Here is a 72,089-nt window from a genome sequence, read left to right as displayed (position 1 = left end):
TCGCGGGAGATATGTACACCGCTGCCAGAGCTGTAGCGGATTGCGCATGCGCTACATGGTAGGCTCATATCGTCGTCTGACGACGCAGGTAAACAGGTAACGCAACCGACGCGATCGTAATTTGTGAAGCGAGTTCCAGTTTTCGGGGATAGTTTCTCTGAAACAGCTATCCGCATTTATTGTTCACTCAAATTTTCAATTCATTTAATATCCATAAGAATTAGAAGTCGTTTTTGCTGTAGGAAAAGTGTTAATAATGGAGATAAAATTGAATTAATATTCATTGCATTCAACACTTAATGTTGACAGTGTGGAAACCAGGTATTGCTTCGTAAAATCTGACCGTGTACTGTATAAATGCAAGAAAGACTTACACGAAGTAATGAATATGCAGAAAATGAAGCCTGCAAAACTGTGAGGGAAAAACTATCCGAATGATTTACTGTACAGGACGGCCACGGAGTCTCGTTGCCCCTGCCCCTCCCCATGCACGCCCCAAATTAATAACCAACGTAAACCCATAAATAACATGGACAACAGTACTTTAGAGGAGTTTTCTTGAGATACGAACCGTGTAGAGCTGTTCCTGAGAGGCAATGAACGATTTCCGGTGGATATTTATAAGACTGGGCCCTATGAAACTCATTTGAGATAAACATAGCTGATGTCAAGTCTTCTTCGAACTGGTTAAGCAGATCCCATAAATCGTACAGTATAGGAAGACGCAAAACAACGATGTTTGTTTTAAGAAAATGTCCAGAGAATATTCTATTAATTCATAGCTGACATGAACAGGAAGCTTGCTCGTATCCCCAAATCTACCTTGTGTAATGCCGATGGGCCAGATTTTGATAAGTCTCCGCAATATCCTTCCTTCCAGGAGTGCTAGTTCTGCAAGGTCCGCAGGAGAGCTTCTGTGAGGTTTGGAAAGTAGGAGGCGAGGTACTGGCGGAAGTAAAGCAATGAGAAAGACGCGTGAGTCATGCTTGGGTAGCTCAGATGGTAGAGAACTTCCCCGCGAAAGGCGGATGTCCCGAGCTCGAGACTCGGTCTGGCACTCAGTTTTAATCTGCCAGGAAGTTTCATAGCAGCGCACACTCCGCTGCAGAGTGAAAATCTCATTCTCGAACTATCATATTATTTACGAGCGTCAAAAGTAAGATGTACGCAGCATACTTCCGTGGTCAAGTAATTCATAATAATCGTAACTGAAGTGGCATAACGATTCCAGACATCACCTGATTAGCTCTATTTATGGTATGATGTCTGCAATTGACAACAGCTGTACGCTGGTACTTCTGACACTCGCAAATAATGCGATAGTTGGGCGTATAACCTTCTGAAGAACGTCACTAGATGCCTCAAACCTGTAAAGAAATAAAGTTTCATTTGTTCAACTGGTTGCTCATTATTTCAACATATTCGCTGCTCTTGCAATAAAATTTCAACCTGAGGCACAAGGCTTTAATCTTTTCTTCTTATTTTTTCAGCAATCTTCTGACTGGTTTGATTCAGTCGGGCGCCAATATCTCTCCTGTGCCAAACTTCATCTCAGCGTAGGTCTTACAACCTACGTCCTCAATTGCACGCATGATGTACTTCAATCTCTGTCTTGCCCTACAGCTTTGGCCCTTTAGAGCTCCATCTAGTACCCTGATGTCTTAACCGATGTCCTACCATCCTGTCCTTCCTTCTTGTCAGTGTTTTCCACATATTCCTTGCCTCTCCAATGCTGCGCCGAATTGCCTCCTTCCTCACCTTATCAGACCACCTTAATTTTCAACATTCGTCTGTAACACCACATCTCAAATGCTTCGGTTCTCCTCTGTTTCGGTTTTCCACAGACCCTGTTTCACTACGATACAATGCTGTGCTCCAAACGTATATTCTCAGAAATGTCTTCCTCGAATGAAGGTTTATGTTGATACTAATAGACTTCTCTTGGTCAGGAATGCCATTTTTGCCAATGCTAGTCTGCTTTTGATGTCCTCCATGCCGCGTCCGTCATTGGTTATCTTGCTTACTAGGTATTTCCTTAACTTCATCTACTTCGTGACCATATATCCTGATGTTAACTTCTTCTCTGTTCTCATTCCTGCTACTTCTCATTACTTTCGTCTTTCATCGATTTACCCTCAAACCAGTTTCTGTACGCATTAAACTGTCCATTCCATTCAGTAGATCATGTAATTCTTCTTCACTTTCACTCAGGACACCAATGTTATTAGCGAATTGTATCATTGGTATCGTTTCACCTTGAATTTTAATTCCACTCCTGAATCTGTCTTTTATTCCCATAATTGCTTGTTTGATGTACAGATGAAACACTAGGGAAGAGGGACTACATCCCTTTCTTACACTCTTTTGAATCCGAGCATTTCGTTCTTGCTCGTCCACTCTTATTATTCCGTCTTGGATCTTGTACGTATTGTATTTGACCCGTCTCTCCCTATTGCTTAACCCTATTTTTCTCTGAATTTCGAACATCTTGAAATACTTTACATTCTCGAATGCATTTTCTTGGTCGACAAATCCTATGAATGGCTGTGATTTTTCTTTAGTCTTGCCTCCATTATCAACCGGAACGGCAGAATTGCCTCTCTGCTGTCTTTACTCTTCCTAAAGCTAAACGTATCGTCATTTAACACATCCTCAATTTCCTTTTCCGTTCTTCTGTATATTATTCTTACCAGCAATTTGGTAGCATGAGCTGTTAAGCTGATTGTCGCATAATTCTCGTACTTGTCAGCTCTTAAAGTATTCGTATTTATGTGGATGATGTTTTTTCGAAAGTCAGATTGTATATCGCCAGGCTCATACATTCTACACACCAACGTGAATAGTCGTTTTGTTGCCCCTTCCCACAATGATTTTAGGAAATCTGATGGAATGTTATGTATCCCTTCTGCCTTATTTAATGGTAGGTCCCACCCACCATTCTTAAACTTTGATTCTAATACTAGATCCCTATCTCTCCTAAATCGATTACTGTTTCTTGTTCTATCACGTTAGACAAATCTTCCATCTCATAGAGGCCTTCAGTGTACTCTTTCACCTATCCGCTTTTCCTCTGTTTTTAACAGTGGAATTCCCGTTAACCCTTAATGTTACCACCCTTGCTTTTAATTTCACCGAAAGTTGTTAGACTTCCCTAGATGCTGAGTCAGTTCTTCCAACAATCATTTCTTTTCCGATTTCTTAACCATTTTCATGCAGCCACTTCGTCTTAGTCTCCCTGCACTTCCTATTTATTTCATTCCTCGGCGTTTTGTATTTCTGTATACTTGAATTTCCCTGAGCGTTTTTGAGCTTCCTTCTTTCATCGATCAAATGATGTATTTCTTCTGTTAATCATAGTATCTTCGCACTTACCTTCTTTGTATCTATGTTTTTCCTTCCAAACTTCTGTGGTTGCCCTTTCTAGCGATGTCCATTCCTCTTCAACTGTACTACCTACTGAGCTACTCTTTATTGCTGTATCTACAGCATCAGAGGACTTGAAACATATTTCGACATTCCTTATGAAGTTCCGTATCCCACTCCTTTATGTAGTGATTCTTTAATCTCTTAAACTTCAGACTAGTCTTCATCAGTAAAAAATTGTGATCTTAGTCTATGTCTGCTACTGGGTTGCCTTGCAGTCCGTGTCTAATTTCGGAGTCTATGTCGACTATGATGTAATATAACTGAAATCTTTCTGTATCTTCCGGCTTTCTCCAAGAATACATCCTACTCTTGTGATTCTTAAACGAGGTATTCGCTATTACAAGCTGAAATTTTTTACAGAACTCAATCTTTCTCCCCTCTCAATTCTTGTCCCAAGCCCCTTGTAACTTTTTCCTCTCCTCTTTCCCCTACAACTACATTCCAGTCTCCCATCACGTACTCTTACCCTTCTAATATCCTCATATACTTTCTCTCTCTCTCTTCATCTTCAGGTTACAACTTCGGTATGTGTAACTGAACTACCGTTGTCGGTGTTGATTTGCTATCGATTCTGATAAGAAAAAACCTGCCACTGAAGTGTTCACAGCAACATACTCTCTGTCCTACCTTCGTATTCGTAAAGAATATCTCTCCCGTTATATTATTTTCTGTTGCAGTTCATATTACCTTATAGTCATCTGACGAGAAATGCTTGTCTTTTTTCCATTTCACTTCACTGAACCCTACAAAATCTAGGCTGTCCCTTTGCATTTCCCTTTTCAGATTTTCTAGCTCCCTACCACGTTTAAACTTCTAACATTCCGCGCCCTAACACGTCGAACTTTACCCTTTCGTTGGTTAATCAGTCTTTTATCTCCTGGTCACTTCCCCCTTGGCAGTCCCCTCCCGGAGATCCGAAAGGAGGTCTATTCCGGAATCTTTTGCCAGTGGAGAGATCATCATGACACTTTTTTCAATTACAGGTCACATGTCCTGTGGATAAACATTATGTATCTTTAATGCAATGGTTTCCATTGCCTTCTGCATCCTCATGCATTTTGTCATTGCTGATTCTCCCGCCATTAGGGGCAGTTTCCCACCCAAATGACAAGAGAGTGTCCTGAACCTCTGTCCGCTCTTCCACCTTCTTTGAAAGTCGTAGGCTGAGTGATGGCGACTTCTTAAACAGGAAGTCTTTGGCCACCAATGATGATTATTAATCGAAATCTAGGCAGTGGCGATTTTCGATCCCGTGACAGAGGGCGTTTCATCACTAATCAAAGATGCTACCCCTTTTATATATTTATTTATTTATATATTTTTGACATCAATAACAGTAAACCGGAAACACATGAGGAGAAGGGTGCTGTAAGACGTCAGACTAATTGAGACTATCAACGTGTACTTTTTGCCAGATGAACATTCCGATTACCAGTGAATATATTGGTTCTAAGTTTGGAAGAGACGGGGATCACCTCTTCATGGTTCAAATGTCTCTGAGCACTATGGGACTTCTCAGGTCATCAGTCCCCCAGAACTTACAACTACTTAAACCTAACTGACCTAAAGACATCACACACATCCATACCCGAGGCAGGATTCGAACCCGCGACCGAAGCGATCGCGCGGTTCCAGACTGTAGCGCCTAGAACCGTTCGGCCACCCCGGCCGGCAACTCTTCATGACAGCAACACCCCCGCTTTGGGTTGGTTAAGGAAGACACTCCGAAGGATACTGGAGAATAATTGTCTGTATTCTGGATGGCGGACATCTGCACAATGGAGTCCATTAATTATCTGCCAAAAGTGAAGGATATTTTTCTCGGCATCAGCAAACAAGTAATGTATTACGAGTCCAAAAATCCACGTTGTCTTCGCTTGCGTGAAGTATCCCGCGTCCGGAAACAGGAGCAGTTGAGTAGGTATCTGATGGGGAGTCATACGGGGAATTTGGGACAACAACTTTCGCTCCAAAATTAGATACCTCTTGCCGATCAGCTCACCAGGCGGTCTTCGTCTGTGTCCAACACATCACAAGCGACATACAACGGGGTGTCTGCGAGGTGAATCCTGCGAACGCGTGACTGGCATACCTGCTCCCTATTGTCCCACTGACAGTAAGGTACCATATAGACGGGACGTCATTATCAAGATTAGGAGCGCAAACAGATCACCAAAGGGCTTGCCAGTAGACGTGGGAATGTTTACCCTAAACCTCATTCGGCGACCAGTGTCGCTGAAGGAAACGCTAAATCCCTTCGAGGATGTCAAATGCTTTAGCAGTATCACAGTACGGACGTCGCTCGGTTCGAGGAAAAAGTGGCGGAAGTAAACGAAGGGAGGCGGGACATCCGAAAGACGGATAGACGCTGAGAGAGAGTGTGGTGCAAGGGCCTCCAGCAATAGGCTGGTAAGGCACATAGGACTACGGCGCCACAACTTCATGTGATAGCAAATGAAAAGGGCTAATGCTCTGTCAGGCATATGATACAGACCTGCACAGCAGGAAGGTGAGAGTCTCGTACCTTATGGTGAACAGCAAGTCGTGGAAAACTACTGAACCCAAAGTCGCTAAAATGCGACGGGTCATGGATGGCGAAGTGTCTGTGCCACGTGGGGGATACATGACGCCAAATATACATTTACATATTGTGTCCTTTGCAGAAGGTCGAGTGCTCGAAAACTGTGATCTAAGAGCCCAGCTCGTAGCGGGGAAAATAGACGTCGGCCGTTGAGATAAATCGTTCGCGGCAGACCACTTGCGAAATCGAGTCCTAAGCATCGGATAGTATCAGCTACATACAAAGAAGTAGCACTCTCCGCAGGGATCCCCGCACCTACGGCCATGGCGCTCGATTTGCGGCAGCTACCAGAAACTTCGCCGTATGTGGTGACCCATGCCAGTGACTCCCTGATCTCAGCACCGCTACGAAGAACAATGACGAGATCATCTGCTTAAGTAGTGTAGTTGAATACATGGTCACCGAGAGACATCCCAGAGAGGCGTTGACGGATGCCAGAAAGCAACGGTTCAATGGCGAAAGCGTAAACAGTGCTGAGAGGGGGCAGCCTTAACGCACTGATCGACGTATCGAGATGGGATGAGTGAGACGCTCGCTGTAGGGTACATGAGACGTAGATCCATAAAGAAGACGGATATGACGTCGACGGTAGAGTCAGGGCAGTCCACATTGCGGAGCACCCCTTCCAGGTAGTCGTGATCGAACCGCTCGAACACCTGGCTAAATTCGAGAGCTTCCGAAAGTCCAGGCTTACGACGAGCGTGAGCGAGAGCGATTATGTCCCGATAAGGGCAGAGGGCAGTGCGGATGTTATTGGGCAGATGTTATTAGCACCTACCAAAGAAGTTTGATCGGTGGAAACCACGTACCAAACTGTACGCTTAAGCCATGCACCCAACAGCCAGCTAAAAATCTTTGTGTCGCTGTTGAGTAACGTCAGGGGACGGAAATCACAAATCCGTGAGGTACCCAAAGGCTTGAGGATGGGAATGAGAAAACCATCGGGGAAGCCGTCTGGATTCGGCTCGAAAGATGACATAAGGTCCTGACAAATTTGCGTCCACATTGGCGCCAGAAAGGGACAAAATGTCCGATAAATCACCTGTGGGAAGTCGTCAGCGCCTGGAGATCTGTTCGTAGAACCCTCCTGGATAGCTGGTTCAAATGGTTCAAATGGCTCTGAGCACTATGCGACTTAACTTCTGAGGTCATCAGTCGCCTAGAACTTAGAACTAATTAAACCTAACTAACCTAAGGACATCACACACATCCATGCCCGAGGCAGGATTCGAACCTGTGGCCGTAGCGGTCGCTCGGCTCCAGACTGTAGCGCCTAGAACCGCACGGGCACTCCGGCCGGCTCTTGGATAGCGTCATGGACTTCGTCCCCCGTGAGTTACCAAGGAGATCCAACGTCGCATCCACGGGAGCCGAGCCAAAGTGGAGTGTTGAGACCACCCTAATGTTGGCTGGGTGGTGACGTTGTTCAGAGTGCAGTATAACATAATGTGCATGGAGAGCTGACCCGATATCCATTTGGGTATCCAAACGCTGCCCATCATCGGTCGTAAGAACTTTAATCAAATTCCTCTGACGGTGGCGTCTTTCCACTGTGACACGACCCATAGATCGATGCTCTTCCAATACCCATAGTGTGTGCGCACCCTGATCATAGATCCTTCAAGATGGAGGTGAGAGAGGGGTGTGAACTGTGCTTTGGCACGCATCACCATCGCCTACCGCTCTGGCGAATACAGTTTATAGTACATTCCTGGGGAATTATGAAGTAGAATTCCTGAGTCCGTCGCCGCCACGCCGCGATTCTCCCTTCCATAATCAATCTAGGCCATGCCAAGGGCAGGCCTTGCACATAGCACCGACCAAGACAGCAGACTGATAGGCATCATAGCGTCGACAACAAGATATCCACGTAGTGTCGAAGAGCCGCCGGCAGTCTGGTGATGTAAGGTGGATCCTGTTCAGTTTTCATGGTGCACAGCCGCGCCACACCTTTTCGTGGCAGAGACTGACGGCGCAGATACATGCGTTATAGTCAGAGAATGCAACAACTAAGACTTCTGCATCCTGTACCCAACTGACAATATCGCGGGAGATGTAAACACGATCGAGTCGGTTGGAAGAATGGCTAGTGAAATACGTAAACCTCAGCCGATCGCCATGGGCATTCTGCCAAGAATCCACTAGTCTGAGGCGCTGGAGAATTATCGGGCACGAAGAGTGACGTTGTAGCTGGCGTTTGAGTGTCTGCGTGCAGATGAAATTGTCTCCTGTGATCAGTGCATACTGCTGACCCAGGAAGAGAGGCGTGACAGTCTCAGAGAAGAAGATGGATCATTCACGGCAGCGACTCGAACCAAATGGCGCATAGACACAGACGATCCTGACGCCACTAAACAGCGAGGTAATCGGTCCTATTGGATTAGGGAAGAAGTGGGAAGAGAATCGGCCGTGCCCTTTCAGAGGAACAATTCCGGCATTTGCCCGATGTGGTTGAGGGAAATCAGGGAAAATGTAAATCAGAATGGGCAGACGCGGCTTAGAACCGGCGTCCTCCCGAATGCGAGTCCAGCGTGCTAACTACTGCTCCAACTCGCTCGGTCTGGCACCAGGGATATAGGCAACTGCGTCACGTGAGTTTATCGCCGAGTCACTACCAGTAGGGGAAGCACGTCAGACATTTGCTGAAAAACCATAGGTAGCACAGAAAGTTGCGACCTGCACCTCATGAAGGAGAACAACGTTAACGTCCGCACCATGCAGCATGTCATAGAGTAAAGCCAGGAGGGGAGATTAAGACACTACGGAAGCACAGTGAACTCTCTGTTAGGCACCGGTCGAAGGACACATCACTGTAATGGGGAAGGAGCTGACCCCACCAACGGCAGGAGGCCTATCGCTCTATACGCCTTCCGCATGTCCGTCTCAGCATCGACGTCATCCGCCCAAGAGACAAACATCTCGCCGGACCCGTTCAGTGGAACACTATGATAGGTGCGCCTAAAGGTAGAGTCAGGCACAGAAAGAGAGGCAAGCGCATCAGACGCAGGTGGGGAATGATCGATGTCCGGAAGTGGACGCTGACAGGGGTTGGAGGCGGGGAAGGACGTTGCATCGTAAGCTATCATCTGTAGCTGGGTCGTCATCCTGTGCAGGCCACGATGGACGCACCCATCTGAAGAGGTAAGGCGTTGTCTCTTCCGTTTCCTCGGCGATCGTAGCAGTTGCGTGTCGGATGGCAGGCTGCAGCCGTCCGACATGCGTCCAGATGGCAGAAAAACGAAGGTAGGTACAGCTACATGATAAAAACCTTGGGGTCGGGACAGACAGCTTGTGCCTGCTGACGATCACCGTTCATTTCTATTGCCTCCGGCAGGAGTGTAGGAGAGACAGGCGAAACTCCCATCGCGTCGTCTAGAGGAGTCAACTCCGTTAACGACTGATTCAGAGGGGGTGAAGCTGGGAGCACCGACGCAGATGCGTAAGAAACACAGAGAGCGCCGCAGAAGGAGCGACATCTCCGGTCGGCGTCTGAGCGAGTTTACATCGGTGACATTCAGAACGGACATGGCCTTCCTGAACACGTGCGCGGATGGCCATCGCACCCGACGACAGCCATGCAGCCGGCAATAACCAAGTAAGAAGGCACGTATTTCCGTAGATATATTTTTATCTGATGGACACCTTAGAGGACACGGCATGTTTCCAGCGTCTTCCACGCTTCAGCCAAGTGACTGATGACATTAACGTAAAGTTTAAAGTCGGCCACCGCAATGTTCGACGGTACTTCAAACGGGAGTTCGAAAATCCGCTACGTGCGGAGGCCAAAACCAGCGTCATCAACACTACAGTCCCTATATGTCCTCCGGACTCAAGAGCGTTAACGTGGCGCCGCACAACGTCGGCGTACAGTTCGTCATTCGCCAGCTTCATATACTACTGGTGATCGCAGACTGAATTCCGAGAATATCTTGTGGCGGTAGACGCATTTCATCCAGTATAAAACGTTCAACATCCTACGCCTTCGGTCGTTCGTGATCCAATGTAAAAGTTAAATTAATTGTGGCTTGGCGGTAAGAAAACAGCATGATGGTCGCTGAATTCGGACTCTGAGATAAGCCACTTGTGATATTCCTGGCTGTGGCCGGCAGTGTTTTATCTTGCTAGAAGCTCGCCTCGATGCAGCTTGATACGTACTGAATTTGCTGCTGGTTGGTCATCACATTCTGGTGTTAGGCACCAAAACGGCTAATGTCTCATATTAATTATTTATGTACTTTTCGTTGTGTTGAATCCAGATTTCAGTATGACAGTTTCAAATGGTTACTCTACGAGTCTACCATTCTCGTTTATTAAATTTCATTAGTTGTGAGAAACATATTCCAACCGAAGTGCTTCGGACACCTTCGGGTCGCTTTGGCGCGCGTTATAGGCGAAGTACTTCGGCTACGTTAGTCAGACTGTTTCGGACGTTCAGAAGGTCCGGTCATGCGTAAGACTGTTTCGGGTCATCTTTAGAGCCCGACGTGTATCTGTTTCGAACAGACACGTCCTATTCTATATCGGAAGTTTCGAGAAAAGTTACCGTTCAGTTAAGAAAGCTATGTCGAGTGTTGTATAAGACAGTGTAAAACGTAGAATATTTAAGTAATAATGAAACAGGATACATTAATAATAAGTGACACCTACCATCATTGTCAGTACTACATATCTTGCCCCCTGTAGATAGAGAGACTAATCTGGGCAGTGGCATAGCATAAAAAGCACAACGACAAGTTCGAGATGACAGCACAGCAGCCTCCGCCGAAGAAGATCCCACGACCGACGAGCTGCCTTCTGTGCTGGGGACACAACTTTAGAAGACAGGTTGGTAGAAAGAACGGTTAGGGACTCTTAATCAATCTCTACAGATCTCTCCAGCTTCCAGATCTGACTTCCAAAATACACGCATAATTTGTATACTACGCGGAAGTAAACAAACGCTCTCTCGCTAGCAAGTAGCACAACAGGTGAGACGGGCATCGCCACAATCAAAGGCCGACTTACCCCTACCCCACAGGTAGCCATGTATACATCACTGAATATAGCTACAAAATAATACGTTTGTGAACCACATATTTTCGGATAGCTGACGCAATAAGATTGAGATGCGTGAAAAATTAGCTTTAGCTTAAAATGGAGCGGAAATTACCCGGACTATATTCATCCAGTATTTCGTAATGAGAGCACTTGCAAGCTTCTAACTCACTTCAAACAAAATTTCTAACCTTCTCTAACCTTTTTCTCGACTACGACACTTAACGTCAAATTATGTAACACAATAACGCCTACATAAACAGACGTTTGAAGCTATTTTCCACACGGGATTTCATGTTTTAAAGAATCTGGTGGGTTTTCTGGTGGTTGATTATGACAGCATACACCCATCATGGTTTGAAACCGAGCAAATTAAGCAAGAAGAGAAGCGAGAGATGATAGCAGAAGTAGCTATGGAAATGACTTACTTCCACGAAAGATTTCATCTACAGTACTTTTGCAAGTGGGACAACTTTCTTAGGGCAGACAAACAGGAACTCACTGAATACTGGTGAAATCACAAGAGTCATGCACATGCCAACAAATATATATAAACAAACACAATAGTTATAATTTGTTACTCGGCAATAGCTAATCATGGTCACAGAAATGATTCATATAGATCCAGTACCCGTTTTCGATCAAGGTAATATGGAGGTTACTATTTCCTATCAGAAGAATGCCGGAAATCACAATGTTTCCACAAACATTATTAATTTGGGCTCCAACATTCCCAACTTTCTGCGATATTGGCTAGAAAGACCAAAGTGCTACAAATCGTACAGCTATTATGAAAGGGCTATCAAAGTAAATACATACAAAAAAAGAAAGAATGTGCAGAGTGTAGAAAACAACAAACGGCTTTTCGCGCAGTTGCACGTGGACGAGTGTGTTAACGCAGCACATATTACACACGGAAACGTTGCGCATCAATGACTAAAGTTATTTCGAAGCCCCAGCAGGACGCATTTGTTAAATACCCTGAAGGAAAGCTCCCATGTACTCGGATAAGAACTAGCCAGAGATATAGCAAATTGGATGCCGACATGGAACTGAAAAGAAAAATGTGTGAGACCTTCAATGAGAAGATGACTACCACAGGATCTCTTGGGAAACGTGAGATGATTTATATAACGCGTCTATCAAAAGTTCACATATTAATTGGCCAGACGAAAACATAAATTATCGGTTAAGTATGACGCAGACTTATACACTAGCAACAGTTTACATCAAAGCTTTTCATTGTCCACAGAAACACCTAATTTTCAGCAATAGATATATTCAATTGATCTGCAGTTACTAGCAGTGCAGGAAGTGTCGTCAATCAAGTTAACTTATTTCTCGTGCTACTAAGCCTTAAGAAATACAGTGAGCGCCACAGGCGCAACGATACTACGTAAGAATGGATTTCAGTGTACAAGACTACCACCGCTGTGGCACGCAGCATCCCGATTAATTTCTTCGGCGTCCAAATTATTAATAACTAAGCGGCAACAGGAAACAGTTGAAGCATGGCGATGAGACAGTTATGTAGAGGCTCGATAACAGAGTTGCTTGATAATTTGAAGACCTGATTATTCTGGTCAACGACTAGAAATTAGTTTCGCATCGGGAAAATCACCTACTGAATATTAACTTACGTGAACAACAACGAATTTTAATTGGCGCTCTTTCCGCTAGCGATATTCGGCTGCATTAGCTCGCTGCGTCCGTCACATACTACTACGTGCCTGCTGCATCTGCAATTACAATAGACCTGATGTGCTTGCAGCAGTTTTCGCTAAATAAGGTCCATGCGTCGGAATTTTGGGACAGTACTTTTGTACCATTCGAAACACTCCCAATCGTGTATTTTAGACCTCCGTTAACGGTACTTGAAGACGGTAACGTATTACACGGATGACAACTCACGTGCACGGTACAGCATACACGCCGCATGGTGGCCTCAGTGCGTTCAACCTTAACTTGCTCAAAATACTAAGTGAATTAAAAAATACACTGCCAGCGTCATACCTAGGAGTTGCAGTAGACGTGTATTTTAGACCTCCGTTAACGGTACTTGAAGACGGTAACGTATTACACGGATGACAACTCACGTGCACGGTACAGCATACACGCCGCATGGTGGCCTCAGTGCGTTCAACCTTAACTTGCTCAAAATACTAAGTGAATTAAAAAATACACTGCCAGCGTCATACCTAGGAGTTGCAGTAGACGGCACTCTATGAGTGGTGTAACGATTCATCGCAACTAGCACAAAACTTAGTATCCATGCAGCGTATCAAAGTAATAATTGTTAATCTTACTATACTAAGCCAACGACACAAACCATGCTCGATAACTTACGAGTGTGTGAGAGCAGGCGACAACGACTTACCACGTACGGCAGGATCTGTGTACAAATAAAGAAAACCACAAACGAATATTTAACTGTACACGACCCAATATGCTGATACTACGAAAATCGAACTAAATTCAATAAATCGAAATCAGAATCGTAATCTCTGCTAGTTACTTAAATATCTCCACATGGGGGGCGCTGGGTAGCCGTGCAGTCTAGGGCGCCTTGTCACGGTTCACCCGGCTACCCCCGTCGGAGGTTCGAGTCCTCCGTCGGGCATAGGTGTGTGTGTTGTCCTTAGCATAAGTTAGTTTAAATTAGATTAAGTATTGTATAAACTTAGGGACCGATAACCTCAGCACTTTGGTCCCAAAATCTCAACATGAAGTATTGGAAGATAGTTATGTAACAATACACCACTATCTTCTATGACTTGTGGCAATCCATAAGGATGCCAACAGCGTAAACAATCCTAGCAACGGATCTAGTGCCCAAGAAAATCAGAATCGCGTTCACTAAGGGGCAAAAACCCCCTTAGTTGTTCAATTTAATTTACTGAAGCACACCATAAATGTCCATACAAAAACGGTGTTGCCTGAAACCCTTGGGCAGCTTGAAGACAGACCATATATTAAGGAAAGCTGTTCTACTAAACGCGGATCGTTAAAATGTCACCACTGGTTGACTAAGTAGTCTTTGACAAGACATATCACGAGATATCAGGACCGCCGTTTTCGGTGAAACTCTGACGGATATCATAAAAATTCGCGTTTGATGGTTACCGACATTTCAAGTAAACAACACACTCGCAAGCTGTATCACTGTTATGAGGGCACCGCAGCATGGCTGACCCAAGTCAGTTACATTTTATGGAACAGCAACGTTGCCACTGCTGAGAGGTCTCTACGAAGAATTAACGGGTGACCGCCAGTTCTACATTATGGATGCTGTGCATGCAAATGCTGAGACGTTGGTATCGTTGTTGAACGAAGACAGACCATTCGTATTGCAGACTGTCATTACATATCGAAGATACAGCTACGCTTCTAGTTAGAAGCAAATAAAACGTGCTAACCTTAGTCGCCAGATCCCAGTTCACTGGCCACAACTAGTTCCTACCACTAGAGATAAGATTCGCCTCCTCAGCACAGAGTATCCCAATATTTCAATAATAACTTACTAACTCCGCTCGAACAGGCCGGTAACGACCGCCCGCCGTGTCATCCTCAGCCCACAAGCGTCACTGGTTGCGGGTGTTGAGGGGCATGTGGTCAGCACAACGCCCTCCCGGCCGTTAGTTTACGAGACCGTAGCCCCTACTTCTCAGTCAAGTATTTCCTCAGTTTCCCTCACAGGGACTGAGTGCATCCCACTTGCCAACAGCGCTTGGCAGACTGGACGGTCGCTCATCCAAGTGCTAGCCGGGGTGGCCGAGCGGTTCTAGGCGCTACAGTCTGGAACCACGTGACCGCTACGGTCGCAGGTTCGAATCCTGCCTCGGGCATGGATGTGTGTGATGTCCTTTGGTTAGTTAGGTTTATGTAGTTCTAAGTCAAGGGGACTGATGACCTCAGAAGTTAAGTCCCATAGTGCTCAGAGCTATTTGAACCATTTGCTAGCCCAGCGCGACAGCGCTTAACTTGGGTGATCTGACGGGAACCGGCTCTGCCACTCCGACAGGGCCGTTGTCTTTTCAGTAATAAGGCTCGAATTAATGCACATTAAAAGACCAGGGTTTAAGATATCTGGATAGAACTGAGATTGTGTACTGTATTAACATCGAAGTCTTGGCAAAAATAAAATACGACATGATCTTGTGTAGCGAACAGATGGGCTACTCGAGTAAATTGTCTACGAAGTGAAGTTCACGACAAGCAAAGCGTTGTTGTCAACTGGTGTTGTAATTCTTCATGGCAGTACTCGGTTGCGCACTGCAGCTGCAACAAAGACACTTCTGCAGCGTTTTCGGTAATAGATCGCCCACAATACAGTTCTACATAGCTCCCTCTGCTTTTCATCTCTTTGCTGACATAAACCGCTGGCTATGAGGACAGAGACAAGCGGCAAGAACTGGAGGCCGCAGACGGCTGCCTTCTATGACGAGGTTATTGGGTAACTGGTACACCGGCAAATATCTAAGTCTGAGCAGAGATTATATAGGAAAGCGGCTGGACAGTGCAGCTATGTGCTGCAAATAAAACTTTTCTCATCTTCAGTGTGGTTCCCATTTCACGATCGATCGTAAATTGGAAAAAAAAGCTCTTGTACTTAGCTGTTGACTACCGATAACTAAGCTCACTGCTAAACTAATTTTATTGGCTGGTTAATTTGGAGCTTGACATCTGTCGCCGGAACGACACCAAGTCATGTAGTTATAGTAAGACTGAATAGCCCTCATACACAAAGTTCAGCTATTTATCTCGAATGTACTTCCTGTGACTGCTAAGAACCCAAAAGACAATACTCACATTTGGAAAATAAATTTAGTGTTTACAGCTCCTCGCGCATGTCAAAGCAATTGTGTATGGTGAAGTTTTAAGAGATGCTACACAAAGTAGACAACAAATATAGACTAGCTATATCTAATACACAGTTAGTTGTGCAGTCTTTGCAATTATTGCTCATTGTTTTTTGCGCTAGTACCACATTCGTGTCTGGAACTGGATATCAACAAAACTGATCTGGCATAACGACAAGCGCCTGCACGAAGATGAAGAACGTGACCGCAGAGAAGGCTGAGAGACGACGTCAGCCAATGGTACGCTGACTAGGACAGCACCAAAACAGGAGCGGTCTCTGTCCAAAGAGAACATAAGCATCGCACCTGCCAGCCCTGATGACACATGTCGCCTTACCTCCTTCACCGCTCCGATAACCCCTCCCGATGGCACTTGGCAGGGTAGCCATCGGCCACCACCACCAGATCCCTGCTCGGCTCCAACCCCTGCTTTCCAACCCCACAGAACACCTGATCCTCAGTCTCTTCTTCCCCGGCCTTTCCATTACCTGCATCACCACCTAAGTCCACACCTCTGCCCCTATTCGTTTCGACTTCCTTCCCCACATCGACCATACCTTCTCCTGCTACATGATTGCCTCCGACATCCATAGTCGTTCCGCCTCCCAGCTATGACGGTGGCATTGCTTCCTCTCCACCCTCCAAGGTGACCTCGTTCCCATTCCCCAGCACACCCACCCTGAATCCAATACCACTCCCGATGTCGTCCTGGCCTCCCCTAATCTCCTTGGCCACATGACAGTGGACGTCCTCGACCCTATCGGCAGTGACCATCTCCCTGTCCTGCTCACTGTATCAGACGGTCGTCGCCCCCATCCCGACCCTCGCATCGACCCTCACCCGAAACGTGTCCATGACTATTCCTATGCCGACTGGAATGCCAACTGCGCTACCGTCACTACCCGGATCAATAGCCACCCCCTTGTACATCGCCATCCTAATGACATTGCCCAGACTGCCTCCTTTCTCCTGCAGACCTTGTCTGAGGTCGTGGATTCCCACATCCCTACCATTGCCATCCACCTGCACCATCCCACTTTACCCCCACAGGCCGTCCTCCTCCTGCATGAATCCCACCATCTCTACTGTGACTTCCTTCACATGCATGACAGAGAGACACTACAATGCCACTGGCAGCTCTAACGACAAGTCCGAAACTTGCTCGTGGGCAAGAAATGCCCGGACTGGCGACAAACAAGCACCCATCTTAATGCTACCCTCCCTATCAACTTGTCTAAGTACTGGTCAGCTTTCCACCGCCTTACCTACCAGATCTAAACTCCCCCTTTACTACCCTTTCCTTCGTGATGCCCACCCCTTTCCTGAAAACCTTAGTAAGGCCAACCATTTTGCTTCTTACCTCTCCGATGTCTTTACCATCCCTGACGATCCCCAGTTCGATTACTCTCTCTTCCGTGATGTCCACGATCGAACTGACGCCTCTGCCCCTCCACTCGCTCCTGGCTTCCAGCACTTGGACAACGTTACACATACGGAACTCAATGCCCCGATCACTATACAAGATCTCATCTCTATACTCGACACGAAATTCAACACCGCTCCCGGTCATTACAGTGTTACCTATTGTCATCTCCATGAAGCTCCTGCCTCCTTCCTCTCCACCCTGGCCCGACTTTATAATGTGGTCTTGTCCACCAGCTTCTACCCCGACCTGTGGAAAACCTCGTAGATCCTGATGTTGCTAAATCCCGACAAACCACCATCTGCTGTCTCCTCCTAACATCCCATCAGCCTTACCTCAGTCTTCAGCAATGTCTTGGAATCCATCCTCACCAGACGCATCCACCAGCATCTCCACCAGTACAGCCTCCTTCCCACTACCCAATGTGGCTTTCAGCTGTCCTTCTTTGCCGATGAACTTCTCCTCCAACTCACTCACCTCCTCCCCAAACAACTCAACTCCCATCAATCCAACATCTTCCTCTCCCTCGACCTTGAATGTGCCTTCAGTTGTGTATGGCATTCCAGTCTCCTCTTCAAACTCCAAACCTTCGCCCTTCTTATTAACTACTTCCATCTGATCGCCTCCTTTATTTCCCACCGTCCTTCCTACTCTACCATCCTTATCACAGATTCCTACAGCTTCTAACCCTCCACTGGTGTGCCTGAAGAGTCCATCCTCATTCCTCTTCTCTGCCACCTTCACCTCCCATTCTCCCTCTCCAGTACACTGATGACACTGCCTTCCCCACCCTTACACCCACCCTGCAATGATCCCAGCACCTTCTCCAGTCTCATCTTAACCGGTTTACCACTTAGTAACCAGTGGCTGCTTAAGGTCAATTCTTCCAAAACCCAGGCAACCATTGTAGGAAAAACCACCCCTTCCTTCCGCCTCCTTGATTTTTATATCACCATCTATGGCCATCCCATTCACCTCACCCCAACCCTCAAATACCCTGTTGTCACCTTTGAGTTGTCACCCTTGAGCAAAGCCTTTCCTGGAGCCCCCATCTCCGGATGATCCAAGCCAAGGCACATACGCAACTCTGCCTCCTCAAACTCCTTTCTGGCCGCACATGGGGTCTGGACCCCTCCTCCATCCTCCACACTTATAAATCCCTCATCTGCCCCTTCCATTGCTATGCCCATCCTGCCTGGATCTCCGCACTTCCCATCAACTATATGTCTCTCCAAATCCTTGAACGCCACGCACTCTGCCTCGCCTACTGCATCTGTCTCCCATCCCCCACGTGGATCCTAAAAGACTTGATTCCCTTCCCTCACCTTCTCCTTTTCCTTGAACGGATACGGATCCTTTACATCTCCTTCAAGCTCGATCCCCCACACCCAACTGTCTCTCCCATCCTTGTCCTACCCTGCCTGATGCACGCCTATATTCTTCCATCCCACTTTCTCTCCATCTTCACACCCTCCATACCATATCCCAAGGTGGCTTCTGCCAACTCCCCCTCCTACCAGCTCTGACTCTCCCCTCCCATTCCCCCTCTTTTTTTCCCCAGGGCTCCCTCTGTCCCTCCACACCTTCCTTCCCCCCTCCTGTCTCCCGCGTCTCCCGCTTCCACACCTCTGGTTCAAATGGCTCTGAGCACTATGGGACTTAACATCTATGGTCATCAGTCCCCTAGAACTTAGAACTACTTAAGCCTAACTAACCTAAGGACATCATACAACACACAGCCATCACGAGGCAGAGAAAATCCCTGACCCCGCCGGGAATCGAACCCGGGAACCCGGGCGTGGGAAGCGAGAACGCTACCGCACGACCACGAGATGTGGGCTCCACACCTCTCCCTGGGCTTTCAACCCCCCTTTCTCCTTCCCACACTCTCCCTTCTTTCTCCCAGTGGCTCCACACCCACTTTCCGCCCTCCAACCTCTCCCTTTGACCTGGAGGCAGGCCCCCCCCTTTCATCAGTGTGAATGCTTCGCCTATGATCGTCGCCAGTGTTTTCCGTGCGTCAGTGTCTCTCCGTTTGTGTACAGTGTCGTCATCAGTGTTTTCTCCTACGTTCGTGTCTCCACATGGAGGTCTTCATCTGTTTTCAACTGGAGCCACCCTTCATTACAGTGTCTTCTGTCGAACGACTTCTCTTGTGCAGTGTTCATCTTGATTTTACCACATTTTTTTATGTTTTCTATGCCTTCCGATCATTTATGTTTTGTCTCTTGGCCGAAGAGTGCCGTATGTAGGCCGCTGCCGGCCCGCCTCAGCTGAGGCATGAAATTACAATAAAGGAAAGAAGAAAAAAAAAAAAACAGCCCCAACCTGACAGTAGAAGAGGCGCATTAGCAGACCCGCACTAGAAGAGGCCTGACTTATGATCCATATGAACATGTGAACAGTATCAATTACCTACATGGACATTGTACATAGCGAAGGACATTGATTATTAGCCCGTCGCCAATTGCTTGAGACACAAAGTTAAGCATTGTTCACATCTACATCTACATTTATACTCCGCAAGCCACCGAACGGTGTGTGGCAGAGGGCACTTTACGTGCCACTGTAATTACCTCCCTTTTCTGTTCCAGTCGCGTATGGTTCGCGGGAAGAACGACTGCCGGAAAGCCTCCGTGCGCGCTCCAATCTCTCTAATTTTACATTCGTGATCTTCTCGGGAGGTATAAGTAGGGGGAAGCAATATATTCGATACCTTATACAGAAAAGCACCCTCTCGAAACCTGGCGAGCAAGCTACACCGCGATGCAGAGCGCCTCTCTTGCAGAGTCTGCCACTTGAGTTTGCTAAACATCTCCGTAACGCTATCACGGTTACCAAATAACCCTGTGACGAAACGCGCCGCTCTTCTTTGGATCTTCTCTATCTCCTCCGTCAACCCGATCAGGTATGGATCCCACACTGATGAGCAATACTCAAGTATAGGTCGAACGAGTGTTTTGTAAGCCACCTCCTTTGTTGATGGACTACATTTTCTAAGGACTCTCCCAATGAATCTCAAGCTGGTACCCGCCTTACCAACAATTAACTTTATATGATCATTCCACTTCAAATCGTTCCGCACGCATACTCCCAGATACTTTACAGAAGTAACTGCTACCAGTGTTTTTTCCGTTATCATATAATCATGCAATAAAGGATCCTTCTTTCTATGTATTCGCAATACATTACATTTGTCTAAGTTACGGTTCAGTTGCCACTCCCTGCACCAAGTGCCTATCCACTGCAGACCTTCCTGCATTTCGCTACAATTTTCTAATGCTGTAACTTCCCTGTATACTACAGCATCATCCGCGAAAAGCGGCATGGAACTTCCGACACTATCTACTAGGTCATTTATATATAATGTGAAAAGCAATGGTCCCATAGCACTCCCCTGTGGCACGCCAGAGGTTACTTTAACGTCTGTAGACGTCTCTCCATTGATAACAACATGCTGTGTTCTGTTTGCTAAAAACTCTTCAATCCAGCCACACAGCTGGTCTGATATTTCGTAGGCTCTTACTTTGTTTATCAGGCGACATTGCGGAACTGTATCGAACGCCTTCCGGAGGTCAAGGAAAATAGCATCTACCTGGGAGCCTGTATCTAATATTTTCTGGGTCTCATGAACAAATAAAGCGAGTTGGGTCTCACACGATCGCTGTTTCCGGAATCCATGTTGATTCCTACAGAGTAGATTCCGGGTTTCCAAAAACGACATGATACTCGAGCAAAAAATCATGTTATAAAATTCTACAACAGATCGACGTCAGAGATGGACACCACCGAAATTATCACTGACCATCACTGCTACGCCTCCGGAGATTGGATTCATACACATCCCGAGATCGGGCTCAAAGTTTAGCAATAACACGAGGCCCAAATAACTACATTTGGCTAACCGAAGTTTAAATCACCAAACTGTGAAGACAATTAATCCTGTGTGAAAGATTTTTACGACTACGTCTCGTTCGGTTGCGTAAAATAAAGGTAATACAAGCGGAAAAATGTTCACATCATAGCACAAAAATGGCGAATATGCTTGTGTTTAAAGAACTCTGATCAACGGGAGGACTTTAGTTAGATTACAGAATAGTCAGACAGAGATTCCGAAATCATATACCGGATTTTAAGGCGTGTCCAGGAGCAGATACACACCTAGATCACAACTTCGTACTGATTAGGCTGAAGTTTAAGAGACTAGCCAGGAAGAATCAATACGCAAAGAAGGGGGGCACGGAAGTAACGAGGAATGAAGAGATACGCTTGAAGTTCTCTGAGGATGTGGATATTGCGATAACGATTAGCTCAATAGGCTGTTCAATTAAACAGGAATGGGCATATCTAAGTAGGGCAATCACAGAAGTTGGAAAGAAACAGGAAACTAACTGCAGAGAAACCGTGGATAAGAGGAAATACTTAAATTGACCAATGAAAGAACGAAGTACAAAAATTTGCAGGGAAATACAGGAATATAAACGTAAGTCGTTTAGGAACGGAATTAACAGGGGGAATCCGAGTTTCGGCAAAACGCCATCCACATAATTTCCATCTTACAAGACCAGGTAAGACGGGAATTACAGGACCAATCAGCTTAACAGCTCATGCGCACAAGTCCTTGACAAGAATAATATACAGAAGAATGGAAAATAAAATTACGGATCACTTAGAACACGATCAGTTATTCATTAGCCGGCCGCGGTGGACGAGCGGCTCTAGGCGCTTCAGTCCGGAACCGCGCTACTGCTACAGTCGCAGGTTCGAATCCTGCCTCGGGCATGGATGTGTGTGATGTTCTTAGGTTAGTTAGGTTTAAGTAATTCTAAGTTCTAGGGGACTGATGACCTCAGATGTCAAGTCCCATAGTGCTCAGAGCCCAGTTATGCTTTAGGAAAAGTAAAAGTACCAACGACATTTTGGTTGATAATAGAAGCAAGACTGAAGAAAAATCAAGACACGTTCAGAAGATCTGTCGACCCATATTTTCGAAATTCTGATAAAAATAGGGGAAAACTATAGGGAAAGACATATAGTATAGAACACAGTATGTACAACAACAAAGGAAGAACAATATGACGGAAGACCAAGAACGAAATGTTAGGATTAAAAACGGTGTGGGAGACGGATGTAGTCATTCACTGAAACTGTTGAATCTATATTTAGAATAAGCAATGACGACAATAACAGACAAGTTCAAGAGTGAGATAAATATTGACGGTGAAAGGATATAATGATTAGATTGGTAGACCACATTGCTATACTTAGTGAAGATGAAGAAGACTTACAGGCTGTGTTGAATGAAATGATAAATTTAATCGGCATGGAATATGCACTGAGTGTAAATTGCAGACAGTCGGAAGTGGAAAGAAATAGCAGAAATGAGTACCGCAGGAAACTTAACATCACAACTGGGTTTTACAGAGTAGACAAACTTAGAGAATTTTGCTACCCAACCAGCAAAGTAATCGATGATAGATGGTGCACGGACGACACAAAGAGTATATGAACACTAGCCAGAAAGGCTTTCCTGGCCTAGAGAAATCTACTAGTATCAAATATGGGCCTTAATTTGAGGAATACATTCCTGAGAATATACGTTCGGTGCACAGTTTTATTATATGGTAGTGAAACACTGACTGTGGGCAAACCGGAACAGGAGAGAGTAGAAGCATTTGAGATTTGCTGTAGACGAATGTTGAAAATTATGTGGACTGCTTAGGAAAGGAATAATGAGATTTTCCGGAGAATCAGCGAGGAACGAAATGAATGGGAAACTCTGACAAAAAGGAAGAGGATGAGAGGACATCAGGAAATAACTTCCATGATAAAAGAGAGAGCTATAGAGGGTTAAAAATGTAGAGGAAAACACAGATCGGAACACATCAAGAAAATAATCGAGGATGTATGGTGCAACTGTTGCTCTGAGATGAGGACGTTGGCACGCGAGGATAATTCGTGGTGGGTCCCATCAAATCAGTCAGAAGATGGAAAACTGAATCGTATGGAAAATTGACTTTCAGTGTAAGTCGAAATTGCAAAAAACCTTATCTTGATACAGAAGCTTCTTAAGTAGGGCTTTCTGGCCCCCATGGAGATGACATAACCCCTTATAACAAAAGTAGCAGCCTCAAACGAAGGTGAGCTGGTGTGTGGACAGTTTTGGAGAGTTTTGATTTTGTTATGCTAGAGATTCTGATAATATAGTGTGGTGGCAACAATGATTACGCCAAGAGGAAATGGAATAAGGTGTTTCTGTTTTTTTCCTGAACAACAGTAAACTGCAAGCAAAATTTTGAATGTTATTTATAAATTCCACATTACTCCAAACATAAAAGAAGGTCGTGCACAAGCATACTTAGACAAACAAGCATGGGTATATCGACGGGAATTGTGGATTTCGGAATCTGCTGATGTGGCCGTCTTTTTGCAAAACTAGACAAGTGTAGATGTCAAGTTACAACACGCGATGCGCCTAATGTCCCGGAGGAAATGGGTAGGTATTCACATAGAATGCAGGAGTCCCAGTACTTAGCCAATGAGGAGAAGGAAATCAATGGGAACAGGTTTCTTGCTTTTTTCAGTGATTTGTTAAAATGTTTCTATGTGCGATCTACTGTCACGAATCACGTTCCTTGTTCAGGTCTCGTCCTCCGTGAGAGAAGTGCTGGGTCCGCGCGAAAACGTTCGTTTGAAATGAGTAGCCTAGTGAGCGCTCCGGTGCAAACAGTTGGTTTGATTTATTTCGTGCGATGTGGACACGCTTCTCCGAGTTGTCTATAAAGATACAACATCTGAAATAGCGATAAGTGCCTTTCAAGAACGATATTGGGGTAGAGTTAAAATAAAAATTAAGCACAAAAAAAAAATTGTTCTTCAATCAACTACATTGGAGCAGTGTAGTTCACCTTCTTCGCGTAGGGTTTTTCAAAATACAATTAAAAATTTTCTCTCACTTGTCAAAGTTGCTGCTAATACAAGTAACTGCATATTACACATTTAACAAGCAGTGCAGTTTACATTATCTGTAATCTATGTTTAAAACTTTATCTTAGCTGCACAGCTGCTCTCGGTGGAACATTATTTCTCTTTTGTAAATAGTCTCGTAGTGTATCCTGCATATTTTAGTATACATCCTAAAAAATGCAACCTCAGCCTCATTTATAGATTCTAGATCACCTATGATGCTGTGTAATACAGTTACAGCTTAACTGCATTTTCTATGCGTTCTGCAGGTTCATGTAAAATTCTTAAGTTAGGTGTTCTGGAACCTTAAGAACTTCCTACCACCATTCATGCCCCAAGTAACAGTCAGCGAATCAGTTTCCATCATCATGTAGTCGTTTTTCTTTCTGGAAATAGACATTAAATATTATATTAACAGAATCTAACGTCGGTTCTTGGTAGAACAACATTATAATAATAAATGAAAAGCACCAGTTTGCTTTTGTTCTACAATATTATTTTTATTGCTAACCGGTTTTCGGCTTACAAGGCCATCTTCAGGCATTTACTGAGTATTATCACCAAAGAAGTTAAATGTTAGCAGACAACACTGGAAGAGAAGTAACACATCTAGAGTGAAGTAGAAACATACAGTGAGTAACATCTTTGCAATGAAATAGTAAAAACTGAACAGTACATAAATAACAATGGAGTTGACAGAAAAACATTTAGCACAATATAAGAATAACATGCCTACATAACGGTATCTATTGATAAACAAAACTATTGAAATAAGATAAACTTAGTACTAGGCAAGGCTGCATCAAGAGGTATGAAACATGGAGAGTGATACACAACCAATTAAAAAAGAAGAGACAGTTGTCAATGTAAATACAGAATACACGAAGAACTTAAGCTATATCAATACGATAAACAGAAATTAATAAATGCAGGAAAATTGAGGTGTTTGAGGGAACCTACAGTTTGAGAGTGTGGTGGTACTGCATTTTAACATTAACTTTATAATCAAAGCAGTGGCTGTATACCAGTTTACATTAAATAAATGAGCAAAGTAAAATATGAACAGTATTTGATGAGACAACTACAAGGGGAGTTAAACATAGACAGTAATACAAGTACAAGTTAAAAGCAAACCCTTAACTATTGAAACTACAGCATATGTGGAATACAAAGACAACTGCAACAAATAAAACAACTTAATGACTACAGGAAAATGGGAATATGTAGGAAGAGAGGGTGTGGGAAGTAATGAACAACAAAGATGATTATATGAAGTTTAGGAGAGGGGAAGTGTTGAGTTGTGTCTGGTCATTTAGGATGAGATCTGGACTGTGAGCAAGATGTTTGTTAATTTCCAGGGCTTCCAGCAGGTTGAGTTTATGGGCTTTGTTTGCTAAGTGAAGTACATGGGACACTGGCTGGTAGTTGTGACCCTCACTCAGTACATGCTCAGCAAATGCAGAGTCTGAATTCTGCAACCTCCAGCTGCGTTCATGTTCAGCCAGCCTAGTTGATATGTCTCTGCCTGACTGACCAATGTAAAATTTGTCACAATCAGAACAGGTGATTTTGTATACCCCACTGTTGGCTAATAACTGGATCTTATCTTTGCTATTAAAAACACACTGGGCTGTAGTGTTCCTGACATAGTAGGAAACCCTATACTTGCAGGATTTCAGTTTTTTGGCTATAGTCTGTGATACCTTACCTAGAAATGGTAGAGTACACCATTTCTTGCAGACAGTGGATGGGGAAGCAGGTGGGGCATAGAGGAGGGGTATAATTTTCCGTTTTTGTTTCCTGTGCAAGATGTGGTCAATAAGAACTGGATTGTAGCCATTGGCTGAGGCAATAAGTTTTATTGTATCTAACTCTGCTTTAAAATCATCTCTGGACATGGGGATGGATATGAGACGGTGTACCATTGAGTGGAAAGCTGCATGTTTGTGAGCTATGGGGTGTTGTGAGCAAGAAGGTATTACTGTGTCTGTAGTTGTTGTTTTTCTGTAAATTTTGAAACAATGTGTGTGTGTACTGATGTCAATGGTGAGATCTAAGAAGTTTATGGATTTGTTGCCAATTTCCATAGTGAACTGGATATTTTTATGTTGACCGTTTAGGTTTTTCAAGAATGTGTTGAGTTGTCTTGTAGTACCAGTCCACATACACAGGACATCATCTACATATCTAAACCAGTATTTGATGTTTGCACTCAAAGGTTCTGTTTTTAGAAAATTTTGTTCAAAATGGTCCATAAATATTTCAGCCAACAGTGGACTAAGAGGGGAACCCATAGCTAAGCCATCTAATTGTTTATAAAGAGTGCCTTGGAACTGGAAATAGTTCAGTGCAAGGCAGGTCTGTGTGGCAAGTCTCAAGTCATTCAATTCCACAGGATTGACATTAGACTTGTGCATCAGCTCTGTCAGAATGTCTATACATTCTACTACTGGTATGTTAGAAAACAAACTGCTGACATCAAAGGATACTAATTTATCACTGTGTGAGACAGATATACCTTTTAACTTGTTTACTAGGTCCACAGAGTTTGAAATACCATGCTTTGGTTTAAATTTAGTCTTGCTCTTAATTAGGACATCAAGTTTACTGGCTAGTTTGTAAGATGGAGCAGTGAATGATGATACAACTGGACGAATAGGAATATCTTGTTTATGCAGTTTAGGAAGGCCGTACATTCTAGGAGGCATTGGGTTCATGTTAGTTAACAGTTTTACTTCAAATTCAGAGAATATGCTTTTGCATGAAATGATTGCAGATTTAACATCCTCTTTGAACAATTTAGTAGGGTCTTTAGGACAGACTTGGAAGCCTGTGGTATTCAGAAAATCATTAACTTTATCCACATAATCACATTTGTTCAAAAGCACAATGCTGTTGCCTTTATCAGATTTTGTGGCAACGCTACCTTGGTGTTGTAATTTCTGTTTTAAGGACTTGAGGGTGTGAAAGTCAATAGACCGTGGGATGTTACACACGAATTTGGTTTCGTTCTTTAGTGCATTGGCAACTATATATTTTGCAGTGGTGTCTTTCGTTAAGGCATATTCAATATCAACTTTCATAACATCCAGTTGTTTTTCTGATGGAGGGTGGGGAGGAGCATATTTAAAACCTTTTTCAAGCACTTTTTGTTCCTTTGGGGACAGAACCAAGTTCGATAAGTTAATTACACGTTGCGAAAAATTTTGTTTACAGTTTGAGGTTAGAGGTTCACTCACCTTCCTAATCATAGATAATTTCTTGTTCTGACGCAAAAATACGTCGTGAATAAGATCACTTACACTTTGACGAACTTCTCGACCGAAAACATCGAACTCACACGGGTGTAACTTAGATGTGATTGCCATATGTACCACTTTTAGATGTGTACACACGTTGTCACGAACACGATACCATTTCTTCATTTCTTCCTTTATCCACGTGTATCATGCGACGTCAACGGCTTTGTTTGCTGCGGCGGATGTTCCTCTTGACTTTATGGAGACGTATTTTGGCGTGATTTTGCGTTGCAAACACTGTTTGTTAAACCAAATGTGTTGTGTTGATTTAGCTTTTTGTCTCAGTAATCTACTATAAAAGACGGATAATTGTGCTGTTGTGGCACATTTTATCATATTAACAGAATATTCCGTCGGTTCTTGGTAGAACAACATTATAATAATAAATGAAAAGCACCAGTTTGCTTTTGTTCTACAATATTATTTTTATTGCTAACCGGTTTTCGGCTTACAAGGCCATCTTCAGGCATTTACTGAGTATTATCACCAAAGAAGTTAAATGTTAGCAGACAACACTGGAAGAGAAGTAACACATCTAGAGTGAAGTAGAAACATACAGTGAGTAACATCTTTGCAATGAAATAGTAAAAACTGAACAGTACATAAATAACAATGGAGACTCTGCATTTGCTGAGCATGTACTGAGTGAGGGTCACAACTACCAGCCAGTGTCCCATGTACTTCACTTAGCAAACAAAGGCCATAAACTCAACCTGCTGGAAGCCCTGGAAATTAACAAACATCTTGCTCACAGTCCAGATCTCATCCTAAATGACCAGACACAACTCAACACTTCCCCTCTCCTAAACTTCATATAATCATCTTTGTTGTTCATTACTTCCCACACCCTCTCTTCCTACATATTCCCATATTCCTGTAGTCATTAAGTTGTTTTATTTGTTGCAGTTGTCTTTGTATTCCACATATTCTGTAGTTTCAATAGTTAAGGGTTTGCTTTTAACTTGTACTTGTATTACTGTCTATGTTTAACTCCCCTTGTAGTTGTCTCATCAAATACTGTTCATATTTTACTTTGCTCATTTATTTAATGTAAACTGGTATACAGCCACTGCTTTGATTATAAAGTTAATGTTAAAATGCAGTACCACCACACTCTCAAACTGTAGGTTCCCTCAAACACCTCAATTTTCCTGCATTTATTAATTTCTGTTTATCGTATTGATATAGCTTAAGTTCTTCGTGTATTCTGTATTTACATTGACAACTGTCTCTTCTTTTTTAATTGGTTGTGTATCACTCTCCATGTTTCATACCTCTTGATGCAGCCTTGCCTAGTACTAAGTTTATCTTATTTCAATAGTTTTGTTTATCAATAGATACCGTTATGTAGGCATGTTATTCTTATATTGTGCTAAATGTTTTTCTGTCAACTCCATTGTTATTTATGTACTGTTCAGTTTTTACTATTTCATTGCAAAGATGTTACTCACTGTATGTTTCTACTTCACTCTAGATGTGTTACTTCTCTTCCAGTGTTGTCTGCTAACATTTAACTTCTTTGGTGATAATACTCAGTAAATGCCTGAAGATGGCCTTGTAAGCCGAAAACCGGTTAGCAATAAAAATAATATTGTAGAACAAAAGCAAACTGGTGCTTTTCATTTATTACATTAAATATTACTTAAGAGGAAACGCTGCATTCCATTGGAAAACATGATCAAATTTTCTTGCATATTTATGTTCAGCTATCCCAATGCTATTGCACGTAGGAAGCAATACAACTAACCTGTAGTTTGCATCAGTGACAGGTAATAAAGGAACTGAAAAGAAGGATTTGCAACAAAAACAAGTGGAATCAAATTTATGCATTCACTGGTGACCTTTTTTTGGGTGAATGTGTTTCCAATCAATAATACCAAAGCAGGGAGTTCCCATATGTCCCAAAAATCTCTTGCGGCCGTCCATCTTGAATATACTGTGCTGTCTGTGCGGGCGTAAGGATGCTGGAATGACGCAACTGCATTGCACACATGGGACAAAAACAGCCGTATCACGTCGCATCCCGTTGAATATCTAGAGCACTAGCACGTTCCCGCGCTACGCAGTTACGGCATCAGATCGCCCACGTAGGAGGAGATGTCACTGCCTGTACACTTCACGCTTGCAGTCTGGTGAAGACTGATCAAAAGACTAATCAACACAGTTTTCGGAGCTTCACCCGCCAGATGTTGCTCCCTGTTGCTGCCGCCCTCTTTTCTTAATTGATACCACCTATTTTATGACAAATAATGATACGTGTTTTTATGTTGTCTCTATGAAGACTGTATTTTTACTCTTATTTGCTCTATAGGTAATATTTCGACGTAGTATTCACAACTTAATTTTCAGTGTAAAAACTGTCGCCTCTGTCACCCTTTCCATTGTAAGAACTTTAAATATTTGCGTTCCTCTGGTCGAGCATTCATTATCAGAGTTTTTACAAAACTGTCTGTACAAGCGCCGAAGATAAAGACATAAAGATGTTAAAACCTTGTGTCCATTTCATTTACAACCATGTCTTCTTAGGATGTGTTTCCGCATCATCTGTGTAGCTGATGAACTGAAATGAAATTCAGCGCGTACAAGCATTTGACTGCAGAGGATAGCGACCGTTAGAAATTAAAGCTATAGAGCCACCACAAGTCTCACGTAACACTGTCTTTATGATACATGCGTCACTCGATCAACGTAAACATTTTCAAAACTGTGCAAATACAATGCCTTCACGACCATATAATAAGATAAATTCACAGATTCCGCTAACAACGTGATAACTTACAATACATAGCCGAGGTCCGTACATTACAGTCCCCTGTCTTACATAAAATGGAGTAGGTTGGTTCTGTAAAGTTGACACAAACTCTTTGCTCAGTTTCAACAACAAGTAAGACCACGCCTTGCTGAGCGAGTGAAAACCCTATCGATATGCCCTTCCGTTAAAACTATCTCTTGAAGCTATGTTCCACAGAAAACTGCAAATCACTAAAATATGGTAAATACCCGGCGCTTTTTCGGCCGTTCACGCAAACAAGTCCCAAACACCTGCTTGATTATTAAAATAATTTTAAAAAGCCATAGTAAAATTGCAAAATAAAATTGTAATTGCCACTTTTACAGCCGTGGACACAGTTGTCATGTTTGCTCTGCTATCATAAGGGTGGTAACGAGTTGCCACTTTTACGGGAGTGAACATATTTCTAAGATTCATGATTTTTAAAGTAACATAAAAAATAATTTATAAGTGTTGTTTTCTTCCCACGTTCATTTACGCATGGAATACTTGTACATGCTAAATAAAATCATCGAAAATATTCCAACTAAATGTATGTGATTGCACAAGTGGAACAAATCTGCATTATTCGCCCAAAGATTACTGTTAATTAAGATGGAAAAACGTAAAATTTTTCAGATTACATTACTTGAATGTTTCTCACTTAACAAAGACGGCTGATAGATCATTCAGGTTGGCAGTGATAACATCACGGGGGTAGTAATGAAATGACATGCCATGTACCGGCCTGAGTATTAGCAGCGTCATAGTAACAGTCATCCCGTGCACAGCGGTATTTGAAACCAGCAACGCGCAATGATGTAAGTTAAGGAATAATATTTAAGCTGAGGCGTATAAATCCGATAAAGCTGATCTCTGTTAAATTCAGTGTAACAGTTTTAATGCCAACTCAGTCGCGCAGACTGGATGGTCATTCAGTTTGTGATAAAAGGAACGCAGAAATGCTTTTCAGCGCACCCTTTGTCAGTAGTTGAAAAAGACTTCATAATTATGTGCATATGATGTAACAGTAAGATAGTGAATCTACTAGAACGGTTTGAGACAACGATACATAATGTGAAAAACTTAAATACATTACATGAACAACATACAGATGACGCTTACAACTTTTTCAAGATGTTGTTAATCCCTTTCAAACCCTTGGCTAGAGATTTTCATTACAGTTATACATTTGATTTTCTATTCTTGACGAAATATGAACTTCTGAGCCTCCCGGTAAGGTTGTGCATTACTTTGTTCACTGATACCTCTTTGATTTCTTGTTTATGAACATGAAGTTCTCTCCTGCGTTACTTGTATGCCTATACTTCCGCTTGTCTCCTTCCTGGAAGTACACAGGCCATGCACGTGAATAGCTTTTAGAGTGATGCAATTCGCAATTTCATAACAGTTTGTTTTATCAGATGGAGGATGACAGGGAAGCACATCCTGATAAAACACGGTTACAACCAAGGTGACCACGGAAGTTCAACATTTTTATTTTTATTTTTCTCTAAATCACTTTTAGAGATTCTCATATAATATATCTCTTGATGGTGTCTTGATTTTCGTAAAGCATCGGTTAGCGTTTTTTGACAGTAAACGGTGTTTGAGCCGACATTTTCATAGTGAATTCAACTACCACGACTTTGTTTAGCCATTATTGGATAAATCAAATTCAAAACGTAATTTTATATGACTTTTCTACAACGTTCCTTAAAAAAATAGACGCGCCCTGCCCTCCTCTTCCGTTTCCTTTGACATTTGACTATGATTATTTTTTTCTTTGTTGTAATTTCATTCCCCTGCCCCATATGAGCAGGGGAGGGCTGGCAGCGGCACAATCCCCCACCACTCAGCCAAATGGCTTGACAAAATTAGAGAGAGGGGGACTCTTACATAAAACGGGGGGGATGAAAACAGGGTAATAAAATACACAACAAATGAAGATGGTGGGAGTTAAAATATACACTAATATAGGGACATGCACAGACGGCAATTCAGAGTGCACTTAGAAAAGACTGGAGGCAAATACAAGTTAAGAGTCGCCCACGCGATAAAAATCACACAGAGCCGGACACTTTAAAAAGAACCACAGAAAACAATGGAGCACTCATGAAGAATAAAAGTCGCTGGTAGGAACCTGCCGAGGGACTGGAGGCAGGACCATCATCATGTATATAAATAAAAGTATATGTAAGCATCAATTTGCATTAGTAAATATACAACCTCGTTACCAGGAATGTCGTAACTCATGATACTTGTAAGGTATGAACATAACGTACTTCGTGAAATACATGATAAACATACAGCAGTCGGTGTCTAATTCAGCTGTAGGACACCTGACTGAGCTACTACCGAGAAGTGACCACAAGGTGGAGCTACACCTAAGCGTGATTGGCCAGCAGTAATATATTGAAGTTCTGTGAACATACAATAAAACCACATAAGAAGTCATTAGTGAATTCAAACAGACAAAAAATTAAGCTCGCCGTATACATAAAGAAAAATGTCAAATGAGATTATACACTGAAGTGTTACATAGATCTCTCCCCACAAAGTTTGCCACAAAATATAAAAGTTGCCCACTCCAAACGCAACACCTGGTCACGATGGTGTCACATACCGCCACCTTAAGGTGTCCCCCCACCCTTCCTGGCTGTTCTTGCTACCCTCTCCTCTCCACTGCCGTTTAGCGCGACCTGTGGAAGACTTCCTGTGTCCTTCTGTTCCCTAAACCCAACAAACTCCACTCTGACACCTCTTCCTACCGTCCCATCTGCTTCACCTCCGTGTTCAGTAAGTCTTTCGAGACCATCCTTTCCCACCATATTCACCAGCACCACCTCCTTCCCCCTTACGCAGAGTGGCTTCCGGCCCTCCTTCTCAGCTGACGACCAGCTCCTTAACCTTATCCATCTTCTTGCCCTCCAACTAACTCCCATCGCTCCTCTATCTTTGTTTACATTGAACTCCAGAACGCCTACGGCCATGTCTATCATCCTGGGGTCCTCTACAGATTCCAGAACTATGTTCTCCCTACCAATTTCATCCATCTCGTTTCTTCCTTCCTCTCCCATCGTCCCTCCTATGTCACTATGCAATATTCCAATTCCCGTACCTTCTATGCCCCTGCTGGCATTCCCCAAGGCTTTGCCCTTTCCCCTCTCTATCTCCTGTATGCTACTGATATTCCCAAACCTCCCTTACCTGTTCATCTCCTACAATTTGCTGATGACACAGCCTTCCTGGCCCTTTATCCTACCCTTGAATGGTCCCAATATACCCTCCTAACCCACCTTGACTTACTCGCCACTTGTTGCAAACAGTGGTTCCTTCGTATCAACCCCTCCAAGACCAAGGCAATCATCATAGGCTGCACGACCCTCTCCTTCCGTCTCCACGATTTATACCTGACCACTTATGGTTGTCCTATCCTCCTCACTCCTACCCTAAAAGCCCTTGGCCTCACCCTTGACTGCCACTTCATCTCGACTCTCAGTTTCCTCACAATCCAACATAAAGAGCACAAAAGTCTCCGCCTCCTGAAACTCCAGTCCAGCCAGACATGGGGACAGCATCCTCCCACCGTCCTTCACACCTACAAATTCTTGATCCGCCCCATCCTAGGTTACGCCAATATCGTTTGGATTTACACCCCTCCCAGATTAAAGCCCTCCAAATCGTAGAATGCCACGCACTCCGCCTCGCCTACTGTATTCACCTTCCAACCCACGCGCATAACCTCTACAAACTCAGAGCCTTACCTCCCTTCTGCTTCTCCTTGAACAAATGGTTCAAATGGCTCTGAGCACTATGAGACTTAATATCTATGGTCATCAGTCCCCTAGAACTTAGACGTACTTAAACCTAGCTAACCTAAGGACACCACACAACACCCAGTCATCACGAGGCAGAGAAAATCCCGCCGGGAATCGAACCTGGGAACCCTGGCGCGGGAAGCGAGAACGCTACCGCACGACCACGAGCTGCGGACTCTCCTTGAACACATCTATACCCTGTATATCATCTGCCGACTCAATCCCCCCTACCTCATGGTGTCCCATTTCCTCTCTAGCCCACGCCCGTTGCCGCGCCTTTACCACTGTATCCCACTCCCTTTCCCTTCCCCTGAGCTGTTTTCGCCCTCCCCCACTACCTCCGTCTCCCATGCCCCCATCTGTGTCTCTGCACTTCCTCCTGCCTTGTCTTCCCTATTCATCTATCACCCCACCACCTCCTGCCTCTTGGTGCACCTCCTGTCCCCCTTTTTTTCCTCTTCCTCCCAACCCCTTAAGCCCCTCACCACACCACACCTTCCGCCACTCTTTTATATATTTTGTGGTAAAATTTGTTGGGATAGGTCTATGTAACACTTCGGTCTATAATCCCATTCTACATTTTACGTTTTGTATGTGGAGAGCTTAATTGTTTGTCTTTTGAATTCACAAATGATTTCTTATGTGGTTTTATTGTATGATCACAGCACTTTGATACATTATTGCTGGTCACCACGCTTAGATGTGGCGCCACCTTGTATTCACTTCTCAGTAGTAACTCAGTCAGGCGTACTACAGCTGAATTTGACACCTACTGCTGTATGTTTATCATATGTTTGACGGAATCTCATACTTTACATCTATCAAGAGTTACGACATTCCTGGTAACGAGGTTGTATATTTACTAATGTAAATTGCTGCTTACATACACTTTTACTTATATACATGATGATGGTCTATGCCAAAAAGCGTCATGTTAAGGCGTGATAAATATATGATATCATGTGAATTCTGTGTTTGATTGTAAAGATTAATTTCTGACGTGATAAAATAATCTTATGTTCTGCCGTTGGTAATGTAGCACAGTAAAACTGTTGATCAATTATTCAAAATGACAGTCACAGTCGCATAATTTATTTTGCCGCCAACCAGTTTCAATCTGCGATGGGGTCATCTTCAGGGCAATTTACACCTTTGGTCGCTCTCTGAAGTCGTCACCCTGCCTGTGCGCGGTTGGTTGTTACCAATCGTGTACAGGCAGGGTGACGACTCCAGAGAGCGACCAAAGGTGTAAATTGCCCTGAAAATGACCACATCGCGTGCTGAAACCGATTGGAGGCGAAATAAATAGTGCGATTGTGACTGTCATTTTGAATAATAGATTACAAGTAAATTAATCGCTGTTAGCTTTACACAACTCTGTTGTCTCAAAATTTAAAACTGTTGATACCACGACCGTCAGCTGTTGGTGGTTATAGAGCCTGTTTGAAGACAAATTTGATGACTTTTTTTTTTAATTTCCCAAATTCATCTCATTCATTACTATATCTGCTTTTACGCTTTGCCCAGACCACCAAATAATTTTCTAAACACCTTTCACTCAACTTTTATTATTCCACTAAGCATTCAAAATATAAAGCATGAAAATAATGCAATAAATTCATAATAACTGGAGTGTAATAAAGAGTATGATCCTTTACTGAACTTTTTAACGTTTAATTTGTTTTAAAATTACTTCATGTTTCTGCACTTTCAGGAGGATTAGTCACAAGAATGGTTTGCTGATTATTTTAGATGATTTACAACAGAACTACTTCAATCGATGACATATTTGTTCTTTTCTGATTTTTTTGTTTCCAGTGTGAATATGACAGGATTGGTATGTGAATAAAAAGAACTTTCGAATATTTTCTGCATTTATTTCCCGACTCGTAGCAAGGAACGGACGAAGTGCGATCTGTGTGTAATGTAACGACAACGATGTCACTAGAGACATACCACAATCTCGGATTTACTGTACCATTTCATTATTAGGTGTACTCCTTCATTAACTCTGTTTCAGTTTACGATATTAATACTGTGCACAACTGGCCGTATGTGCTGTTCTTATTGCCACAACACTAATTAACTACATCTCTCAACACCTGCATTCAACTTATTAAGTTCTGTAGGTTTGTCATTGTGATCCACGTGTAGTGTTTTCGACTAGTTGTAGAAAGTACCGTTCCCTGCCTGGATCCAAGCCACCTCCAAGATCTTAAATGATAAACGTTAACGTTGGCGGCCCAGAACCCCCAAAAGAAAGGGTCATTCTCGTTCGACTAAAGGCCTCGTCAGGCAGGCTGGAGGGGCAGACAGAGTTTCGGGGCTTCACTGTTGCCCTGGGATAGGAACTGCTCCTTAAAAGGTAAGAGAATGGCCAATTATCAGCGGTGTGATAAAGCAGAAGGCAATAGAAACCCTTGTGATGTAATATATCCTCAATTTACTTTTCCATTCTTCCATGTGGGGTATTGCATTTACCTTCACAGCAAACAGACATCTTTTGTTCAGAAGCGAAACGAAAAATAACATCAAGTAAATATTATTTAAGTAAAAGAGGGACATTAACCAGAATGCCCTTCTCGAAGGTAGGTTCGCTGCTAAGGTATGAAAGCAGTAGTTCAGTTTTAAATACCTCTCTTTATTTTTTATTCGGTAATCCACTTCCCATCCTCAAGGCCCGTTCAAAATGTCTCAAGGTGCACCACTCACATAAACACGACGTTATAACAAACTCAATACAAAACTAACTTTGACTCAAATGTACTAACACACATGGAATGTTCAGAGTAAGCAATTGTAAACACGAGAAAAATTCGTACTAGTCATTCAGTCAATCATCTTCAGTTGAAGATTTGCCTTAGAAATCCAACGAAGTGAAGGGACAGATGTTACTCATCTACGGAGAAAGTAAGTTAATGGAACAGTAAATGCAATAATATTTCCTTATTGTCAATACGGGTACAAGAAGTACAGTACTGTACGACTTTTAAGCGATGATCTTTGTTTCGCAAAGAAAGATTCCGTTTAAAAACTGCATCATCATTACTTTTATTTTGCTGTTAACTGATTGACCGGTGTGTATTTTTCTTGTGCTTCCATTCGCTTACTGTCTACTACATGAAGTGGAACATTTGTGTCACCCCAAGTAACTTCACTGCACTCCAGTGCAGGACACTCACAGTCAGTTTTGTGTTACGTCTTTACCAATGGCATGTTTACGTGCACTGTGAGACGTATCTGAACAGATCTTAAGGAGAGGAAGTTTAATCTCGAATAAAAAATAAAAGAGGGCTAATTAAGTATCACATACTGCCATTCATATCTTAATAAAGAAGAGGGTTGCAACAAACGCAGTTATGCTAGCTAATGTCAGCTTGACATCTTAACGATATTTGCTGTATTCATTTTTGTTTGCTGTTGGACTAAAAATTATTTTGTGTGGGTAATCAATAAGCGGCACTCTGATCAGAAATTGAATACATGAGCTTTTAATCTGATTTAGTGATGCCAAGCGGTTCTAGGCGCTACAGTCTGGAACCGCGCGACCGCTGCGGTCGCAGGTTCGAATCCTGCCTCGGGCATGGGTGTTTGTGATGTCCTTAGGTTAGTTAGGTTAAAGTAGTTCTAAGTTATAGCGGACTGATGACCACAGCAGTTAAGTCCCATAGAGCTCAGAGCCATTTGCACCATTTTTTTGATTTAGCGATATCTGCCGCACATGTGTGCCCATGCTTGTGATTATGTGGCTGATATATTTCCAAATGTGTGATAATATTTCTGGATGCTATCTGCCCACTCCTCCGCGTTTAAGAATGGAATTCATGCACTCTGAACGGTAACGCCTTTGCTTTTAATTTCGCTAGAGTTTATAATGCCTTTTATATACACTTCAGGCAAATATTTCTTTCTCAGATTCTTCACATTTTTCCTGAGCCCATACCTCTTCGGATTTTCAGCATTCCCTATGTATAATATTCCAAAGGAACTCGCATTACGGAATTGTATCCTTTTACTGAATATTTTCGCTCTTCTTCTTTCCTCGATCAATTTGAGTATTTCTTCTGTCACTCAATCCGTGTTCGATGTTATCTTCCCTGTACCTATATTTTCTCTGTCCAACTGCATGATATCGATTCCTCTTCAACTAGACTTCCTTTCGTGGTGTTCATTATTGCAGTATCTACAGCTTAGAGACAACAAATCTGCTTCATCACTCCTAAGAACTTCTATATCACATTTATTCCACATTTATTACTATTGTCTTAAACTTCAATCCACTTTCCAGCATTACCAAACTGTGATCTGAATCTACATCTGTTACGGCGTATGCCATACAATTCACTGTCTGATTTCGGAATCTACGTCTGGCCATTATGTAATTGAGCTACAATCCTACCGCGTCTGCTGTCCTTTTCCTACCTCGTGCTGTCCTGATTTCTGAACAATCTAATCCCCAGCACTAGCCGACATTTATTGCACAATTCTGTTAGTCTTTCCCTATCTCTTTCCTACTAGCTCGATAATATTCTCCTGTAACTTCCGTCCATTCCTTCTCCTACTACAGTGTACAACCACTCATGATTATTAGAAATCTCTCTTCATGTAGTGAGCTAACCGTTCAGTGCCCTCGTAAGTTCTCTCTCTTTCGTTATCTTCTTCTTGCGAGGTTGGTGTGTATAGCTGAGATATTGTTGCCGGAGCTGGTTTCTTGTCAGTTCTAATGAAAGTGATTCGGTCACTGAACTGGTGACAGCAACTCTTTGTCCTGCTTTCCTATTCGCAACTAATTGTCCTCCCATTACACTGTCTTTCGCTGCTGTTGCTGTTATCCTATATTCATCTGTTGAGAAATACAAATGTTCTTTCCTTTTCAGTTCCATGATTTCAGCTATGTACACTGAGGCTTTGCATTTCGCTTTTTAGATTTTCAAACTTCCTTCCCACATTCAGACTACTAATATTCGATGCTCCCATTCACATAATGTTACCCTTTCGTTGGTTATGCCATCGTTTCCTTATGGTCAGCCGGCCGCTATGACCGAGCAGTTCTAGGCACTTCAGTCTGGAACCACGCTGCTCATAAGGTCGCAGGTTCGAATCCTGCCTCGAGCATGGATGTGTGTGATGTCCTTAGGTTAGTAAGTTTACGTAGCTCTAAGTATAGGGGACTGATGACCTCAGATGTTAAGTCCCACAGTGCTTAGAGCCATTTGAACCTCATGGTCACCTCGGAATTGGCACACCTTTCCCATAAATTCGAATGAGGGAGTAATCAGGAACCTTTTGCTAATGAAGTAATTATCATGATAGTTGTTCAATTACAGTGTGAAATGACGAAATAGGTTGTAAATTCTGAGGAAAGTTGGTGAAAGCAATATGAAAAAATTTACAGCATACAATATGTATACTAATCCACAGGGAAATATAAGAATGTAAAATCAAGCATGGATTTTAAGGGGTGTAAGGCATCAATGAAGCCTTTCACCTCTTCTGTTCAGTCTACACATCGAAGAGGCAATGACGAAATTAAAAGAAATTTTCGCATGTGGGATAGAGTTTACTGTATTAGAGATTCAGTGACAAGAAGAGCTCGTGGTATTTGTAAACAAATCGAACAAGAGGAAGAACTTGAGAGAGGACTTGTTACTCTCTCACCCATTGTTCGTATTCAGAAAGTTATTAAAGGTTTTGCTACAACCTGGCGCACCTTGAGCTAGACTTTAGAAAGTTAACAGCCTGAGCAGACATTGATGGAGCCTGGTAGGGTGCTAAAAGCATGAGTTATTTTCATGGTTCTTAGCTCATAGGAATGGCATGTATGGAGTTGAAAGCAATTGACAGCGACCCCACCCCCAGTAGATCTTGCCGGACAGGTCCACAGCCGTAGAGGGCATACAGAGCAGCCCCACGTCGAGACAGGTCTCCAGTATAACAATGTTGCTATACCTGCAATGGAGCTAGCTGAAGTATGGGCTGGAGGCGATGGACTGAAGGGACACATCTACACAGTGGTGTTGTAAACTGGGCATTGTGTGCAGAAGCACACGTAATAAAAATTCACAAGTTTTTGTGTTCGCCGATACTGCAAATAGGCCTGTGACCCACTTCCATCAGCTGCCTCGGTTGTATAAGAAACTCCAGCGTCTGAGAAACATTTAGAGAAAGAATCTTTCAAAAAATGGTTCAAATGGCTCTGAGCACTATGGCACTTAACTTCTGAGGTCATCAGTCACCTAGAACTTAGAACTACTTAAACCTGACTAAACGAAGGACATCACACACATCCATGTCCGAGGCAGGATTCGAACCTGCGACCGTAGCGAGCACGCGGTTCCTAACTGAAGCGCCTAGAACCGCACGGCCACACCGGCCGGTAAAGAATCTTTATTCTACCTCATAGCTAAGACTAAAAAGCTCCAATGCACAGGCGATTTAGATAAAGATCTTTAGGATTGTACCTGCTCACTTGTTGCCGCAGCAAGCCACACGACTTCGGAGAGAACCATCCGCCGCCTCTGCGAAAACTTAAAAAAGCCAGTAATTGGCGTTTTTTTCCGAGATGCGGGTTTCTCAAGTCTTGTCCTGGTTCGACAGCAGTTTGTGCCACCGCGTGGGAGGGGTGATTTATTGCCTCTAGAGCACTGTGACTAATTCAAGACGGCGTGAAGGCGGTGTAGTTTGTGCACTTTGTGGCAAAACCGATTTTCTTCTCGGATGAGGTGGAAGGCACTCAGGTGCTGGCCTTCGATCTGGTAAGGAGGGCTTCTGGTCGATGCTCTGGCATGTGTGGTTGGCGCTTGGGACCTGTCCTGACACTGACTTCACATGCGAGTAGTTAAGACTGGGGAGTCTGTGGTGAAGTTCTTACTGTACTGACAGTGTGACTTCAAACGTCTCGGACTTCTCGTTTGCCGAGTGTACACTTATTCGTTTTTGGTTTAACAGTTTTGACGTTTGGTATCCTTGTGCGCTCTGTCATATAAGTGAGCCAAATCGGGCCTTGGTACGAACAGCGAATGGATGTGTCACACACGGAAATCTACCGTGATCTCAGGGCTCTGGTAGTAAATTGCAATCTGTCTGCCTGATCACTGGACCGTGAGATTTAGCATTTTTTTCATGGCCGCGATCGATTCACAGTTGCTGCCTCACGTCTCGCCTTCGCCGCACGCGTCTCGCCAGCTGTAAGTTACATCATCGCACGAAGCAAACAGGGTAATGTACTGCTGCTCCAGCCTCGTCAGGGTGCACATATCTCAATCGCTACTTGCTGCACCCATATAGAGAAAATTCTGTAGATTTGAACAATCAAATTCTGCTCAGCGTCAGATCAATTCCGATTGCCTTATCCACATTTATAGGGCCAGAGTACTTAACTCACCTCTGCCACCCACAGTCCTTGTCCATTGTGGTCTTAAACCATCTATTAGTTTTTTTTTTAATCTTATGGGACTTAACTGCTAAGGTCATCAGTCCCTAAGCTTACACACTACTTAACCTAAATTATCCTAAGGACAAACACACACACCCATGCCCAAGGGAGGACTCAAACGTCCGCCGAGACCAGCCGCACAATCCAGGACTGCAGCGACTCAGACCGCTCGGCTAATCCCGCGCGGCAGCTGTTAGTTGTTTACGGTATTCAATCATAACATGTTTAGCATAATTTATGCCTGTCTTTGCTTAGGGAAAATAAATGTTGCCAGTAAACTAATTTTTGCATACATTTTCAATCATTTTATATAACAACCTCCCGGGTTAACTTTCAATGTGGTGTCCCCTGCCAAGATCTCGTTTTAATGGCACCTTCTGTGACCGTCAGATCGTGCTGCCTAGCGTAGTCATTCAATTTGACTTTCCTTGCGCAGAATTTTGAATTTACGGCACCTTCTGTGACCGTCAGATCACGTTGTCTAGCGTAGCGATTCAGGTTGACGTCCCTTGCGCAGAATGTTGAATTAATGGTCACTTCTGTGACCGTCAGGTAGCAGATAGTGTTGCGTAGTGCAGTTTCTGTTCCCCACGTTTAATAATGTGCACTGGGTAGAACAGATTCGCGTTGCTGGCGCCTAGACATGTTACTAATATTTAATTATTGCGCGTGTGTATTCTGATGTTTGGTTGTGACTTATGTGTAACTTTATTGTTTGTCTATGACGCGAACGGCATTGTGCTGATTTGTTAGGGTTGATTAAGATTTTCGTTTGTGAGCATAGACGAGCGTGCTGTTATTTGAATTTGTTGTCAGGAACTAGGAATCAGTAGCTCATGGGAGCGTAATTTAGAGCAGAATCTATGTGGTACAGGAATGTGCAGTTTTTAAATTCGTTTGGGTCACAATTAGAGTGCGTGCTTACGAGAAGTAAGTTACGTTTGCTAGAGAGTAGCGGAAGTAATTGTGTTTTGTTAACCACGGATCAACGTCAGATTACTAGTGGTGACCAGGCAGATATTACACGTGAGTCTCGGGTAAATATGTTGCATACCAGGCAGAAATGTTGAACGTAGAACCAGCAGAGTATGACGACATGTGTCAGTCAGGTGACGAAAGTGAACAGGAGACCGCAGCAGAACGAAATGTAGGCACTGCTGGTTCAAGACGCACCATCCGTGAGACTGGCAGAGCAAAATCGCGAACGAAACGTCGTAGAGTGATGGAATCTCGTTCACCTAGTCCTGGAGGCTTTAGCACTGGATCTCAGTTTGAGGCTCTCATGCAATTCATGCAAGAGCCAAAAAGGAAGAGAAAGGAGGCAGCAAAAAAGAGACGGGAAGAAGAGGTGGAAAGAGACAAATTAGACATAACAACGGTCACAGACGGTATAGATGGAATCAAAAAAGAGATTGCAGGAATTCAAGAAGAGCTATAGAATGACAGCAGAAACGCGATGTCGCGGACCAGGCGAAGCGCGATGCCAAAACAGAGCGATTGGCAGTACAAGTAGCAAGAAAGGACTATCAGTGGCCAAAGAACAAGTTAAACTGGCAAGAACTGAGATGTGTAAGACAAAAAAGGCATTTGCAAATCTCCAGAAGCAAGGGAAAAATGTAGTTCAAGAAACACAGGAAGAATATGAATGAGGCTGCGAATCGAATTGAATGGATAAAAATCAAACAGGCCGAAGTCTCTGAAGTTAAAGATCAGCAGACTCCGATCGTCATGCAACGAAGCGTATTGGCTAAGGACGTTCAGCAGGCACATGAGCGGATCGCGCAATTGCAAACACAATCTAGTCCGGTAGAGCACCATTGAGAGCATCACAGAAGTGAAGAAAATGTTTTGCGACTCTCCGAACATCTACACCCCCTGCACATTGGCGAATGCAGCTAGAATATGCTCCTGCTGCGCCGGAACGCGTAATAGATAGTGCTCCATTGGTAACACGCAGCATGTCAGAGACAAAGCCCAAAAACAATTGTACACGTCTACGGATGCCAGAAACGTTATTACGGGAATTGACAACACGAAGGTATACCATAACAGTGAACAGGGATCATTTGGGTACGGATGCATGGAATCACGCGCTGCAGACGAGAGGGAAAATTCGTACAGAGGATACGTCCAACCTTTAGACCACAAACTTTTCTTGACCATCCACATTTTTAAAGTCTACAAGGAGGGAAACAACGCATTACATCCAAAGATCAGGATGGCACAGTACGATCACGTGCTAGCAGAATCTTGGCCTCTGAAGTACAAGCTCCAGTTTATCTGTGGTTTCTTGGAAGGTAGTTGGGGAGAGTTGTCGCTCAAAACACGAATTTAAGGACACATTCCTTAGGACATAAAGGTTGAGAGACACACAGGAGAGGTTAAAACAGGGGATGATGTTAGGAAAAGACTTAAAAGCGTCAGGATTCGGCAGTCCTGTCAAGTTCCTCGAATCCCTGGTGAAGAAGAACCGATTCTTTGATCAACAGTACAGTCCCAAGGAAATTATAAGGCACTGCAACATTAAACTATCTTTACGTTACCAGCAATTGCTCAAGGGTAGATGAGCTTTCAAGAGTGTATTGTGCGGACTCGAGTACGTGAATGAAATTAACAACTCGCGGGATTCGCCAGAGAGGAATGACGGTGGACGAAATGGCGGAAAACATCGATCGAATCGAAACAAAAATTATAACTTCAATTGGAATAACCAGCCGTCATGGGAAAATAGAAGAAGATGAGGAAATCATAATCATAACAACAACAAGTACCGACGAAACGGAAACTGGAGAGAGGAACAGAACTTGAACTAAAATGAACAGGATTCTAGGGACCAACAGCAAAGCAATAACATTACAAACAACAGTCAAGGTCAACCGAATGACAAAAGTAGTGAATATGTGGAATTGAGGCCACCTAACCCATCGCCGTACCGATATCCGTGGTCTAGGGGTAGCGTCTTTGATTCATAATCAAAACGTCTTCGGTCCCGGGTTCGATCCCCGCCACTGCCTAAATTTTGATAAATAATCAGCATTGGCGGCCGAAGACTTCCGGCATAAGAAGTCAGCCTCATTCTGCCAACGGCCTTGTCAAAGAGAGCGTAGGAGCGGATAGAGGTTCAGGGCACTCTCTTGTCCTAGGGGTGGGAAATTGCCCTTAAAAGTGGATGAATCAGCAATGATCAACGACATGAGGATGCAGAAGCCAATGGAATCCACTGCATGAAAGACACGTTACGTGTATCCACAGGACATGTGGCATGTAATTGAAGAAGTGTCATGATGATCTCCCCATTGGCAAAAGATTCCAGAATAGTCCCCCATTCGGATCTCCGGGAGGGGACTGCCAAGGTAGAGGTTACCATGAGAAAAAATTGTATAATCAACGAAAGGATAACGTTCTACGAGTCGGGGCGTGGAATGTCAGAAGCTTTAACGTGGTAGGGAAACTAGAAAATCTGGAAAGGGAAATGCAAAGGCTCAATCTAGATATAGTAGGGGTCAGTGAGTCAAGTGGAAGGAAGACAAGGATTTCTGGTCAGATGAGTATCGGGTAATATCAACAGCAGCAGAAAATGGTATAACAGGTGTAGGATTTGTTATGAATAGGAAGGTAGGGCAGAGAGTATGTTACTGTGAACAGTTCAGTGACCGGGTTGTTCTAATCAGAATCGACAGCAGACCAACACCGACAAAGATAGTTCAGGTATACATGCCGACGTCGCAAGCTGAAGATGAACAGATAGAGAAAGTGTATGAGGATATTGAAAGGGTAATGCAGTATGTAAAGGGGGACGAAAATCTAATAGCCATGGGCGACTAGAATGCAGTTGTAGGGGAAGGAGTAGAAGAAAAGGCTACAGGAGGATGTGGGCTTGGGACAAGGAATGAAAGAGGAGAAAGACTAATTGAGTTCTGTAACAAGTTTCAGGTAGTAATAGCGAATACCCTGTTCAAGAATCACAAGAGGAGGAGGTATACTTGGAAAAGGCCGGGAGATACGGGAAGATATCAATTAGATTACGTGATGATCAGACAGAGATTCCGAAAACGGATACTGGATTGTAAGGCGTAACCAGGAGCAGATATAGACTCAGATCACAACATAGTAGTGATGAAGAGTAGGCTGAAGTTCAAGAAGTTAGTCAGGAAGAATCAATACGCAAAGAAGTGGGATACGGAAGTACTAAGAAATGACGAGATACGTTTGAAGATCTCTAACGCTATATATACAGCAATAAGGAATAGCGCAGTAGGTAGTACACTTGAAGAGGAATGGACTTCTCTAAAATGGGCCATCACAGAAAATGGGAAGGAAAACATAGGTACAAAGAAGGTAGCTGCGAAGAAGCCATGGGTAACACAAGAAATACTTCAGTTGATTGATGAAAGGAGGAAGTACAAACATGTTCCGGGAAAATCAGGAATACAGAAATACAAGTCGCTGTGGAATGAAATAATTAGGAAGTACAGGGAAGCTAAGACGAAATGGCTGCAGGAAAAATGTGAAGACATCGAAAAAGATATGATTGTCGGAAGGACAGACTCAGCATACAGGAAAGTCAAAACAACCTTTGGTGACATTAAAAGCAACGGTGGTAACATTAAGAGTGCAACGGGAATTCCACTGTTAAATGCAGAGGAGAGAGCAGATAGGTGGAAAGAATACATTGAAAGCCTCTATGAGGGTGAAGATTTGTCTGATGTGATAGATGAAGAAACAGGAGTCGATTTAGAAGAGGTTGGGGATCCAGTATTAGAACCGGAATTTAAAAGAGCTTTGGAGGACTTACGGTCAAATAAGGCAGAAGGGACAGACAACATTCCATCAGAATTTCTAAATTCATTGCGGGAAGTGGCAACAAAACGACTATTCACGTTGGTGTGTAGAATATTTGAGTCTGGCGATATACCAACTGACTTTCGGAAAAGCATCATCCACACAATTCCGAAGACGGCAAGAGCTGACAAATGCGAGAATTATCGCACAATCAGCTTAACAGCTCATGCATCGAAGCTGCTTACAAGAATAATATACAGAAGAATGGAAAAGAAAATTGAGAATGCTAGGTGACGATCAGTTTGGCTTTAGGAAAACTGAGGGGACGAGAGAGGCAATTCTGACGTTACGGCTACTAATGGAAGAAAGGCTAAAGAAAAATCAAGACACTTTCATAGGATTTGTCGACCTGGAAAAAGCGTTCGACAATATAAAATGGTGCAAGCTGTTCGAGATTCAGGAAAAGGTAGGGGTAAGCTATAGGGAGAGACGGGTCATATACAATATGTACAACAACCAAGAGGGAATAATAAGAGTGGGCGATCAAGAACGAAGTGCTCGTATTAAGAAGAGTGTAAGACAAGGCTGTAGCCTTTCGCCCCTACTCTTCAATCTGTGCATCGAGGAAGCAATGATGGAAATAAAAGAAAGGTTCAGGAGTGGAATTAAAATACAAGGTGATAGGATATCAATGATACGATTCGCTGATGACATTGCTATCCTGAGTGAAAGTGAAGAAGAATTAAATGATCTGCTGAACGGAATGAACAGTCTAATGAGTACACAGTATGGTTTGAGAGTAAATAGGAGATAGACGAAGGTAATGAGAAGTAGTAGAAATGAGAACAGCGAGAAACTTAACATCAGGATTGATGGTCACGAAGTCAATGAAGTTAAGGAATTCTGCTACCTAGGCGGTAAAATAACCAATGACAGACGGAGCAAGGAGGACATCAAAAGCAGACTCGCTACGGCAAAAAAAGGCATTTCTGGCCAAGAGAAGTCTACTAATATCAAATACCGGCCTTAATTTGAGGGAGAAATTTCTGAGGTTGTACGTCTGGAGTACAGCATTGTATGGTAGTGAAACATGGACTGTGGGAAAACCAGAACAGAAGAGAACCGAAGCATTTGAGATGTGGTGCTATACACGAATGTTGATAATTAGGTGGACTGGTAAGGTAAGGAATGAGGAGGTTCTACGCAGAATCGGAGAGGAAAGGAATATGCGGAAAACACTGATAAGGAGAAGGGACAGGATGACAGGGCATCTGCTAAGACATGAGGGAATGACTTCCATTTTACTAGAGGGAGCTGTAGAGGGCATAAACTGTAGAGGAATACAGAGATTGGAATACGTCAAGCCAATAATTGAGGAGGTAGGTTGCAAGTGCTACTCTGAGATGAAGAGGTTAGCACAGGAAAGGAATTCTTGGCGGGCCGCATCAGACCAGTCAGTAGACAGATGAAAAAAAAAACATCGCAGGGGTCACGCAGAGAAAATTCAAACAGAAATTGATACATAGCCGTGGTGGACTCAGTTTAAACAATGCAGCAGAAACTATCGGAACGAGCGATATTAATCTGTTAGAGTACTAAGATACAATAGGGTTGGGTTGGGTTTATGTGGGGGAGGAGACCAAACTGCGAGGTCATCGGTCTCATCGGGTTAGGATGGGGAAGGAAGTCGGCCGTGGCCTTCCAAAGGAACCATCCCGGCATTGGCCTGAAGCGATTTAGAGAAATCACAGAAAATCTAAATCGGGATGGCAGGACTTGTGATTGAACCGTCGTTCTCCCAAATGCGAGGCCATTGTGCTAACCACTGCGCCACCTCATTCCCTATTATATAATAGCCACACAGGAGTAACTTTCAAACTATAGGATCTCTTAAATTTACTGAACTGTGTAACGAACACACTATTTATTCAGAGTAAACCGAAGAAAGGTGAAAGTAATGAGGTACACCAAAAATGAGATTAGCGATAAAACAGCAGACCACGAATTAGATGAACTGAAGGAATTATATATCACTTCGGAAGCAAACTCACGTAATGGACGACGTAAGAAGGATATGAAAAATGAATGGCGAATGAAAGCTACTATATTGAAGCATTTGTGTTAATATTATTAAGGAGCTCCTGAACAAGCATTTTTAGAATATAGCATTGTACTGAAGTGAATCATGGATTATGAGGAAAACGGAAAAGAAGAGATTCGAAGCGTTTAGGTTGTGGTCCTGTAGAAATCAGCAGAATATTTTGTATACTTATTAAGACAAGAAAAAAGCAGATTCTCCACTCGTTCGTTGGGCTCAAGAATTTGTGGAAAACATTATCAGCAAGGAGGGTCAGGATGACAGCGTAGGTATTGAGACATTAAAGAATAAACATTAAGGAATAACTCGCTTGGTACTTAAAGGAGCTGCAGAGAGAGAGAGTGGGAGACTGTAGTAGGTGGAGTATGTCCAAAAAAGAGGTGGCGATGTTATGCTCAAGTGCTACTGTGTTATGGGGATCCTGGGACAGAAATGAAAATAAAAAAAATAAGCCCTAAAAACCCAATTAAAAGCTCCAAATTCCACGCTGCACCTTGTATACATAAAACATCACATTTGCTTATCCCACTGACAACATCGTACTGAGTAGTCTCCTCCCAGATATCATTTCTTTAATATATTGTCCCAGATGACAGCTTCATCATTTAGGCTTACAACTAATATAGCTTTGAGGGGCATAAGGATGCAGGAGGCAACGGAAACACTTCTATTGAGGACACAGGACATGTGGCCAGTAACTGAAAGAACTGTGACGATGATCCACAAAAGATTCCGGATTAGACCCTATATGGATATCTGGGAGGGGACCATGAATATCCAACGACCAGATTCTACGAGTCGGATGTTGGAATGTCAGAATTTTTGACTTGGTAGAAAAGCTAGGATATCTCAAAAGGAAAATACAACGACTCAAGCTTCTAACAACCCTACCACAACAAAGGTCAAAATTTTAATAACGATTGAGGTGTTGCTCACGCTGCTAAATACTGCATTATCGGGCAACAACAGTCAAATTATGTGGCAGGTGTCATTAGTGCACAGTTAATAGTCATTTCATGTAATAATGAAAAGATTAGGCACTCATCTTTTTGTGTTTCCCAAGCTGGTCTCGTATTATCATGGCTCAATCGTTGAAAATCTAGGTGATGATGATTCCAAGCTCGGACGCAAAGAGGCCTAGGTTTTGTTCTGCTATATTCATAAGTTCTGTAGATGCGTTTCTCAAACCATTCTTGGAGATTAAACTTGAAATCATCTTCCTCACAGTGACTGTTAAAGTTCACATTTTATAAGCGGACTACAATACGCGTCTTTCCAACATTACGTCCAAGACGTCCGACTCTCTAACAACTAACTAACTAACTAACTATCGCTTATGCGCACAAAATCAGAGTTACAAGTACGTCAAAGAGCATAGTAACAAAAGAAAGAATACACATAAGAATAATATCATTGCAATATAAATATATCGATGTATCACAAATGAAATCAAATCTGAATGTTGTATCAGAAATATGTCAACTAGTTCTACAGAAATACAGTAGAATATTACTGGTATCGAGAGGTTCAGGTGAGCTGCCGTAATGGTTACGTAATTCAAGTACCATTACAAGCTATACAGGCGTCAGTGAAGTGAAATGGAAACAAGGATTTTTGCGACATTGCAGTGCCTTTGTTAATCGGAATTACGATGCAATATTCCTTCCAACAGGGATGCACGTCCGAAGGAACTACGCCTAGCATTTCTGAACAACATAGGCACTGCAGTATCGTATTTATCCGCTGACACCGGGCAAGCGACTTTCAAGTAAAACGTCTCCCCTGTACTGGAATATACATAATGGATGTACAAGTACAGGTTGCAGACTCCAAAATGGAAAGGCGTGCCAGTCCCCGGTACGAATCCGCCCAGTGGATTAGTGTCGAGGTCCGGTGTGCTGGCCTGCCTGTGAATGGTTTTTAAGGAAATTTTCCATCTGCCTTGGCGAATGAGGGCTGGTTTCCCTTATTCCGCCTCATTTACACTATGTCGGCAATTGCTGTGCGAACACTGTCTCCAAGTACACGTACACCATAATTACTCTACCATGCAAACACTTGGGGCTATTCTGCCTCGTGATGACTGGGTGTTGTGTGATGTCCTTAGGTTAGGTTTAAGTAGTTCTAATTTCTAAGGGACTGATGACCATAGATGATAAGTCCCATAGTGCTCAGAGCCATTTGAACCATTTTTTTGAACTTGGGGCTATACGTTCCTGGAGAGTCCACTGTGGGCCCACCCGCACAATAACCCTGAGTTCGGTGAGGGGTGGCGGTGGGGTGGGTGGACAGCTGTGGCCTGCTGTGTGGTTGTGAAGCACTGAGTGCTAAGGCGGGACGAAGCCTCTCCATCGTTTCTAGGTCCCCCGTTTAGTACACAATGCAGACACACGGATTGTAGACACATGGTCGACGACGTATAGAAGTTTGGGTATGGCCGCGAGTCGTGCTCTAATAGACAAATAATATGGCGACTGCTTGCCATAAAGCGGAAATCCTCGCTCGAATCCCGACCCGACATATATTTTCACTGTCGTCATTCGTTATGCAGCTGATGGTTTTCCATATAATGTACTTTACGGTTTATCGTCAGATAGGATAATACCAACAGCAGCAGTAAATGATTCAACAGGAGTGGGATTCACTATCAACACGAATGTAGTGCAGAGAATGAGCTGTGGTCAACAGTTCAGTGATCAGATTCGACAACAAACCAACGCCGAAAACAGTAGTTCATGTAAACAAGCCAATGTCACAAGCAGAAGATGAAGAGACAGAGAAGGTACAAGTGAGGATTTGAACAGGTAATTCAGTATGAACATGAGATGGAAATGTAATAATCATGGGGGATGGGAACACGATTGTGGAGGGGAAAAGAATTGACGAATGGGTTACGGGAGAATATGACTCTGGTAGCAAAAACGAGAGTGAAGAAAGACTACTTGAATTCTGCAATAAATTTTAGCTAATAATAGCGAAGACTCTCTTCACAAACCACAAAAGGAGGAGACCCAGGAAGATTCCAGCTGGATTACATTATTGTCAGACAGAAATTAAGAAATCATATTGGATTCTAAGGCGTACCCAGAAACAGACGAATTCTCAGATCACTGGTTAATAATGGTGAAGTTGGATACTGCTAGCTAACATCGCAAAGATGTTCGGACTCACATGCGGTTCCTCTTCGTCGAAATGTCTAGGCTCAAACTCATCCAGGCGTTGAACCGCACGTGTCGTATTACACGCCCTAAGTTAGAAACTTGTGACCCTTTGGTTAAAATGTCTGGCTGATGACAAATTTGCGAAATTGTATGAAAAATACAACGTTAATAATGTCGGGAGCTAAATTAACGACCCATAAATGATGTAGACCACACAGTTGTAATTTGGTTAGAGTGAAGTTTATTCAGAAAGAAAACTAATGGCGAAAGTGGTTGTGTTTCGAATTACTAATTCACTCGAGCGCATATCCATTTGACACAGTTCGATCATTCACAATCTCATCGCGAATTATAAGTTCAGTACTCCACCTCGTAAACTACGCGAAAAGCTAGAGTTCACACCAGGCGCACGGCTACTCACCGCTCAGAGACTAAGTCAAGCGGTACCATACAACGTGAAATTTTCTAAATCATTTTACTTCCTCGCTACCCAAAGACCGAAGCTTTCGCGTCCCCACCACCACTGTAACTCTGTCGTCCCCGGCCGCATTTCCCGCACGCTGAACATCCTTGCTCAACTGACTAGGGCAGTTCCCTTTCCCGAAGCCGTACATCTGATTATCTACAGCTTAATCTACATTTTTTTAACGTTTTAACATATTTAAATGAACAAAGCTTGACGCCTTTCACGTTCTAAATGAAGTAACACTAATATCCATTATATAATAAATGTTGAATTCTTTTACATAACACCAATACAATTTACTTCTTAGCTTTTAACTTCACGGCGAGTAGCCAGGCACCAATGTTCTTTCTGAAAAATAAATAAAGATCAAAAGTAACTATTATGCAATAAACTTTATAACAAATATTCTGTTACCTAGTGATTCAATAACGTGTAATGCTGTCATCGTTCAGTGTGGATCTGATGATTGACTGAAAATACTGATAATTTAAATTTACTATTTACTATGTCTTGTAACAAATAAAGTTACGGAGTTGATATGTACATTTGTCATTTTAATGATGCGCTTCTATATGAGATGTCGATCGTTAAGATCGACCAAAGCTTTCAGATTTTACCATTCAGGTCTTTGCTACAAAACTTGTCAATTTCACTTTAACAGTAAATCCTAAACTATTATAGATATGGTCAGTATTCAGGTTTTCTTGGGATCACCACGAAAATTTATGAAGGATGGTAGATTAAAATTAATGTGGGTTCATTCCCTGAATTACTACAGAATTAAATATTTTTCGTTAATGTTTCCATTTATGGCCGTTCTTAGGTCCGCCATATTTGACACTGCTATGTCTACCTGGCCACAAACAGCTTCTTCTGGGTTTCCCTATGACGTACGTTCTCGGCTGACTCACTCGTACATTCCAGCAAAAAATGCAAATGGCTCTGAGCACTATGGGACTTCACTTGTGAGGTCATCAGTCCCCTAGAACTTAGAACTACTTAAACCTAACTAACCTAAGTACATCACACACATCCATGCCCGAGGCAGGCTTCGAATCTGCGACCGTAGCGGTCGCGCTGTTCCAGACTGAAGCGCCTAGAACCGCTCGGTCACTGAAGCCGGCCACACTACAGCACTTAGGCCTCATTCAGCACAATAGATGCCTGTGGATTTCCCCAACGTCGATTTATGCAGCAGGATTTGGGAACATACATTGTGTTCGAACATTATGTATTACCTCGAAGAAAACGGTCTATTGCCGGCCGGTGTGGTCAAGAGGTTCTAGGCGCTGCAGACTGGAACCGCGTGACCCCTACGGTCGCAGGTTCGAATCCTGCCTCGGGCATGGATGTGTGTGATGTCCTTAGGTTAGTTAGGTTTAAGTAGTTCTAAGTTCTAGGGGACTGACGGCATCAGATGTTAAGTCCCATAGTGCTCAGAGCCATTTGAACCAATTGAAAACGGTCTATTTACACACTGTCAACATTGGCTTAGAAAACAACGTTCTTGTGAAGCACAACTAGCTCTTTATTCGCATGATGTATAAGTTGCTATTGACAAGGTATTTCAGATCGATTCCGTATTTTTGGATTTTCGGATGGCTTTTGACAATGTACCACGCTTGCGGCTTGTGGTGAAATTGCGTGCTTAAGGAATATCGTCTCAGTTACGTGACTGGATTTGTGATTTTCTGTCAGAGAGGTCAAAGATCGTAGTAACTGACGGAAAGTAATCGAGTAAAACAGAAGTGATTTCTGGCGTTCCCCAAGTTAGTGTTATAGGCCCCTTGCTGTTCCTTACCTATATAAACGATCTGGGAGACAATCTGAACAGCCCTCTTAGATTGTTTCCAGATGACACTATCGTTTATCGACAAATAAGGTCATCAGAAGATCAAACAAATTGTAAAACGATTTAGAGACGATATCTGAATGGTGCAAAAATTGGCAGTTGGTTCTAAATAACGAAGAGTCTGAGGTGATCCACATGGGTGTTAAAAGAAATTCGTTAAACTTCAGTTACACGATAAATCAGTCAACTCTAAAGGCCGTAAATTCAACTAATCACCTAGGAATTACAATTGCGAACAACTTAAATTGGAACACATAGCAAATTTTGTGGGGAAGGCTAACCAAAACTACTTTTCATTGGTTAGAACAGTTAGAAAATGTAACAGATGTACTATGGAAACTGTCTACTCTACGCTTGTCCTTCCTCTTTTAGAATACTGCTGCACGGTGTGGGATTTTTACCACATAGGACTGACGGAGTAGGTGGAAAAAGTTCAGAGAAGGGCAGCAAATTTAGTATTGTCGCAAAATATGGGGGAGAGTGCTACTGAAATGATACGGGATGTGGGCTGGACATCATTAAATAAAGGGCAGTTATCAATGGGACGGAATCTTGTCACGAAATTCCAATCACCAACTTTCTCCTCCGAATGCCAAAATATTTTGTTGACACCGACCTGCATAGGGAGAAACGATCACCTCGGTAAAATAAGGGAAATCAGAGTGCGTACGGAAAGATATAGATGTTCGTTCTTTCCACGCCCTATACAAGATTGGAATAATAGGGAATTGTGAAGGCGGTTCGATGAACCGTCTGCCAGGCAGTTAAATGTGATTTGCAGAGTATCCATGTAGATGTAGATGTAGAAGTGCACGGCAGCTAAGGTCAACTGGCTGCAGGAAAGCACTGGAGAATTTGGAAGGACGGATCGGCATAAGGGAAAGTCAAAACAACTTTCGGTGAAATTAAAAACAAGGATGGTAAGAGGGCACCGGGCAGCCCGCTGTTACACGTAGAGGAGTGAGCGGATAAATGGAAAGAGTACATTGAAAACCCTTATTAGGGGGAGAACTTCTCCGACGACATGATGGAAGAAGAAATTTAAGTCAGTATGGGACAAATAGCGGCCCAGTATTAGAATTTAAAGGGGCTCAGGAAGGCTTGTTATAAAAAAAAACAGTTGTACGGGTAAAATTTCACCGGAATTTATAAAATCGTTGAGGGAAGTGGCTACCGAACGACTGCTCATGATGATGCGTAAAATCTGGAAGACTGGCGACGCACCGTCAGACTTCAAGAAGAATTTCATCCAACGAATTCTTAACGTAGCAATAGCAGATATGTACGAGAACTATTGCGCAAGCAGCTTAACAGCTCATGAATCTAAGCTGCTGACAGTGGTAGTATACGGAAGAATGGAAAAGAAAATTGAGGCCCTGTTACGTGATAATAAGTTTGGTATAAGAAAAAGTAAAAGTACCATACACGCAGTTCTGACTTAGCATTGGATACTGGACGCTTAAAGGCACATCTGCGGGAAGAGCGGAATTTAAATGCAAAATATTTGAAACGTAATAAATAAATATATAAAAAAAGTATTAATTAAAAATTAAGTACTGTGTACAGTTGTATCGACTGTACGTTAAAACCGCAGAAACAAATGGAGAATTACGTCCTTCAATTATTTTTGTGAAGAGGCGGCACTTTTTTGTTTTAGAAGTAGGTCGAGGCGGACGCTGTTCTTTGATTACGGCAGATTTCGACGGCACACGAATATTATTATTTAAATTTTATAGAGGCGCAGTGATTTAATGTAAGTCTCACTTTAAATTTTTTGTTCATTATTTAATGATTGGATACTGTGACATTACATAATATTTGTATCATTTGATCTCAAAAAATTCATCTTCAGCTTTATTGCGTCCTGCCATCTCGAAAGTTTCCGTGTTCATTAAATGCACATTAATAGTCCAGTACGAACCATTCCTTCGTTGAGTAAGACTTTTCGAAGTTCGATAAAAAAGGGTTCCACTTGAAGAGATATCCATGATAGAGTAAAAGTATACCTTACACAAGAAGCCGTTATCAAGAGCGCCTAACAAAAACAATGTATTTTAAAACATTATTTATTTAAGCAACTGCTTAATTGTTTTAATAAGATGGCTAACCTCCTGGCATTTATCCATGAACGATCCCGTCAGGACCAATAATAAAAGAAAATTTAAACTAGTGACTTGTGTCTGCCGGCAGATGTGGCCGAGCGGTTCTAGGCGCTTCAGTGTGGAACCGCGCGACCGCTACGCTCGCAGGTTCGAATCCTGCCTTGGGCATGGATGGGTATGCAGTCCTTAGGTTAGTTAGATTTAAGTAGTTCGAAGTTCTATGCGACTGATGACCTCAGATGTTACGTCCCATAGCTCTCAGAGCCATTGGAACCATTTGAACTTCGTGACTGGGCCAGTTATTGTATATACTATATTGTGTTTCCTTTTGCATGGTCGATGCAAACAAACATGAGAAGCCATTACCAAATTTTAACAATAAAACTGGAGAGAAATTTAATAGAAATAATGATGAAAACTAGATTTTTTATTTTTTTTTTTTTTTGCTACTGCTTTTATCCCGCATTGTGCACAGTGTCGGCAGGGTGAAGTACGGATTTGGCATGTTTAATTCTTCAGGGGTGCCCAGATGCCCTCCCTGCCGCCAACCCATACCCCCCAGGACGGAATTAGTGTATCTGAGCTGGCTGCGTCTAGTGTAAATCGTGAAATATTGTGAACGTGTTTCAAATGTCTGCGAGTCGTGAAACTGAGGCGGGACGTGGGGATCAGCCCGGTAGTCACCTAGTAGGATGTGAAAAACTGCCTAAAGACCACAGCCACGCTGGCCAGCACACCGGCCGTCTCCGTTGATCCTCCAGGCCGATTCGATCCGGGGCCGGAAGCAGCGCGTTAGCATTCTTGGCTACCCTGGCGGGTAATGGTGAAGCGTAAAACCTGCATTGAAAAACAGTATCCTAGGTAAGATACCACATCTATACATTAGCACGCTAGTCACACGCATTCCACAATCATAGTTTGCTTCGTTGCTTCCCTAGAAATATTTCGAAAATGTAGCAACAACTTTTGCTCAAAATCGCAAAATGTAGATCAGCCACTACGGTTAAGCATAAAGAATTTTCCCTCCATAACTCGTTAAGTATAGCATGGTAATATCACGCAAACAGATCGTGAAAATAGAGCGCGATAGACAGCAAACAAGAACAGAATCTAACGTCGACATCGAACTGGAAACTGGCAATAACTGTAACTTTCACATAGTTGTTAACGAGTATTCAGTATTTGAAATGCCTAGTGACGGTAATTTTGTTAGCGTCCAGACCACTAGTCAATTATTAAAAGCCAGCTCTGAACCAATTCTTCACCGTGATGTCATGTTAAAAGATGTGGAGAGGCAGAGCAGTTACAGTTGACAAATATTGCTAATATGCATAACATTATAATCTAACAAATGACCGAAGATCAAAATGATAGTTACGCACGTGTGATATCCACACAAAATCATGGGACCGCAGTACGAGTAGACATACAAAAACATATGACAGTACTAAAAGACACCTTATGTGAAAGGATAGACGAAATAAACGCAAGACAGAGTGGACAAGTGACTGAATTAGATAAAAAATTTCCGAACTATATTTACAAAAGGAAAAACCACCAAGGACGTAATAAATATTCAGAGTGAATTCAAACAGTTAAACGCAACGTGGGAAGCTATCGCGAGTCAAGTGAAGACTATGACCGTCAGTACATTGATAAGGAACTATGCGGGCTACACCAATTCAACACAAAGAAAAACACATTGACTTAACAATTGACAGACAAGCTTCAGTTAGACACAGGCAACAATTTCGCAAACATAAACGAAGAATTTTACGACTGGATTGACGAGAAAAACAAATACTTCGATCACTGCATAGATGAAAAATTACCGACAAGTCCGCAGTACAATGTTACTGAATTTGTTTAAAACAATACACGCATTGTATATGATGCAGCACAAAGTAGTGCAGTACAGCAAAAACAATATAATGACTGTGTGCAACCGGATAGGAGAAGCGATACGGGTGTGACACGAATTCCATGTACACACCAAACACACAACATTGTCAACAAAACACAACAGCATATACATCACCAAATCGCAATCGTGATATCAATGGATATGTTTCACGGCGTTCAGTAGGTGTGCACTACAGCAATCACAGTGAATCTAACAGGTATTGCAGTGCTAAAGAGGTAATAGAGTTTAATCAAAAATCGCCATTTTCAACCATTTATTCCGGAAAAGTATAATGTACACCCTCTGATTTTTCTCAAACCATTCAGAAACGCGTTCCTCCAGATCGTGGAGTGACCATAAAAACATTTCATACGCAAAAGGTTACATTCAGCAAGACGCAGCTGTCTCGGCATACAACGAAGCCGGCAGATGCGTAACTTACGAACAGCTGGAAAAAGCTTTCTTGATCAAATTTCGGTCTCAAACTGTTCAAGAGCGTCTCAGAAAACAAATCACTAAACCAAAGCCTTTCAAATCCAAATACGGTAATTTACGAACATATTTGGAGAAATGCCTATGCATAAGACATTTTTGCATATCAAAGAGAAATTCATGCACATTCCCGACAACGATGCGGAATATTTTTCGACAGTTTTGGATTCATTTTATCCGCTATATGAAAATCAACGGTGCGGGCGGAAAAACATCAACCGCAATGTTTACATGAGTGATATGCGGGCACGCAGGTCAGCCAAAATAATCCTGACGCGCCAGCTGCGTTCGGTTAAGTGGCGCAGCACAATCCACAGACTGCTTCCACAAACCACTTATCAAAATCAGCAGATACATTCTAACATGAATGGTAATCATAGTATCACATGTACGATAGGCGATAACCCAAAAATGCGGCGCCGAAACAATAATGGTAACAATAGGAACGGAAACGATGGGAACTAGAATTTGAACAATAATAACTATCAGCCAAGACACAACCAACAGCAAAACTGGAACACTAATTACGGAAATGCGTACCAAAACACTCGTCCACCACCACGAAAGAGCGACAGCACATGTCCGTGGCAAGTGCAGCCGCTCCCATTGCAAAACCAAAACAGGGCATTGCCTACTAATCAGCAAGTAGGTCACAATTTTCAATGACAAAAACCACAACAGACTGGAAACTGGAATCGGCGGAACCAGAAAGTGGATGTAAGTGAAGTAACAGGCCAACCACCGTCTTCACCTGCACCAAATACGCCGTCGACAAACTAATGACAGTCAACACTGAGCTCCAGGTCGCTGATGATGAAAGTGTGGGGACTGACTTCGGTATTAAATCAGTGTTTAATACACCCCCAAGAGAATAATACACTGACGATATTGTAAATAACTTTAAGCAACAACAACTATGGTTCATATGCTGTAATCACGACGAGAATTTATCCACTGGACTACTGGAGGAAATCACACAATGTCATTCGACTGCCGTAGGAAGTAAGTCAAGTAAAATTACGAAACCAATTTTTGTGACAATGAAGGTAGTTTATAGAACAGTGCAATAGCCATTTCTCATGGTCATAATTTAGTTTTTAATAATAAGTTTAGATAAGTTATATGATAAGGATAGCATCACTGACTTCTCGAAACATAAGTGTTTCATTAAACACAGGGGGCAATGAAATCGCTATCGTTTTACATACCAGGAAGCTAAAATACACGTATTGCACTGAATACAAAATCTAATTATGAATCGAAGCTGACCTAATAGACACACAGACATTTGTATCAGATGAGGAGTGTAATGAATTAAGAACATTGATTACTCATACATCAGAAGAAACGACTACTCTCACTGAGATATACGTAACGAACTTTTTGAACCGTTATCTAAGAACTTACAGATATTTACAAAACGACTACATCTCATTAAGACGTATATTTATACTACTGGCCATTAAAACTGCTACACCACGAAGTTTATGTACCACAGACGCGAAATTTAACCGACAGGAAGAAGATGCTGTGATATGCAAATGATTAGCTTTTCAGAGCACTCACACAAGGTTGGCGCCGGTGCCGACACCTACAACGTGCTGACATGAGGAAAGTTTCCAACCGATTTCTCATACACAAACAGCAGTTGACCGGCGTTGCCTGGTGAAACGTTGTTGTGATGCCTCGTGTAAGGAGGAGAAATGCGTACCATCATGTTTCCGACTTTGATAAAGGTCGGATTGTAGCCTATCGCGATTGCGTTTTATCGTATCGCGACACTGCTGCTCGCGTTGGTCGAGATCCAATGACTGTTAGCAGAATATGGAATCAGTGTGTTCAGGCGGGTAATACGGAAAGCCGTGCTGGATCCCAAAGGCCTCGTACCACTAGCAGTCGAGATGACAGGCATCTTATCCTCATGCTTGAAATGGATCGTGCAGCCATGTCTCGATCTCTGAGTCAACAAATGGGGACGTTTCCAAGACAACAACCATCTGCACGAATAGTTCGACGACGTTTGCAGCAGCATGGACTGTCAGCTCGGAGACCATGGCTGCGGTTACCCTTGACGCTGCATTACAGACAGGAGCGCCTGCGATGGTGTACTCTACGACGAACCTGGTTGCACGTCTGACAAAACGTCATTTTTTCGGATGAGTCCAGGTTATGTTTAGAGCATCATGATGGTCCCATCCGTATTTGGCGAAATCGCGGTGAACGCACATTGGATGCGTGTATTCGTCATCGCAATACTGGCGTATCACCCGGCGTGATGGTATGGGGTGCCATTGGTTACACGTCTCGTTCACCTCTTGTTCGCACTGACGGCACTTTGAACAGTGGATGTTACATTTCAGATGCGTTACGACCCGTGGCTCTAACCTTCATTCGATCCCTGCGAAACCCTACATTTCGGCAGGATAATGCACGACCCCATGTTGCAGGTCCTGTACGGGCCTTTCTGGCTACAGAAAGTGTTCGACAGCTACCCTGACCAGCACATTCTCCAGATCTCTTATCAATTGAAAACATCTGGTCAATGGTGGCCGAGCAACTGGCTCGTCACAATACGCCAGTCACTACTCTTGATGAACTGTGGTATTGTGTTGAGGCTGCATAGGCAGCTGTACCTGTACACGCCATCCAAGCTCTGTTTGACTCAGTGCCCAGGTGTATCAAGGCCGTTATTACGGCCACAGGTGGTTGTTCTCGGTACTGATATCTCAGGATCTATGCACCCAAATTGCCATAAAATTTAATCACGTGTCATTTCTAGTATAATATGTTTGTCCAATGAATACCCGTTTGTCATATGCATTTCTTCTTGGTGTAGCAATTTTAATGGCCAGTAGTGTACAAGACTGAAGTCAAGCGTCACCACATTTCTTTCATTGATCTTACAATGTACTTTTATCTCAGCGATCCGACTTGGCGGAAAGTCAGACAGATGTTGCAATGGAAAATTATGGAACCTACCAAATCTCCTTATAATAGCTCATTACTTTTTGTAACGAAGCCTGACAGAAACATTAGATCGGCGTTACATGCCCGAGTTATAAGTGGGGTTATATTACCAATGCGCACAAAACCCTGGAAACTTAGAGGATCAGCTGAATACAGTTTTAGACACTAAGTACTTTTCCATCATTGACATGAAAAACTCGTTTTGGCAAGTGGCAACTATTCCTGATTCTAGGAAATACACTGCTTGTATCTTTGCGGGGGGAGGGAGTAGGAAGGGGTGGAAGGTGTCAATTCTGTGGTCTACCTGAATGTCAGGTCTGGTGTATTCATAACTGTTTTGGATACAGCTCTAGAAAGTGTGCCATATTATGTAGATGACATTCTAATCGCCACATAGACATGGAAACAACATCACAAAACACTTCAAAAAATTATTTGCAGATCTGCACAAGCTTGTATAACAGCAAATATTAAGAAATGTAAATTTGCATTATAAAGGGACGTCCACCTCCAACATTACTTTTCCTGAATAGAAGTAGTCGATACCAGCACTAATTTTCGAATTCTGAACAGAGCAATACAATATCAACAGTTTTGAAAAATTTCATATACTTTTATACACAATATGTTATGTTTCAAGCTAAAACCTATGAAATTGAATTACTTCATTTTCGTTGTTACGATCTACATGTACTAGCTTTGCAAGTACAGTTAAAATTACTTTTTTAAGAAACATTTGAAATTGCAAAATATTATTCACACTTAGAGCTTCTATTATAAATTACATTATTTGGCGTTGTGTATTATGTTCGTTTCTGGATTAAATTATAAAATAATAATGTAAACTACTAAAAATTCATTTCTCAAGAAAGACTGTAAACCATTGCTATTACTGTAGAATGAAGACGTAGTGAGCAAGCCTCTGATGTGATTGGATGCGTTTTTGTATTTTGGAAGAACAATGTAATTTCGGCTGTGTCAATGTGAAAATTCAAAAGACTTTGACGTTATAGTTCTTGAAGTAGTCTTTTACATCTGTGGTTTGCTTTTATATATCTCTATTATCATGCTGTGTAGAACGTTTTTCACGCTAATCGCGCCCAACTATTAATCCGCAAAAATCTGATTAGCAAAATGTAGCTGACAGCAACAACAGCTTTGTTGATCATTGTATTGCTACTAATACTATCCATATTTCTGACGTAAAATGCAAGAAGCTATCGTCCTTTTTTCTGTTTTCGTGTTTTCCTTAGTTGCTCTTAACTCTAGGTGGTATGTACCCTCTACGCAAGTAATTCAAGGAAGTTTGTTTGTTACCATCCGTGTTGCGGTTCTTTTAATTGGGAATAATCATCAGTTTCGACTTCCAGCGCTGTTAACACATGTTTGTGGTCCTGGAAACGTGTTCGTTAGTTTTATTTCAACATATGTTGAAAGAAAAAGAGCAAGTGATATATGCGATGTGACAAATGTGGCTGTGATAAACACCAGAAATCTGCCAGCTGTAGCATGGAAACTAACGAATACATGTCCAGGACCACACACGGGAGTTAACAGCGCTGGAAACCGCCACTCATGGTGCTTATCAAATAAAAGAAGCAAAATGCGTATGGCAACGCACAAGCTGCCTTCAATTACTGGCATAGAGGTACATAGCTCCAAGAAGATGCAGTGACTTGGCAAATGCGTAGTCATTGCACTAACATGGTAAACAATCTTAATTCTGACGTAACTCAACATTCCGATAATAATATTTGTCGTAATACTGAGATTTTACTTTCTAAGGATACTAATAGCATACACATAAATAAGGAAGATTCTACCTTTCCCAAAATCCGACACCCTGCCTTTACGGAATTCTTCCGGAAGAACTGTTACGCAACAGCTTCATTTGACTACACAAAACATAAATTTCTCGCAGCAAGCTCAGATCGATAGTTTGTATAGTTCTTAGGTGAAATGCAAAAACAAAATAATGAATGTTTTGAGGAACAATCACTCGTTTTGCTGAGGAACTCAAAGGAAACAACAAGGCCCTTACGAAACATTTTATGAACATAGCCACTCGTTTTGCTGAAGAAATTAAAAACAGTACCGAGACACTTAAAGGAATTCCAAGAACTTGACGATAAATGTTCTAAAGACCATTAATCTCTTACAACAAGTTTTGATTCACAGGCTATTCATTTGGAAGAGTTTAATCACAAATTCGATGAGCATAAAACATCTTCAGATGCACTCCTTGACGATCAAAAGCCCTTTCTGACGAATTAAAATTCAACCACAAAACCTTAACAGATCGTATAAATAATCTTTTAACCTAGTTTACCAATGTCACATCTCGTTTAAGCAATCTAACTGCAGTTCATGGCAACGTTAATCAACGTGTGTCAGACAGAGAGGTAGCCGTTGATGAACAACATAATACCATTTCTGAAATTCAGCGGAAAGCCAAAGCCCTCCTTATTGTTAAAATTAGAAAGTCGATACCAAGTGAAATTGTTGCTACTCTGCCAAAGAAGTCGCGTAGTCATGCTGTACAGTTACAGTCACTCAAAAAGATGATACCACCACAATGCACAACCAATACGACGATCTGAAAACTGAATGTGAAGAACTCCCCGACACAGCAGCATAATTGGAATCAAATCATGACAGTCAATGTGAAGGTACACTGACACAGAAGAATATTAATCTACTGACTAAGACAAATGCACATTAATCGCCGAACTACGACCACAACATCGACGACCCTTTGACATTTTCGATACGATTCAGAACGAAGTTGACAGATCAACGAACATTTCAGGTAGGTCAAAAAGTACCCGTCAGATCCAACAGATTGTCTCATAAAGGAAAACGATTGTTCAGCAATTTCTTTCTTTGCTATGACTGATCATACAGAATTCATCATATTTGTCACCCGAATGCTTTCGAAGTTGAAAGTTTGAAAACAAAATGCAATATGGGTGTTCACCATATTACGAATGTCAAAGAATTTCACAAATAGGACACACTCACACAGCTTTGCAGACAACACACTTACACTGTGATCCGGATTACTACTGGACTGATGAGAATTGCCTTTTCATATCGTATAACGTTTGACTGGCACTTATATTTGTATTTACAATGCTCTTACTCAGGAGAATTTTGTACCATTTATCAGATGCTGTCTCAAGCATGTTGCTTTCATACATTTTTTTCCTTTACTATCTGAAGGAATATTTTCGCAGAGCTACATTTTCCGTTTCTCAGGATCTATTGTCACTGCAAGTGTTTTGTGTACAGTACTGGATGTTGCCTACTTGTGGCTATGAGGAGTTTTTCGTTTGGGAGGCAAATGAGGCAATCAGAACAGGGGATTTTAGTTTGGTATGCTTTAAATGAGTAGTAGTACGAAGTTTACTGCATATTTGTGTATTTGATGATGATGATTACTGATAATATTTAATGAGATATATGATTATGATTTATGTGACATATGCATATGATGTGTTTGTGCAGTTGCTCATGAGATGATGATAACGATGATGATGAATAATATTTAGGTAATGGTTGTTGCTTAAGGGACCAGTTTTTATTGAACTCAATCTTTATTTCACATTGTGATATTTTTAAGTATAAAAGTTTGAACAGCCATGGCAGGTTGACAATAGTAATTGTTCTACAGCGATTTGCTACTGCACTAAAGTTTCTTTTGTATAATACACAGTTGCCACTTTCGTGAGATTTTTATGCATCCCTGGATATGCTTAGTAAATCTTTTCCTTTTCTGTGTGAGAACAACACAACAGGCTACAGCCATGCTACATCTTACAGCAATTTACATTTCTGGAATAATTACTACTGTGTACTATGACATTGTTTTCCTTGCCTAATAATAATCTACTGCATTGTCTTTGCTACTTTTTCATGTCTAAGCTAGGATTTTCTCGTATGTACTGAACGAATTCGGATGGCTTGACAGACAAGATACTCACATAAGTGATACTACTACACCTAATTTGTGTCTTATCATTTTCCATACTCATGCTTTGTTTTTTCAAGAATGTTGTATGCATGTTGTAATATGCTTTATTCGTCTTGTATTTTGGAATAAACTGTGAAGTGCTTTGCAATTTCTTTATTATCTGTAGGCAGTTACATTGTAGACTATGGCATATATTTTCTTTGATGTTTATGGTGAACCTTAGTCTTGCAATTTTTACCACTAGTACATTTTATACATATGTACTTAACTATTACCCACCTTGTGCTTGTAAATGTTTCCTTTCTTGCCATCGTCCTACCAGAATTTTGTCAAGGAGTCACAGATCCATATACTTCAGCAGTGCATAGTCAGCTTGGCACATAAAGAAGTAAATAGTAAATGTTCATGTAATGATCATGTGGCAGACACCTTGGCAAACCATGTATTGTGGTTTTGCATCTGATGAATTTTCAAAGCTTGTATTAATCCATTTGAACAGGTCTTACTGGGTTGAGAGTAGGTCAGGCCTTGCCTCTGTCAGCAAATGGTACGATGTTTATGATATCACAATGCATTTCTAGTACACACTACTACTACTACTACTACTACTACTACTATTATGATGAGTCTTTATGATGTATATCTTTTGAAGATGTTGAGTTAAACAGAGACTTTGTGTAGATGATGTTGATACTTTCTTACGATTTCATGATGATATTTTTTTCCTGGTGTAGATTGTGTGAGATTAGGGTTACTTTTAAGTGACTTTCTGCTTTGTTAGACTTGTTTTCTTTTTCTCTATAGCGTTTTGTGTTTCGATACTTAAGTTCTGGTTGCTTGATGATTACTCTTTGTTATGTCATGATACTCCTATTTATCTTGTCATGTCTGATATATATTCATTATTTTGGCCAAATTCTTCTTATTGCTATGTTGACTGATGCACATCGAATGACTTTAAATTATCTTTTTCCACAATTATAAAAGGCCCAGTGCACTATAAAAACTTTCCATTTATCCCTCATGTCCTATTTGTTGCCATAGTTAGTGGAGCTCCTGTTTTTCCCTTGTGTGTTTACTCTGCAGAGACAGATAGCCTAGATATTAGTAAAAATATTTTTTACATTAACGTAGGGATGTTCTTGCAGTCATTGGAAGGTGTCTCGTCATACAGCAACTATGTTTGCATCCTTCTCTGAACAATTTTTTTTTCATAGAACTGTGTTTCATTACTTAATGTAACATACTTTGCTCTTGATAACTTTTTCACATGTCACCTCTATAACTTAGTATGAAACGATTATGGTTCACTGCAACTAAGTCTGCACATTACTCTGAATGGAAATCGGTGTTCCCGTGCCATTTGCCTGTGATATGACATATTGGACTCCATGTATACTCTTTTCTTGCCATTGTTCCTACCTTGATAATTGGCTTAGTTAAGCCACTTCTTTATTGTAAGATGTACTAAATTCTGATATTTACTGCTCTTTACTGTAATAAATTGCTTATTTTTCTCTCGATTGGGCATACGTATAGCACTTTATTTGCACTCTGCACAGATATTGAAATATTTTCATTGGGAGTAACTGTTAGCTCTCACATTTTATTTGATCAGAGACAGTAGACTTTTATACCCTGGCTTGTGATTAGTCTGTACTGCACTTGAAGTTATACATACTGGGAATGTCTCGTGGAGACCTGTTTGTATTATTTTCAGTTAAACAACTGCCTATGTCCAGCGATAATTTGTACTTTATTTCTGTCATATACATTTTTATTATTACCAGTTTATTCGTATTGTATCTTTAAACTATTGTATTGACTTTTCTACATATTTCTATCAGGAAATTGTTTTTGTAAAGTGAAATTTCCAAGTCTTAGCAATGCAGGGTAATGATAGGTGTTACATATAACTTTGGTATGTGAATCGATTGTGAGTGAGTAGCGGTGTTGTAAAGCTGCATAGCTGTAGTTAGGTCATTATCTTTGGTGTAGGCAGAGGTGCAGTCAGGTAACGATAAGCTGTGTTGGAGTGAGGAAGCAGTTGCAATATTATGTTGCAAATGATAATTCTCAATTCATAATGTATTTAATGAACATGATTATATCTAGATTGTAATGGAAAGTGATTTGTGAAGCAGGAAGCTTAATTGAAGTAAGTGTACACCAGAAGTCGAGTGTCGTGGGTAAATATTATAATAATATAACTTTTTTTCACCAGTGCTGCGCCATCGAACTAACTTGACTATTGTACTGACAGTTGCTAGGCGTAAAATACAAGAAAGTGTATTATCTGGATGTTAAGGCGTTCATTAAATGTGAAATCAGTTATCAGCATATTTTCACAGTGTACTCAGTGTTGAGATTCCGAGGAAGTAAGTTGTTGGCTATTAAGCAAGCATTGCAGATTGTGGAAGGATGACCGGCCATGCTTATAATTGTTTAACTGCTGTGTGTCACCCAACGCCGTGGGCCTGACCTCCAGCAAATACGGAAATGGTATTAACTGAGTGATTTGTTGATGTGTTTAAGTGTTAATTTGTGCACCGTGACTACGCAACAATCGCGATGTGCACCCACGATTAGGATTGCAGTGAGGTTTGTGCATTCAGTGCTACTTGAAGAACATTGGCCTGTGACGACATTAATGGGTGACCTGTGATGAGTTAACGATTATTACTTCGTCAGACGAAGGGAGTAACTGCTTCATTTGTGCTGTTTAGACAATAGATACAGATTATTAACTACAAAATATGTACTGATTATTGCTACTTGACTTCCGTATTAGTTTTGTTGGAATTGATAAGAAACAACTCCTGTGTGAATATTAACCGATCAGCCTTTATCAGTTGCACATATTCAGACTATTATAAACTTTGAGGCAATTATCCACTAGTCAATAACGGTGGGTTTATAAGGGAGTGTTTCATTTTATGCATAATATGTTATATTTAAAGCTAAAAACTATGAAACTGAATTAGTTTAGTTTCATTGTTACGATCGCTATGTACTAGCTTTATAAGTACAGCAAAAATTACTTTTTTTTTAGAAAAATTTGAAATTACAAAGTATTTGGCACACTTAAAGTTTCTATCATTAATTACACTATTTGGCACAGTTTATTATGTTTATTTCTGGATTCATATATAAAATAATGATATACACCGCCAGAAATTCATTTCTTAAGATAGACTGTAAACCCTTTGGAATACTGTTATAACCACACAGTGAAGGAGTAGTGGGCATGCCTCTTATGTGATTTGATGTGTTTCCGTACTTTGAAAGAACAATGTAATTTCGGCTTTGACAGTGTGAAAATTGAAAGGACAGTGTGATATAGTAAAACGTGAAACAAATAAACATAAAAAAAATTGCACAGGCATTCACCAAAATTATGTACATCAATTATAACATGGTAACCTATATTGTGAAAATTTCAGTTTCAGGAATCAGACCCCTAGACATGAAGAACTGGAGCCAGCTACGAGAAAAGAAGTTAAGTAAAAAGTTAATTGTAAATCTTACTCCTTTCGAAACTTATTAAAAGATTTAACTATATGGACAGTTGTGACTACAGCTTAGGGAGGTGTAGATTACTGCAAGTAGTAAGATAAGGTATTTAGGGCACATAATTAATGCCCAAGGTATACGTCCTGATCCGTGTAAATTAAATGCTATTAAAATTTTTCATAGTCCAAGTACTTAAAAACAGTTGAAATCATTTCTAGGACACTGTTATTTCTTCTGACGTTTTCTTCCACGAGAACTATTAAACAGTAAATATATTCTAGCTTTACTTAACAAACATTATGTATAGGTCGGGACGGAGTAGCGCCAACAAGATTTTCAAAATGTAAAACATGCATTAGTAAATTCAGCCATCCAAATTTTAGTTTAGATTTTTGTATGACATGTGGCGCATCATGCAGTGACTTAGAATCTTGCCTATTTCAGGTGGTTAAGGAAGGAGAACAGCATCATTGCATTTGTAAGCCGAACCTTAAGCGATTGTAAACGAACATATTCGGCAACTTAATGAGAAACTCTTTCATTCGTGTGGGTTGTTAAAAAGTTTAAGTACTATGTATATGGCAAACACACTAAACTCTATACTGTTCTCCAAGCAAAAGCAGTTTTAGTAACCTGTAAGTTGGTTCATCCCAGATAATCACGCTGGACTCCATCGTTGCAGAATTACAAATTTGAGACTCTATTTACTAAGGGAAAGGACAATATCAATACGGATACTTTGTCTCGTCTTACACAAGGTTTGAATGACAATATCACTGGTCCAGAAAATGAGAGCCACTACAGAGTGCTTTTGATGTAGGATAAACAGTATCACCAATACTACATCGTTTTGTGTAAAAACGTGGGAGATCTAGAAAAGTCAGATCCGCACTGGAAAAATGTAACGGCCTCGCTGATTACTCAACCTAATCATTCACTGTCTAGCCGTTATTGGGTATATCGAGATGTATTATTCTATCATCGACATCCAGATGGCTCCCGCTGGTGTGTATGTATACCCAAGGACTCAGAACACATTTTAATTAGACGTACGCGCTTAATTTGGAGACATTATGTGACAGAGAAGTGTCTAGTAAAACTCAGCACGTATTGTTATTTTACCAACATGAGGAGAAAGGTTCACAACATACACAAAACTTGTGCATCTGGTCAGAAAGCTAAACCACATAATTTACCAGCAAAGAGAGGTTTACATTCCATACTACCCAATAGCCCAATGGACATCTTTAGTAAAACATAAGTGGAGCCTTTCCGAGAAGTAGCGGTGGTGTAAAATATTTATTAGCATTTTATGACACATTTTCTAAGCATGTTAAGCTTTTCGACATAAAATGTAAGACAAACTAAGACGACTCTCACGTGATTACATTCCTCACATGGGAAAACCGATGGCTATTTATCTTGACAACGCCACATACTACACAGGGTACAAAGAGACGCAAATTCCTAAAAGATAATGATATTAAGAGCATTTTTATATCGCAACATAGCCCTCTGTCTAATCCCACGGAATGGATTGTCAGGGAGCTGAAAAGGTTTATGAGGACATACATACCTACACAACATTCTAATTGGGCAACCTGTTTAACTCTTTTTGAAGATGTGCACAATAATTATAATAAATACGATACTAAGTATACTGCTAATGAAGTAATGTATCACCGAAAGGAAACTAATCCGTTGCCGAAGTTTCCAATTTAAGTGGTGATGTATAATGAAAAGATTAGGAGAGTTATTTCGACGCTTACATGGAAGGCTAGTGGTAGAAACCTATTTTACTTTAATTCGATGTAGAAAAGGCAAGAATTGGAAGTTAGCGTACAGGCATAATTGCATACTCACCGCAAATCTTCTGCACTGAAGCGGTGCAATCCAAAGTGGCGTCTGCTATACGAAGGCCAATACACAATTGTTAATATATCGCGTCCTGGTGCGTACCTATTACAAAACTAGAACACAGACAAAATCATTTAATTTCACGCTCACAGAAATTTGAGAGTATTTCATTTTCAGCAATAAGCGTATGTTTATTTCGAACTGGTAAGTAAACAGAATTCCTACGAATTATAAGTACTCCACAACTCTCCAGTAAGAAATAAAGGTAGCGTAAAAAATTTTACTTCCAGTAGAATCTGCTTGCGGCAGCAAGAAGGAAAGAAGAGATTTGAACATGTGATGCCGATATTTACTCATAATGAATGGAAAATAAATTTTAATGAGGCAGTGAAATTGACAAACTGTACTGTCGAGCGACGTTAATCCGTGACTGATAGATGTATACATTAAATGAGATGACAGTCATACACTTCAGCCTAGAAGGAGATTAGCTACACGTCATGTAGAATAAATTATTATCACGTCAAGTCAAGGCCATATAAACAAAGTGCACACACTGGTTCGCGAAATCTCTTTAGCTTTGGACTAATATTTGTTTCGTAAGGCATTTGTCAGTTATTATGTGTGCGCTTGAGTTTGTATGCTGATGTTATCAAAATGCCTTGTCCAATCTTTCTAGTTTCAGGTGACACAATTTGGTAATACAATATTTGTTTGAGAAATATATAATATTTGTCAATGAATGTAAAGCAAAATGTAACATGACTACATGTTAATAATAATCAGAATTTGTAATATGTAACAAACATGGGTAGAAGCGCAAGACTTACATTGAAAAAAGAGGATGAAGGACCGTTTTCTTATATCGCAATAACTGTAATCGCGGTGAAACATTTGCGTAAAACTGTTAAAAAACATTCTTCGTACATCGCAACATAGATTGTCATCGCGATGTAATAGTATATGTGAAACTGCAAAAAGACTTTTTCCGTACATCGCCTACTGCGATGGTACAGTTCGCAACTTATAAACACCTAAACTACGTGACCTAAGGTCACGGCGCATAAGCACTGAAGACAACTCTACGGGTGGAGGTCTTTCGGATGAGACATCATGGAATGAAATGTTTTGTCAATGCAGTGGTCTCTCCCCTGGATTAATCGTGGATCGATGCCAGAATATTGCCGTCAGTGGTCTCATATCCAAGCCTTCATGGAACAAGATATTGTGCAATGGTTATGTACTGGTCGTCGTCCACTTGAAGCATGGCCTAGGAAAACAGTGAAGAATTGTGTAAATAAACAGTGCA

This window comes from Schistocerca piceifrons, chromosome 1 (assembly GCF_021461385.2).
Source record: "Schistocerca piceifrons isolate TAMUIC-IGC-003096 chromosome 1, iqSchPice1.1, whole genome shotgun sequence".
Classification (NCBI taxonomy): Eukaryota; Metazoa; Arthropoda; class Insecta; order Orthoptera; family Acrididae; genus Schistocerca; species Schistocerca piceifrons.
Note: the sequence above shows the minus strand (reverse complement) of the source record.